A 68,326-nucleotide genomic window follows, 5' to 3' on the forward strand; every position below is an offset into this window, starting at 1 on the left:
GTATCAAGATGCTCTTTGTGGCACTGTTTATAAGATGGGAAATCTGGAACTTTAATATTCAACAAGAAGAAATTGGTTGTGGCAGATAAGGTGCATAGAGATGGCTGGATGGCATCACTGACTTGATGGACATGAGTCTGAGTGAACTCCAGGAGTTGGTGATGGACAGGGAGGCCTGGTGTGCTGCGATTCATGGGGTCGAAAAGAGTCCAACACAACTGAGCGACTGAGCGGAACTGAAGCAACAAAACACTATGTAGCCATTAAAATAGTGCTCTAGAATGTGAGAAGTGTTCGATTTATGTTACTAAGTGAACAAGCTGGTCACAGAACAACAGACACATTAAGAATCTATTTTTGTATTTGATATGTGTTAGTTGCTCAGTCCTGCCTGAACTCTTTGAGATCCCATGGGGAACTCTTTGTGATCCCACAAGGCTCCTCTGTCCATGGATTTCTCCAGGCAAGAATGCTGGAGTGGGTTGCCATTTCCTCCTGTAAGGGATCTTCCCCACCCAGGGACTGAGCCTGTGTCTTCTGCATTGCAGCCAGATTCTTTACCACTTAGCTACCAGGGACACCCTGTTTGATAGCACAATAGAAGGTAAAGCATGGGTTGGCAAACATTTTTTGTAAATGGCCAGACAGTAAATGTTTTAGGCTTTGTGGGCATTCAGCTTTAACGTGGAAGATGTCATAGACAAAATGTCAGTGAATGAGATGGTGGCTATGTTTCAATAAAACATTATTTATGGACCCTGAAATTTGAATTTCAGAATTCCCATGTATCATGAAATATTCTATTTATGTCTCCCCAAGCTTTAAAAAGAGTATAAAGAAAAAAAAAAAAGAGTATAAAGACCATTCTTTGCCCACTGAGCAGGAAAACTAGAATAGGGTTGGATTTGACCTGCAGGCTAGTTTGCCTACCTGGTCACTCCCTGTACCTTGTGTATTTCGTTGTTGCTGTTTCCCAAAACACTAATCACTCTTTAATAGACTAGATAATTTATTTTTAAAATATATTTACTGTTTGTGATCCACACCCCTCTTTTCTCTCTCAGCCTCCAAGAATTCAAGCTCCAAGAGCTGCAAGTTATTTTATTCATTGATGTATCCCAGGCTCCTAGATAAATGCCTGGGACACGGTAAGATTATTAAACAGCTGTTGAATGTATTAATCAATTCTAAAAGAAATCATCTCTGACTATTCATGGGAAGGACTGACGCTGAACATGAAAACTCCGATACTTTGGCCACCTGACGCGAAGAAAAGACACTGATGCTGGGAAAGTCTGAGGGCAAGAAAAGGGGAGGGCAGAGGATGAAATGGCTGGAGAGCATCACTGACTCAATGGACATGAGTTTACGCAAACTCCAGGAGATAGGGAAAGACAGAGGAGCCTGGCAGTTCACGGGAGTCACAAAGAGTCGACACGACTTAGACGTCTGAACAATAACAACTCGTATAATTAGCAACCTAACATACAAAACAACAAACCTATAAACCTTCTTCCGTGGACCCCCAACCCTAGGAAAGTCCACAACCTGCGGGGGTCCTAGCGCCCACTTTTCGAAATCCGCCCCTCAACCCCCCAGACGAGTACACGCAGTTCACTCCCCGTGACGCAGCCTTGACGCCACTAGGAGACGCCCAAGCGGCCGCCCGCTAGGCACGCACACACCAATCCCACGTGACCGGCGTCGCACCCGGTGAGCGTCACGTGACTGACTCAGTTTTCCTCCAATCGTTGCACACGTTGTGGGGATTCCATCCAGGACCTGACCTGAGCCTTAAAACACCCTATGCCCCCGCCAGCCAAACTGGCCGGCTCCGTCAGCAAGCTGGGCGGCGGTGTCTCTTAAGAACCTACCCGTAAAGCCGCTTCGGGGAAGACGGGGCCTACAACGTGCTCAGTCCCGGAAGTGACGGCTCCCAGAGGGGCCGGAAGTGGCAGTGGAGGGAGGGAAGATGGCGGAGGTGGTGAGTCCGGTGCCCGGGGCGGGGCGGAGGGAGCCAGGGGAGGTGGGTAGAGCCCGAGGCCCCCCAGTAGCCGACCCTGGCGCCGCGCTGTCTCCCCAGGGGGAGATAATCGAGGGCTGCCGCCTGCCTGTGCTGCGGCGGAACCAGGACAACGAAGATGAGTGGCGTGAGTGACGTCGGGGGGCGGGGCTAAGGAACCTGAGGGCGAGGGGCGGGGGAAGAGTCAACCGAACCCCGGGGAGGGGGTGGGGCCTCTAGAATCCTGGAGCGGGCGGGGCGCAGATACTCAGGAGGGGCGTGGCTTTTAGCCTTTAGAGCTGGTCAGGGCAGGGCTTGAAGAGGGGATGGCACTTGGTGACTAACCGGGGCTTGTGAGAGCGGTTCCAAGTGCTGGGGCTTTAGGGTTCGGGCCTGGTGGTGGAGTTCAGGTCGTAGGAGGGTGGAGCTTCATGGCCTGGCCAGTCTAAGGCCCTTGCCTTTGCTGTTCCCACAGCACTCGCTGAGATTCTGAGCGTGAAGGACATCAGTGGCCGGAAGCTTTTCTACGTCCATTACATTGATTGTGAGTTCTGGGCCGGGATGAGGTGGGGCTGGAGGGTTGGGGGGCAGCCTCTGGCACTCCTTCCTGAGCCATACCCACTGCTGCAGTCAACAAACGCCTGGATGAATGGGTGACCCACGAGCGGCTGGACCTGAAGAAGATCCAGTTCCCCAAGAAAGAGGCCAAGACCCCCACTAAGAACGGACTTCCTGGGTCCCGACCCGGCTCTCCAGAGAGAGAGGTGGTGAGTAGGTCCCCTGCTTCACCTCTTCTCTCCTTCCTACTTTTAAAATCTCTTGGCCTCAGTGGCTCCCAGATGGGTGAGAGGCTGTGCCCTCCCACTCTGGCTTCAGCTTGTAAAGGATGGGGCCCAGACTGCAGATGTAGCTTCCAGAATCCAGTGACTGTACCTGTGTCCTTGAGAGGGCAGAGGGTGGGGTTTGATCACTCCATGCCGAGGGGGCCCTACTCCCCTTCCCCATCCCACCACCATCCCAGCCCCAGAGGAAGACCCTGGACCTATCTCTACAGCCGGCCTCCGCCCAGGCCAGCGGGAAGACTTTGCCAATCCCGGTTCAGATCACACTCCGCTTCAACCTGCCCAAGGAGCGGGAGGCCATTCCCGGTGGCGAGCCCGACCAGCCGCTCTCCTCCAGCTCCTGCCTGCAGCCCAACCACCGCTCAACGGTACCCTCAGCAATTCCAGGGACCTTGCTTTCCTCTCAGGTCCCGCCTTCTCTACCTTCTGACCCACCTGTCCTGGTTTCTCTCTGCAGAAACGGAAGGTGGAGGTGGTTTCACCAGCAACTCCAGTGCCCAGTGAGACAGCCCCGGCCTCAGTTTTCCCCCAGGTGAGTCCCCCAAGCCATCTCTTCTGCCCTCCTACCCTCTGATAGCCCCTTTGGGCTCACCTCACAGCCACTCTTTCTGTCCCTCCACTATCATTTGCAGAATGGATCAGCCCGGAGGGCAGTGGCAGCTCAGCCCGGGCGGAAGCGGAAATCGAATTGTTTGGGCACTGATGAGGTAGGTCTGGGGAGGAGGGAAGGTGGGTGAAACGAAGGGGACATAAGGAGGGCACGGGGTTTAGTGACTACTTTAAAAATGAACAAGGGGTACTGGGCAGAAAGGGTGTTGGAATTAGGAGTGAGGCGGAACTGATTCAGATCCTGCACTAGGTGATCTTTTTCACCTTCCAGGTGAAAATCATCCAAGTCTTGGTTTCTTCAGTTGGCAAGTGGGGATCGCAGTACCTCCCCTAGGAGGGTCGCTGTTAGGAAACCTGTGGAAGGGCTGTGAGCTGTGGAGTGTGCTGCTTGAGTTGTCTTCTGTAACCTGGTATCTTTCACGGGCCCTGGGCAGGACTCCCAGGACAGCTCAGATGGAATCCCGTCCGCTCCTCGCATGACTGGGAGCCTGGTATCTGACCGGAGCCACGACGACATCGTCACCCGGATGAAGAACATCGAGTGTATCGAGCTGGGCCGGCACCGCCTCAAGCCCTGGTACTTCTCCCCGTACCCTCAGGAGCTCACCGCGCTGCCCGTCCTCTACCTCTGCGAGTTCTGCCTCAAGTATGGCCGAAGCCTCAAGTGTCTGCAGCGTCACTTGGTATGGGGAGTCCCAGGGGCCACCCTCCTAGCAGCACCCCCTCACCTCCGCCCCTGTGCCTGATTCTCCTCTTTTCCTCAGACCAAGTGTGACCTGCGACATCCTCCCGGCAATGAGATCTACCGCAAGGGCACCATCTCCTTCTTTGAGATCGACGGACGTAAGAACAAGGTCAGGGGCTGAGGGGCAGCGGGAAGGCTTTGGTGCCGGGAGTCTGGGGGAGTTGAGTGAGTAGCTTCTTCCAGCTCCGGAAGACACTGACAGTTACAGGGGACAGATCTCTTCACCACATTTACTGCATTCTTGCTGTAGGCCGGGTGCTGGTAGATACAGAGTGACCAGGAATTTGACAAAATCTCTGTTCTCTGAGAGCTCACAGGGGAAGACAAACAGGCCAGTAGCAGTTTGGATCCCAGTGTGATATGTTTCATGAGAAAAGTGGGCTGTCAGGATCCCAGGGTGATCAGCAAGGCTTCAAAGAGGAGGTAACCTCTGAACCTTGACACAAGGGTAGGGTGGGTACAGGAATCCCCAGCAGTGGGTTCTGAAGGGCAGGAGTGAACGTACTGGCAGAGCCCAGAGACCCTGCAGGTTCAGTTCTAGACCACTGTGACAAGGTGAGCGTTGAAATAAAGCAGTCACGAGAGTTTTTCTGGTTTCCCAAACTCTATAAAAGTTATATTTATGTTGTGCCATAGTCTATTAAGGGTGCAATAACAGTATCTCAAAAAAATTACAGTGGTAACATCAAAAACCACTGATTACTGTAACAAATACAATAATAATGAATAGGTTTGGAATATTATTGCAAGAATGATGAAAAGGTGACGAGATGCGACATGAGCAAATGCTGTTGGGAAAATGGCACTGATAAACTCAAGGCAGGGTTGCCACAAACCTTTGTTTAAAAAAAAAAGCAATCTCTGTGAAAGCTAATAAAATGAGGTGTGCCTCTGCAGACAGTGAGCATCAAAGAGCTGTCCTTCCAGCTGGAGCGCAGACAGGATGAAGGCAGGCTCTGTTACAAGGAGAGAGTTCAGGTGGTGGGACTGAGGTCAGCTGGGAAGCAGGGACATTACAGGTCTGGGGCTTCACACCTGCCTTATTCTGGCTGTGAGGAGGAAAAAGGGAATAGCCTGCAAGGACCTTTAAGAGTGAAAGGCCTCCATCCCTGGGCCCTGGAGGGTGGGGAGGGAAGGACAATCACTGACTGGCAGGAGAGCGCTCTGGCTTGAGTGCTGGGGGAGCTTAAGAGAAAGATGCTGGTTTAACCACCGTTAACTGTGTTAGGTGTAGGCTTGGGTATCCAAGTGGCCATGCCTCCTGCTGCTGCTGCTAAGTCACTTCAGTCGTGTCCAACTCTGTGCGACCCCATAGACGGCAGCCTACCAGGCTCTCCCGTCCCTGGGATTCTCCAGGCAAGAACACTGGAGTGGGTTGCCATTTCCTTCTCCAATGCATAAAAATGCAAGTGAAGTCGCTCAGTCATGCCCGACTCTCAGCAACCCCAGGGACTGCAGCCCACCAGGCTCCTCTGTCCATGGGATTTCCCAGGCAAGAGTACTAGAGTGGGGTGCCATTGCCTTCTCTGAGCCTAGCAGGTGCTTTAAAAACCTCCGGTGATATGCAGGAGAGTTGTGAGCATGGAGTATAGTAGCAAGATGAATTTTACTGGGGCAGCCCTTGAGACCCCAGACTTCTTCACCCGTGTTGTAGACGAGCAGATGTGTTTTCAGGACGTGTGACTGGGCAAGAGTACTGTGGCTTTTTGACAGCTGGACTCCTGAGACTGTCACACAGGCAGAGCTTTTCTCATAAGCCTTGGTCAGTCTTCCTGGGGGGGCACTCATCAGTTTGTTGACTGGTAACTGTGGCAGAGGGCAGTGGAAGCCTTCCAGGCCAGTTAGGTGGCGGTACGGGGAGTAGGGGCAAACCTGCCCAGCTCACCTGGAGGTTGGTGCTTGAATACCATCACAGCTGGAACAGGGACTCCTGGATGCTAAGAAGGGCCCGTGCCTAGGGACAGCCTGGCCCATGGATGGGTTCAGGCCCCAGGGAGGAAGGCTTAACCCTTTCAGCTTGGGGGAAAAAGAAGCTCCAAGCTGACCCCAGCCTGACGGCCACACTCCAAGAGAGCCACCGGGGTGGTGACAGACCTTGTCTTTTGCAGAGTTACTCCCAAAACCTGTGTCTTCTGGCTAAGTGTTTCCTCGACCACAAGACGCTGTACTATGACACAGACCCTTTCCTCTTCTACGTCATGACAGAGTACGACTGCAAGGGCTTCCATATAGTGGGCTACTTCTCCAAGGTGAGCGCTCCTGCAGGTGGTCCTTCAGTCTTGCCCTGAGCTGGGTCCCTCCCCTCACACTCACTCCAGCCCGGCTTTTCCAGGAAAAGGAGTCCACGGAAGACTACAACGTGGCCTGCATCCTGACCCTGCCCCCCTACCAGCGCCGGGGCTACGGAAAGCTGCTGATCGAGTTCAGTGAGTACTTGCGCTGCTGGCCGGGGGCCGGGGGCCGGGGGCCCGGGTGGGAGCAGGCAGGCCCAGGCCCCTGGGCTGCACACAGACGGACGGGGCTGCTGTGTTCCCAGCCCTGGCCTTGCAGTCCAGTCACCGGGGGAACTGGCCAGGAATAAAGGTGGGCCCCTCCCAAGGTTCTCTCCGTTCTGCGGTGACTCCCCTGCTCGTCTGCACTAGGCTCTCAGTCCCTCGTAGTTCCTTGGCCATGGTGCTGAGCACCACTCAGCTGTTCCCAAATCTGACTCATCAGCCCCTGCCCAGGGCCATGGGCAGAAGCTGAGTGAGCGATTCTTGATCAGCTGTCTGGGCCTGTGCAGTTGTACACGTTCCTGGGCAAGGACCTGTGGCTCATTTCTCCACTTGTCGCCTGAGCCTTGCAGACAGTGGATGTCACGTCAACATGACTCACAGGGGATCTGGCCTCTGCCCTTTGTCAAATGTGAACTCTGCATTGGCCTCCAAGGCCCCTTTCACTGCCCAGCCTCCTCCCCTCATTCTGTTCACCTCACTGTTCACTGCACACTTGGGATAACCAAGCTCTGACCTGGGAGATGAGGAGGGAGCCTTGGCTCCCTGATGAAGACGTGGAGGCCTGACTTGATCACAGGTCACCTTGAGAAGTTTTGTTGGTAGAAAGATGCCAAGATGGGGTCACATCTTCAGGAAGCCCTCTGTCTGGCAGGGCAGGAGGATGCTTAGGAAACTCAGCTTAAGCCTTAGAGCTCAGACCCAGTGGAGATGGGATGTGTGCGGGGCCACCAAGGAGAGGTGCTCATTGTGCCTGGCAGGAGCAGACAGGATACCAAAGCACCAGTTCAGGCAGCTCCTGGGGGCGGGGGGTATTCACTGGGAGGGGCCAGGAGTCCCTGCCACTAAGGAGGCAAGCGTGGCCTCCAGTTGATTGGTCAGGACTCTGCACGCACACCTGCCCAGCAAAGCTGAGTGAGAACTCCAGTGTGCCCCTTCTCTTTTCCCTGCTTCCTGCCTCCAAAGCAGAGGCCTCTCTGTCCTCCCCACCAGGCTGTTTGGTGGAAGTCACAGGAGGCTGGGCAAGAGGGTCAGACTGGCTAATAAAGACGTATCAAGGGGAAAGCAGAAAGGCTACGCTCCAACACAAGGCTCATGATGACTGAGGGTGAAGAAGGGCTTCTAGAAATAGTGGAGACATCTCAGGGCCCTGATGGGAAAAATAACTCTGTCCAACAGATGTGAAACTGCTCAGGGTTTTGCAGGGCTTGAGGGTCTCACCAGGAACTGCCTGCTCAGTGGTCACCCGGGTAGGAGGGCAGAGCAGTAGAATTGGGAGGGAGAGCGCCCTGGCAAAGGCAGTTACTGCTGAGGAATGGCCTCCTCTGACTGGGAAGTGCTTTGGCATCACTCCCCTTAATTCCTCCCAGCCACCCAGCCTGGTCTTAGAGCCGCTGATGCTTCTCTGTTCACAGCTGGGGGACTGTTGTGACTGAGAATCTGAGCATCCTCAGGCCTGGACCAGAGGTGGGGCCTGGCCCACTTTTCTCCTCACATACTCAGTGTGGTAGGACCGAGGAAAACTGGAGGCACTTTCTTTCCACAAGCCATTCTCTGCACTTCCCCGTCCCACCTATAAGCCCTTGCTGGCTCCTGGTTGACTGTAGCTTCAGCACACAGCTGAGAGTAGGCGTGCTAGTCCTTTAGAGCAAACTAAGGCACCGAACAGACAAGCCACATACCCAGACCACAGAACCACCACGTGGCAGGCCCAAGACGGGGCCATGCAGTCTGCCCGATCGCCTGCGTTCCTAAGACACTGGTGGCATAATACTGTGATCGTTTATCCACCTCCTCCTGCTCCATTGCTTTAGGCTATGAACTCTCCAAAGTGGAAGGGAAAACGGGGACCCCTGAGAAGCCCCTCTCGGACCTTGGCCTCCTGTCCTACCGAAGCTACTGGTCCCAGACCATCCTGGAGATCTTGATGGGGTTGAAGTCAGAGAGCGGGGAGAGGCCACAGATCACCATCAAGTGAGCCTGGCCCTGCCTACCCGGGGGTGCATGGCATGACCTTCTGTTCCCGGGCTTTCTCACTCCTTGGGCTACTGGGGCCTGGGCAGAGATGGAGGCCCCCAGGGGACCTGATCTTTGCCCTCCCACAGTGAGATCAGTGAAATTACCAGCATCAAGAAGGAGGATGTCATATCCACTCTACAGTACCTCAACCTCATCAACTACTACAAGGTAGGGAGGCAGGCAGGGGGAGACAGGTGTGTGCAGGGATCCCGAGTACAGGCCCGCCTGAGCTGACCTGCCTGGCCCCATCTCCTGTCCAGGGCCAGTATATCCTCACCCTGTCGGAGGACATCGTGGATGGGCACGAACGGGCTATGCTCAAACGGCTTCTTCGGATCGACTCCAAGTGTCTGCACTTCACTCCCAAGGACTGGAGCAAGAGGGGAAAGTGGTGACCGGACGCTGCCCGGGAAATGCCGGCAAAGGCAGCAGAACTGAAGCTGGCAGCCATCTTGCCCCCAGCAGGGTCTCCAAGAGGCACACCAAGGGAGACAGGGCTGAGGACCACTCCAAAAGGAGAGGACGGGCCTGGTCAAGGCTAGCTGGTGCCCAGCACCAAGGCGAGCTCAGGGCTCATGGCAACTCCACGGTCAGCTGGCTGCAGGCCCAGGCCTGCTGTGAACCAGGGACCAGAGGGAGCCAGGCAGCTGTGTATATAGTAAGATGGGGGGTGGGGTGCCTTGTACAGAGGACTGACGGCTGTACAAATTTCTTTTGTAAAGTAGGAGCTGGGGTGTGGTGGGTACTGGTTGCAAAATTATGGCCTCTTCTGCCCCATTGCCCCCTGGCAATAAATTGTTCCTAGAGGTCAGAGCTATGGAAGGTTCTGTGGGAGAAGGGGCAGTGTTGGCAAACTCACAGGTTCTGTGAAAAGCTCCTTTATTGGGTGAAGGACTCTGGCTTCACACTGGGGTGAGGGGTTCGGTGGCTTTCAATGTCAAGCTCTGGTTCTCAGTCTTCGGGTACCTGTGCGTGAATCTGCAACAGGAATCATCTCTACTATTGGATTTCTGCAGTATAGTGACTGGGTGGCCCAGATATTCAGAATCATAGCCCTTCTAGAAGGCCAGAGAAGAGTGCTGGGGAAGCCATGCTGTCCCTACCCAGTCTAATCCTCCAGTCATACTGGGTCTCCATCTGCCCCATTGTTCGCTCCAGCCCCAAATTCACTCAGGCTGGGGTGGGGCCGGGGGCGGGGGGGTGGGGGGGTGGGGGGGTCGGTGTTAGATAAAGCCTAGGAGGGAGAGGGCCCATCCATCTACTCACCGCTGCAGCGAGGCTGGGCCAGCTTAGGGCCCCACGCAGTTTGGCATCCGGACCAGGGATAGATTCCAGGCCCCACACGGTGAAGCTGCTGAAGCTGGCTGTGGCTCCCATAAAGCGGTCCTGGGGACGGGAAGGGGCCCTGGCCTCAGCATCCGGGCTGCGGTTCCCACCCGGGCTCCCTTCCAACCCTATCCCCCAGAGCTCACGCAGTCCCGCTCCAGCGCCTCTGGGGGTTCCTCCAGTTCCTGCTCCTCTCGCTCGTGGTCATCCTGCTTCGCCACCAACACTTCTGCCTTCTCTTCTGTCATCACATATCCCACGAAGCCGGGCGGCACCGCCACCTCCTCGCCACGTAGACTACGGCCCCGAAACGATGCTTCCAGTCCTGGAGGAGGCAGAAGCAGGGAGGGCCTCTGAGGGTCTGATCCAGGCCTAAGGGAGCAAGCCCGGTGGCGGTCCGCCCGCCGCCTCCGGTGGACCACGATCCCCAGGAGGTCTGGCGGCGTTCCTCGCGGAGGAGAGCACGATGCCGGCGCGGGGGCCGCCGGGAGCCGTAGTCCGGCCGCGAGCGCTCACCGTCGGAACCCAGGCGGATGGCTGGGGTGAAGAAGCGCCCCACCGGCGTGGGCCGGTTAACCGGGACCTCGCAGGGCAGAAGGTGCAGCGAGGCGGGGGCGGGATCGCGCAGTGTATCAGGGCGCAGGTGGACGCGGCGTTTGTCGATGGTCTCCTCGTAGCTGTTCTCCATAGTCCGTCACTACTCTGCAGCTCGCAGGCTGAGGCCAAAGCTGGCGCGCAAAGCGCGCGGAGCCTGTCGGGGGCGGTCGGCGCAGAGCCTCGTGGGAAGCGTAGTTCTTCTCTGAGGCGCTTCTCCAAGCCTTCCTTCCGGCGTTCCAGTCCCAGGGTTTTTTCCTTGAATTCCTCGGCCCACCCCCCGTCCCCGAAATACATTCTTACTGTAAAAAATTAAAACGATATCTAAGAGTACACGTCTTACATTGATTAGTACAAAGTGTTGTGCTTTGTTTGTGGTGTAACACACCACAAAGAAGGGATATCAGCCCTTCTTCACATGTGAAGATATTTTATCCGAGTTTGTCTTCCAAACCTGTATATTGGTCATTTTTATTACAGAGAAGACTTTTATTTATTTTTTAGTCACATATTCAATGTATCTGCCTTTTCTTTTCAGTCGCAGTACTCTTTCCTTGTTCATTTCTTAAAGTTAGTGGCACAGTCGTGTCCGACTCTGCGATACCAAGGACTGTGGCCCGCCAGGCTCCTCTGTCCATGGAATTCTCCAGGCAAGAGTACTGGAGGGGGTTGCCATTTCCTTCTCCAGGGGATCTTCCCGCCCCAGGGATCTAACCCGGGTCTCCTGCATTGCAGGCAGATTCTTTACCAACTGAGCTACTAACACTTCTCTAATGTTAATGTGTCCGGATACCCAACTTAGATTTTGACAAGTACTCTCATAAAACGAACTCCTACAAAACTGGTTATTAAGATTGAAATTGCGTTTAATTTATAGATTTGAGAAAGAGAAACACATCCTTAGATTTCCAAGATCTGGCTTTGGTGGTGTGTTGAACAGGAACAATTTCATAGAATATCTGAGGAGGTCACTCTGTGATGTGAGTTATGAAAACAAAAGGAAGATCATTTCATACTCACCTGAACACTGACAAAAACACAAATATTGTCCAAAACACAAATAATGAAAATTCTTCTATCTTGGATAATATAGTGACTGTTGCTACTTTACCAATTATAGCGTCAGCCTCCGTATAGATAATGTTTGTTAACATATCTCATCGTAGAAATACTCCCACTCTCTGAAGGCATCCAATCCAAAGAAAAGTCCCACTTCCTTAAACGCTCCCTCAAATTCCCTAAAACACAAGTTCAAATCCTAGAAATCCTTCCTGTTGTTTTTCAATTGCTAAGTCATGTCCCACTCTTTGCAACTGCATGGACTGCAGCATACCAGGCTTCCCGGTCCTTCAGTATCTCCTGGAGTTTGCTCAAACTCATGTCCCTTGAGTTGGTGATGCCATTCAACCATCTCATCCTCTGTCGCCCACTTCTCTTCCTGCCCTCAGTCTTTCCCAGCATCAGGGTCTTTTTCAATGAGTCAGCTCTTTACATCAGGTAGCCAAAGTATTGGATCTGTCACGCGAGTGTGTGTTCCTCGATTCTTTGTCTTGTCACAACAAAGATTTGGAGTGACGGACATTAAAGCCCCCTCGGCGTGTCACAGCTCTCAGGTCTTGGATAGACCATGTTATAGCTCTTAGACAAATCAGTGTTACAGCTCTATTTTATTTAGAAGATAGCAGGAAAATCCATCTTCGAGGCGTGAGGGCACGTCGATCTAAAGACATGAGAAGAGCGACCCAGCTCGCGGGAGAGAGATAGCTTTGGCTTTTCTATTTATATGTTTATCTCTCCCTGGGCCTGTCCTATGTAAATTGGGCCAGCCGGGAGTGTTGTTTGTTTTACCTGAGGTCCTCACTCCCGTCCTCAGATCTTCGTTTCATTTTCGCGGGCTTTTCCCTTCCTTGTCTTGTAGCCACCGCCATTTTGGACTCCTTTTCCCTGTTCTACCTACCTAACAGATCTCCATAGTGGCTATACTAGTTTGCATGCCCACCAACAGTGTAAGAGGGCTCCCTTTTCTCTGCACCCTCTTCAGCATTTATTGTTTGTAGATTTTTTGATAGCAGCCATTCTGACCGGCTCGAGATGGTACCTCATTGTGGTTTTGATTTGCATTTCTCTGATTCTTATATATTAATTTTTTAAACATATATCTAGAATTTTTTAATTTTTTCTAATAGTTTTCTTTTCTTTCCTGGGTCTTCCAGAATTAATCATCTCACTTTCAAATAATGATCATGATCATTTTACTCCCTCATTACCTCACATGTTTTCTTTTCTAGCACATCAGCAGACATCTTTTCCTTTTTCCTGACATTTTCATGGGAATTTCACCAATAATCATGAAGTTGCTTTTCAACTTGTTTATATATATCTTGTTAAAGCTGTACTACTAAGGTTTTTTTTTTTTTATCAGGTTTTTTTTTTTTTTTAATTGCAGTAGATGGGCTTTACAATGTTGGGTTAGCTTTTGTTGTTGTTTCCATCACTAAGTCGTGTCTTACTCTCATGGACTGTAGCCTGCCAAGCTCCTCTGTCCATGGAATTTCCCAGGCAAGAATACTGGGTTGCCATTTCCTTCTCCATAAGGGTTTTTTAATTTGGAAGTAGATGTTTGATTTATCTTTACATTTTTGGTTCTGTTACGTTTCCCATAGTCTGGATTTTAGTGATTGCTTTCTCATAGTGTTATGTTTATCTGTCCTTATTTCCTGTAAATTAGTAATTAGATCTATAAGCTTCATCAGATTTGGGGGCGGGGAGGGGCTGAGGAGGACTGCTTCAAGGAAGGCAGTGTTTTTCCATCTGGAGGGACCTAATACCTCATGTTTCCCTTTTTCTGTCAAGTTAGCAGCCCTGGATGATCATTGCCCAGCTGTTTCAAGTCACTACGGGTTGCAAAACTGGTATTCTAAGTTCACATTTCTTCTTCATTTACTTTATTCTTGTTGTTCAGTGGCTAAGTTGTGTCCAACTCTTTGAGACTGCATGGACTGCAGCACACCGGGTTTCCCTCTCCTTAACGAACTCCTGGAGTTTGCCCAAACTCATCATGTCCACTGAGTCGGTGCTGCTGCCCAACCATCTCATCCTCTGTTGCCCCCTTCTCCTCCTGCCCTTAATCTTTCTCAGCATCAGGGTCTTTTCCAGTGAGTCCGCTCTTCACATCAGGTGGCCAATTGGAGCTTCAGTATCAGTCCTTGCAATGAATATTCAGGGTTAATTTCCTTTAGGATTGACTGGTTTGATCTCCTTGCTGTCCAAGGAATTCTCAAGAGTCTTCTCCAGCACCACAGTTTGAAAGCATCAGTTCTTTGGTGCTCAGCCTTCATTATGGTCCAACTATCACATCCATACATGACTGCTGGAAAAACTATAGCTTTGACTATACAGACTTTTGTCAGCAAAGTGATGTCTCTGCTTTTTAATATGCTGTCTGGGTTGGTTATAGCTTTTCTTCCTAGGAGCAAGTGTCATGTCTACAGTAATTTTGGAGCCCAAGAAAATAAAATCTGTCACTCTTTGCACTTTTTCCCCATCTATTTGCCATGAAGTGATGGGACCAGATGCCATTTACTTCTAAAAGGAAAACTTCCTCATATCAACTATTTGGTTCCCCCTTGATACAGTGAGTATAAGAAAGGCACAAGTATTACTTGATACTTTCCTTCGATTTCTCAGTTTTTGAAATGACTTGTTTCCATGGTGACTTTTTTTTTTAGTATTATTATTAAATAATGTATTTTTAACATTTTGAATGCTTCAGTTACTTGTGTTTGTTATTCTCATTGATCCTGAAATTGTCCCACCTTTTTCTAGGGGGAAGCTCTTCAAGTGAGCTTCTGAGTCTTTTGATGTGACCCTAGTATTCTTGCCTGAAAAATCCCAGGCAAGACAAAAGAGTCTGGCAGGCTACAGTCCATGGGGTCGCAAAGACACTACTTAGCAACTAAACAACAAAAAGTAGACTTTTATCGGTTTCCTTGTTTCCCAGAACCACAAGATATTCTTGGGTTGTCTTGAAAACAGTTCCTGCTCCAGACTTGGAATCATCCAAGGATCCTTGGTTCCTTTTACTAAGAAGTGATATTTACTAATTCAGTTTGACACTAGATGTGCTCATGACTGCTAGATGTTTTCAGTGGACATTTCTAAATGTTTTCCATGAAAATATGTATTTTTCTCTTTAAAAAAGAAAATACATCGTGAGTTTATGCTATTATATCTAGGATTACAGGGTTTTGGGGGCTTCCCTGGTAGCTCAGTGGTAAAGAATTTACCTGCTAACGCAGGAGACACAGGTTTGATCTCTGATCTGGGAAGATCCCCTAGAGAAGAAAATGGCAACCCACTCCAGTATTCCTGCTTGGAAATTCCCATGGACAGAGGAGCCTGGTGGGCTAGAGTCTATGCGGTCACAAAGAATTGAATGCAACTTAGCAACTGAATGATAACAGGGTTTTTACTAACCTCATTGCTCTTACCTTGGTATCTTTTTCTCCGACATGAAACATCCCAGTTCTCTGCAGCCTTGTTCCACATTACATATACAATAGTCTCAATAAAATAGCAACACTACAACTAACAATGTGATTACCAGTTAAAAAATTATTTTTGTAGTTCTTTTTGTCCTTAAGATATATTCCACTAGGATGTACAATCAGTTTACTGGTTTTAAGTTCTATGATTATGCTACCAGTTGGATAAAAAGTTAGGCTCATTTGTTTCATGACTTTTGACTTTTAGAGATAGATTTTAAAAGATTTAGTTTTATTTTGTGTGATTATTTTCATTTCCAAAGTCAAACTACAAAGATATATTTAGAGAAACCTAGTGTCTATCCCTGTTCCCTCTAACCTGTTCTCTCCTGCCCTATGTAACTTTTAAAATATTTTAGTTTACTTTTCTGTTGTTTACTCTTCTAAAATATTAGCATACATGTAAGTATACTGAATTCAATTTCCTAATATTTTGCGGAGGATTTTTGTACCTATACCCGAGTGATATTGTTCTGTAGCTTTCCTTTCTTGTGATGTCTTTATCCGGTTTTGGTATTAGGATAATGCTGGCCTCAGAGAATAAGTTAGGAAGTGTTGTTCCCTCTGCTTCTATTAATATTTTCTGAAAGAGATTGTAAAGAATTGCTATTGTTCTTTCTCAAATTTTTTTTCACAAGTAGAATTCACCAGGGAACGATCTCAGCCTGTTGCTTTCTTTTTTAGGAGGTTTTCGCTATTTTTTGTTGTCTTTCAAGAGTTTTTTTTTTTCAACTTTATTGAGATATAATTGACATATAAAATTAGAAAATATTTAAAGTGTACATCATGATGAATTGATATACATGTACACTGTGAAAGGATTCCTCCCATCTAGTTTAACCCATCTCACATATTATAGTTTAATTACATTAAGAACATAATATTAACTATTATAATTATTAATTCACTTTTTCTAGAGAGAGCTCTATGCAAATCTTTTATTTTCCCGTGTGTAAGGGTTTTTTTTTCTTTATGTAAATTTTGTTACTTTGTGTCACTTGAGGAATCGATCCATTTCATGTAAGTTATCAGACAGTGCACATACAATTGTTCATAATATTTATTATCCTTTTACTGTCCATGGTCTCAGTAGTGATGACCTCTCTTTTATTTCTGATATTAGTAATTTGTGTCTTCTCTCTTTTTTTCTTAGTTAGCCTGGCTAGATGCTTATCAGTTTTACTGATCTTTTCATAGAACCAGCTTTTGGTTTCATTGCTTTTCTCTGTTGAATTTCTCCTTTACAGTTTATTGAATTCCACTCCAGTTTTTGTTATTTAACTTCCTCTACTTCTTTTAGGCTTATATTACTCTTGTTTCTCTAGTATACTAAAGCAAAAATTTAGATAACATATTTAGATCTTTCTTCCTTTCTAATATATGCATTTAATGCCATAAGCCTCATTCTAAGTATTGCTTTCACTGAATCACACAGATTTTAAAATATATTTTTTCAAAGTTATATTTTAAAAGTTATATTTTCATTTTCATTTAGATCAGACTATTTTAAAATTTCTCAAGAGGTTTCCTCAACCCATGTTGTTATATGAAAGTATGTTGGTTAATCTTCAGATATTTGGGAATGTTCCAGTTATCATTCTGTCATTGATCTCTCTAGTTTAATTCCACTGTGATTCAAGAGCAAATGTGTATTCTTTTAAATCTGTTAAGGTCTGTCTTACGGCCCCAAATGTGGTCTGTCACAGTGGATGTTCCATGTGCACTTGATACCATGTATTCTGCCCTTGTTGGATACAATATTCTGTAATCTATAAATGTTCTATCATCTATAGAAGTATTCTATAATTCAATCCAGTTGATTGATGGTGCTGCTCAGTTCAACTATATCCTTACTGATTTTCTGCCTGCTTGATTTGTCAGTTACTGATTAAAGGATGTTAAAGTCTTCCTCAAACAGGGCATTTGTTTATTTCTCTTCATAGTTTAAAAATACTGTTGCATTGTTGTGCTGCTTTCCACATCAGTTTTTAAAAGTCTCAGTTCAGTTCAGTTGCTCAGTCGTGTCCAACTCTTTGCAACCCCATGAATTGCAGCATGCCAGGCCTCCCTGTCTGAAAAGTCTAATGCCCTTCTAATTCTTTTGCCTTTGTAAGTTAATCATTCTTTCTGCCTAGAAATCTTGGAAACTTAAAAAAAATTTTTTTGAAATCTGTTTTGTGAGGATATGTCTCAAAGTTGATCATTCTGGGTTAATTTCCCAAGGTTCCCAGTGGGCCCTTTGAATGTGCAGATATTTTTCTTGGAAAGTTTTCTTAGATTATAGTCTTAAATACCAGGTCTGGTTCCCCTGGTGGCTCAGACAGTAAAGAATCTGCCTGCAGTGCAGGAGACCCAGGTTTGATCCCTGAGTTGGGAAGATCCCCTGGAGAAGGGAATGGCAACCTCTTCCAGTGCTCTCGCCTGGAGAAACCTAGAGACAGAGGAGCCTGGCAGGCTACAGTCCATGAGGGTGGTAAAGAGTCGGACACAACTGAGCGACTAACACTTTCTGGTTCATTGTTTAGTTTTTCTCCAGGGACTCCAATAATACAAATGTGTTTCCTTTTTGACTATCTTCTGTTTCCATTACTTCCTTCTGACCCTTTCTATGTATTTATCTCCTTTTCATTCTCTTGTTTTTCTTTCTTCAATAACACTTATTATATTTTTATTTGAGTCTGTTCTCCTGCAAGCATCTTACAATCTTTAGTTCCTATTAATTTTGTCTGTTTCTTCCATTTCTTTCCTGAGTCTGATCTTGGGTGACCTCCACTTGGAGTGGCTTGAAGCAGGGTTTCAGTTCCCGGTCAGAGATTGAGGTCGGGCCATGTCAGCGAGAGCTGAATCCTAGTCACACAATCAGTGGTCAGTGACAAGGCCCTGGCCCTTTAGCTTTGCAGAAATGGATTCCCACAAAAACAGAAAGTAGTGAAACAAGTGAAGTGTTTATTAGGAGGAAATGAGAATGGTACTTGTGCATAGACACGCAGGTGGGCTCAGAGACAGAGTCGCACCTGGTAGGAGTTTGAATCACTTTTATGGGGCATTTCTTCTGGGTTTCCTTTGATCGATCATTTCTGTTTGTGTGGTTCTGAGTCCGTTTGTGGTATATATCAGGATCCTCTCTTGTGTGCACTCACATCTCAGCCAAAGTGGATTCCAGTGGGTAGCCTGGAAGGTAGCCTTGGCATCACTCCCCTTTTGATCTCCAAGAAGCTTTCTAGTCAGGAAGGTCCCTTTGACTTCAAGGATGAGAAATATGTGACCTCTTTTATGTTTTATCTGGGCAGGGCCCATCCAGCCTCCTCTCTCAACTGTCCTATTGATCTTTTGGAGTTTCTGTCCACATGGAATGAACTCCAGCTGCTTACCTCCTGCCTGCAGTTCAATCAACTCTCTTCATTTCGTCTTGGGTGTTTAAATTTCTCAGGTAGCTTTGCATGGCTTCAAATGCTTGTTTTAGTTCTGAGTGTTATATTACAGATTTCTTTTGCTTCCTGGCTGTTTTTGTTCAGGAATGTGTGTGAATTGGGCTTCATAGATATGTCATGAAATTCATGTTCTCATATTTTGCAATAACTCTGTATGAACCTGTTAATCTTTTTCTTGTTCTGTCCTGTGGGGCTGGGTGTTTTTTAAGAGCCCTAGTTTAGTGCGCCCTCTTCTGTCAACACTGAGAAGTCCAGACACTCCGAAGGATTTGTTTGTTTTGAGTGGGGGAGGAGCGTGGGTCCTCTGATCTTGTTCCTCTTGCGGAACTTGTGAAATTTCTCCATTTGTTTCCCCTTTTATACTCAAATGCCAAAGCATAATCCCTTCCCTTCCCTTCCACCTCTTTGCTCCCCAGAATTGACTGTTTCAAAGGTCGTGTTTCAAAAATCCTATAGACAACTTCCAGTCTCTTCCCTTAGTCCAAGCTCTAACCTACTCCAGACACTTGTTAACATTTGCAGACTTAGCTTCTGTTTCCTGGAACTAAACACTTACTGGTTTGGCAATGGCTTGCCCAGATCACATGTCAAGTTACTGCAGCAGCTCCAGCTTGGGACAGACCTCCTCCTGACCACCTCTGCCACAGCCCCGCTTGTCCTGAGCCCTTCTTTCCTTCCCTCGCCCACCCCAAACAGGAGGGGAAGATTGGGTGCCCAAGAGGCAGGGGCCAAACAGCCCCATTCCCCAGAGCAGTAAGGCCCACGCCTCTGGCTGTCCACCCAGCACTCACGAATGCTGCTCTTGCAGCCTCTGGGGGACATCCAGGGCAGGGAGCGGTGGGGACGCGGCCCTGTGGTAATGGAAACCTGCTCCACGATGACAAAACATGATTACCAACCAGCTGGGTGACTGTTGGAAAATCACTCAACCCCTCTAGCCTACAGATTTCCTCATCTGTGGGGCCCTGCTGAGCTGTTGCAAGGATGAAGTGAGGCAACGTGTGTGGAAAACAGCTTGGTGACTAGTAGCAGAGTTGGCCTTAATACATCTGAATTCTAAGTATATTGCATATTTGGAAAAAGGACTAGGGGAACTGTCTCCTTACCTGGCAAGATTCTTAGGTCCACAGAGTGGGCTTATCCCTGGGTCGGGAATTTCCCCTGGAGGAGGGCATGGCAACCCACTCCAATATTCTTCCTTGGAGAATCCCATGGACTGAGGAGCCTGGAAGGCTGCAGTGAGGCAAAGTCATCCTAATTTCAGCCCAGATCATGGGAGGTCCGTTCCATCGGCCCTCAAACCTTACTAGCAGATCCTTCCGAGTTGGCTCCAATCAACACAACCCAGGAACCCCTTCGCTAGGGCAGGGACCACCAGGCTGCTGCAGCTTCCTCTCACTGCTTCTCCCATTGGCCCACCATCCTAGCTAAACTAAGCTCTGGGTGCAGGGACCTTGCAAAGCTCTGGAGTTGAAAAACACTGGCTCACAGGTCAGGTTCAAGCTCACCTTCATTTCCATTCCTAAGTTGCTGGGTGGTTTGGGGCAAGGGTTTTCCCTCTCTGGGAAGCAAAGATGTGGCTCTTTTTTCTTCTACCTCCTGGGCAGAGATTCTAGAGAATGCTAGGCATATCTGGGCAGGAAGGAAGTTTGATGCCCTGCAGTCTGGGGGTTCCATAGCTTGGAAACTCTCCTAGAGCCTCTGAACCCCATTCCAGATGCCTGCCCCCAACCAGGTCCCAAAAGGAAACAAACCAGTCAGTTCTGTTACCAAATGTAATTTTTTGTGTTTTAAAGAAAGGAGCCACAGTGCTGTGTCCTGGTTCTCAGCAGCCCTTCCTGGGCAAGAGCCTGCAAAGACCACAGTCCTGCGGCCCGCCCCCCCCACCCAGCCTGGCTCCCGGGCTCAGCCATCTGCTGACAGCCCACGGAGGTAGTCCCCCGCCAGGGGCAGCACAGCCCAGTTGTCAGTCCGCAGGGCCACAGGCACTCCGTCCGACTGGGCTGCCTCCAGTCGCAGCAGCAACCGCGAGTCCGGGGGCAGACGGATGGCTATAAGGTAGCTGACAGGGGGTTGGGCCACCACCACAAAGGGCTCCAGGTGGTGGGACACCAAGGCCTCCAGCCCCCCTGGCCCGAGAGGGCACCACAAGCGACTCTCGGTGCCCTTCGGCAGACAGGAGCCCCAGAGCTCCTCAAAGAAGTCCAGCTGGGCCCCCTCGGGGGGCCGGGGGAAAGGCAGGAAGAGGTCAGCGAAGGTCACAAGCAGGGGTGGCAGGTGAGTGTGGCAGGTGAGGCCGCTGGGTGTGGTATACAGGGCACGCACAGTCAGCCTCGCAGGAGCTGGGCGTCGGGGCTGCAGAGGCAGGAGCAGAGGGCGGGTGGGGCGGCCAGGGCACAGGCAGGGCACGTGGACAGCCCCCAAGGGTGCGTAGACCTGTCCTTCCACACGGAAGCGCAGCTCCAGAGAATACACCGGTTCCAGCACCTCCACCTGGAGCCGCAGCACTGGGACTGGGCCCTCGGCTCTGCGAGGACCCACACTTAGCCGAACCGGGGCTGGAGCCTCCTGCACCATCAGTGCTGCAGCAAAGCCCTGGTTCTCGGCCACCAGTGAGGAGGCCAGTGCAGGTGCAGCAAGGGAGGGGCCCAGGGCTACCCCCAGCTTGGGCCCTGCCAGGTGGGCCAGAAGGATGTAGTAGAGACGTGCGTGGTCCTGCCCATCAGGGTCCTCCAGTTGCCTGGCCAGCGCCTGCAGCAAATCCGCCAGGCCTCCCCCAACGCCTGCCCGCAGCAGGGCCCGGCAGACCCGTAGCAGGGCCTGCTGGAGGCCCCAGTCCGTGCAGTGGGTGGCTGCAGCCCGCAGAAAGCTGAGGGTGGCACTCTGGGCATCCCCGTCTGCCACCCTGGCCAGCATCTGCAGGTGCCAACGGAGGGCCTCCTCTCTGCCTGGCCTGGATACCACCTCCTGCCGCAAGGCCACCCTCAAGGGTTCCTGCAGCTCAGGGCCCACTTGATCCAGAAGATCTACGAAATGGGGAGCCAGTGCAGGCCGGGTTCGGTACAACTGGGCCAGTCCCTGGGTCAAAGGTGTCAGTACCACAGGCTGCCCAGCCAGGCAGTGAGCAACTAAGTATGAGGCCTGGAAGCAGAGAGTAGCCAAGGCCCGGGGGCCGCCGTCCAGGGCTGCCCTCTGCCGCAGACCAGCCAGGAGCTCCTCCAGATAGTGCCGGGGACTCCGATCCTGGCCCTTTTCCTCCTTTTCTTCATCTTCCACACAGAGCAGACACAGCAGGTGCAGGCGGGCCAAGAGGGCCATCGGCTCATGCAGGAGGCTGGGCAGGAGGCCACGGCAGAGCTGGGACCCCAGCAACAGTGGGGCGGCCTCCTCATCTGTGGGTCCTAGCGGCCAGTTCTCAGGAAAGTTCAAGAGACAGTGCAGGTAGAAGAGATGGATGGGCAGGGGCAGGGCCGGGTGCTGAGCAGCCAAGGTGAGCCGGCGAAGCAGCAAGGCCTCGTCCTGGGCCGTGAACAGGGCCTCGCCGAAGGCTGCCTTCAGGGCCAGCATGGCGTGCAGCAGTGTCAGCTGGGCTGTGCCCAGCAGCCGTACCAGCTGTGGCTTGAAGAGCACTGGTGGCTGTCCCCGAAGACCCCGCAGGGCCCAGCCCAGGAGCCACAGAAGCTGGGCCTGGGCCACAGGAGTGAGCAGGTAGGAGGAGTCCAGAAGCTGGGCCACAGTGGCCCGCAGCTCCCGGGCCTCCTCAGGACTGAGCTCCAGCGCCGCAAGGCCACACTCGCCCTCCTCAGCCGCCGGCCAACTGGGTGCCTGGGGCTGAAGGTGGACCTCACCCTCCTCAGCTAACGTCCAGTTCCAGGGACCACCCTCCATGGAAGAGTCCCCAGCCGTGAGCAGGCCCTGCAGGCCGGCTCCGGCCCTGGCTTGTATCACCAAGGCGTTTCGCAGAGCAAGTGCCAGCAGCAGGCTGAGGGGCTGGGCCGGGCCCTCGCGTCCCAGCAGGGCCCGCAGCAGCCCCAGGCAGCCCCCCAGCAGCCCGGGCCGGCAGCTCTCCAGTTCCCGCAGGCACTCCCACGCTGTGGCCTGCAGGGGCCGCTGTTCCGAGGCAGGGCCGAAGCTTCGCCCCAGATCTCGACCCGAGGCTAAGCCCAGCAGCAGGGGCAGGAGCCGACCGGAGGCTCCCGAGGCGGGGCTCAGCGCACCTCCTGCCACCAAGGCTGTGGTGGCCGCCAGCAGCAGGGGCCGCCGCAGAGCTGAGGGCCGCGGGGGTAGGAGGACCAGAGTGTCCAACAGAGACGTGGCGGCTGCTTCGGCAGCAGGGGCGTCCGGCCACAGCTGGGCTGGGTACTCCAAGCTCAGAGCCAGCAGGGCAACCTGGAGATGGGGGAGGGCGTGGGGTGGGCATCACGAAGTTGAGGGTCGGGACACGGTGCGCTGGGATAAACACCTGGGACCAGGGCTCGGGAAGGGGGGCCTACCTTCATCGGCTCGCTCAGCTTCTCACTCCTCAAGTCGCTTAACAGGTCACGACCCAGATCCTCACCCTCGGGACCTGCCATGAAGGCGGACGGGCTGGCCCGGAAGGTGCCCAGGCGCTGGGCCCAGGTTTCCCGGCTGAAAGGCCCCATGGTCGGGCACACAGATCCCTCTAGAGAGAGGCGAGGGAGGAGGGTCAGACGTGCGGGCCTGGACCGCGCAGGGCCCCAGGGCCGCTAGAGGGCGCGCGAGCCGATGCGCAGACCCCAAAGGGGCCGCCCTCGGCCGCGCTCAGACACCAGCGAGAACCCCGCACCCGGGTCCCGAGATGAAACCCAGAGGCTTCGGGGGTGACGCTGGGGCGGGCTGCCAGGGTCCCCGCGGGGCAAGAGCGCGGGGAGCAAGGGCGGGGGCGCCGGGTGGGCCGCTGGCGCGGGGTGCGTGCCGAGAGCTCATTAGGTCACCTGCCCGCAACCGGCACCGAAACCACAGCACCGCCCCGGCCCCCGGCGCCCGCGGTAACGGACCGGCCCTCTCACCCTGCCTGACTCAGCTGACGCTGGCGCTGGGGACTGCCGGCTCCTTCCGGGCTGGCGGCGCGGGGCGGGGCGCACGGCGCGTGGGCGGCCAAGACGGGGCGGGCCCCGCGCGGGGGCGGGGCCGTAACGGGTCCACCACCTCCCTCGCCCTCCCGGCCGGCAGGTGCCGACTCGCCGGTTTCGCTGGGGCTGAGTAACTGTCCCGCTCTGCGCAGGCCCCCCTTCCCCGAAACCGCCGCAGGCCCAGGCAGAGGCGGTGGAGTTGGGTGGGCCCGGGCTCCCGGTGCCCGGGTCCCCGTGGGCGCGCCGACTGCAGTCTCGGGGAGCTCAGGTGGCCAGCGGCCGAGGGCCCGCCCGCCCGCCGGGATGCCGAGAGTGGCAACCCGCGCGCCCCGCGCCGGCGCCTGGGCGCAGCGCACCCTAGTCCAGCGCCCGCAGACTCGGGGGGTGAAGTGGATCATGAGTACTTGGGGCTGTCGGTGTGGCCGCTGGGGGGTGTGCGAGGTGCAGTCCTGGGCGGCCGCGGGCCTGGCGGAACCGGTCGGGCAGGCGCCGCAGGACTTGGCTTCGCTTCCCCGACGCCAGCTCCGGGCCCCCCACCCGCTCGGCTTGGGGGCGCGGAGCCGGCGCCGGGAACGAGGCAGGCGGAAGCTGTTGACCTTTGCCGGAGGCCGTGCCGACGATCGGCTAGGGTAAAGCTGGCGGGGCCAAGTCACCAGCTGCTATGAAGCAGGAAGACAACGGGATGCAGACGTGCGGACTGGCAAGGCCCGGCGGGTCACGGGGCTCCCAGGACGCTTAGCACGGACCAGGAAACTGAGGCCTTGCGCCGCAGATCTGGGGTCAAGCAGTGCCCGAGCCCAGTTACCTTGACTTCCAGAGGGCTGGACCAGGGCTCTTTGGGGGCACGCAGGAGGCTGAGCCGGGGGCTCACCTAGCAGCCTCTTCTGGGTCCGGGGTCCAGGCTGCAGAGGCCTCACTGACCGCAGGTTTCCAGGGCACAGAACCACAGGTGTCCAGACCCCACACCCACAGCCCACTGGTCTGAGAAATGCCCCAGGCTCTAATTAGCCTGTTTTGAAGATGAAACAGGCCTGAGCCCCCATTCTAGCTGCTGCCAACTGGTTTCTCTCCTTTCCCCAAGCTTGGCAGTCCCCTCCCTATTCCCATCCCGCTGCCCTCCAGAGGAGAGGTGGTAGGGAGTGGTGGGGTAGAGAGAGCTGGAGAAGAGGCTTTCTGGGTGCCCAGGGTGCCAGGCGGATCCACCCCAAAGGACAAGTTCAGCTGGAAAACCTAGTCCCAGCTCCTCTAGGCCCCGGCTCCATAGTTGACTCATAGGCGGCAGCCCCAAACTACTTCCCTCTAGGTGCCTCAGTTTCCCCACCTATAAAATGGGAGTGATGACTCCTGCCGGGGAGGCTGCGGGGTGGGGCTGTCTGCTAATTAAGTCTAAGATGAAAGAGGCCAGGATGACAGCAACCATGGGAGGGAAGGCAGCTTGGGGGTAACAAGGAGCCTGTCTGGTTTCCCTGTCTGAGGCCCAGAGGGTGCTGATAACTGCACATCCCCAGCCATCACCACTTACAGGGAGGGAAGAATGATTATTAAGCCCCTTTTTACAGTGGAGGAGCCAGGCTTCAAAGGGTCAGGAAATACGATGCTGGCTCTGGCCCCCGCTCAGCCTCTGACAGCCGCCAGTCTTTCAGAACCTTGGCTCCTTGGGGCCCAGGGTCTAGAGGGAGGGAGTTCTTGGCGCTGTGCTTCTGGATGCTGTGGTGGGAGCATCCGCATGGATTCATGGAGGTAGGGACCTGATGATGGGGTCCCACAGAGGAGAAAAGGGAGGCCCAGCCGGGTGTAGTCACTTGCTCAAAGTCACAGAGCTCCTAAAAAGTGGAGTCCAGCCTTCAGGCAACAGCCCTGTGCCACCCCTGACTTGGCCCGCCACTCAGGGCAGCTACTCTCTGCCTTCATCTGCCTACCCAGGTGTCTGCTCCCGTGGGAGGGGGCTGCTGGTACTGCCCCTGGCACAGGCCAGGCACTACACTGAGCTTAGTCCACCAGCACCGAATCTGCAGTCAGCAAGCCCACCCCTAAGAGTGAACTTCCAGCCCAGAGGCCCCAGGTGTGGGCTGCAGCAGGGAACTCCCCACTCCATCCCCCCGGCTCATTTCTTCTCTTTCTGCTGTTTCCATCCTCCTCAGGGCAGCTCAGTTCTGGGGAGACGTGAGACACAAGGCTTAAAATAGGGAAAGTCCGTTTCCAGAGGGGTCCGAGTCACGGTTTTCTCATCTGTGAAATGGGAGATAACCCATCCTCACAGCACTGGCACTAGGGATATAGAGGCGCTTTAAAAAGAGCACATCGGGGAGCTTCAAGAGGGAGGGGATACGTGTATACCTATGGCTGATTCATGCTGAGGTTTGACAGAAAACAAAATTCTGTAAAGCAATTATCCTTCAGTTAAAAAATAAAAATTTAAAAAACTATTTATGTAAAAAAAGAGCACATCAATTTGCAAATCCATAGAGAGCAGAGCCATGGGTACCAGGGGCTGGGGTGTGGGAGGAATAGACAGTGGCTGCTAATGGGTAGGGGGTTCCTTCAGGGGGCAATGAAAGTGTTTCTGAAGACAGTGGTGACGACTGCACAGCTCTGTGCAGATACTAAAACCCACTGAACTGGGAATTCCCTGCTGGTCCAGTGGTAGGTCTTCGTGCTCTCACTGCTGAAGGTGCAGGTTTAATCTCTGCTGGGGGAACTAAGGTCCTACAAGCATGGCCCAAAACAAAACAAAACCCCGCTCACTGACTTGTACACTTTGAAAGGGTGAATTTTATGGGTATGTGAACTATATCTAAATAAAGCTACTAAAAATGATGTTAAAAGAGGTCCCTCATGTACAGAACTTACACTGGGGGAGAATGAAACAGACAAGACAAATCAAAATTTCATGGGAAGAGATGCTGCAAAAAAGAATAATAAAATAAGGTAATGGGACAGAAGTGACTGGTGGGACAAGGATTTAGCTGGGGTGCTCAGAGAGGTCTCTTAGAAGAGGGCATGTCTGGCTGAAACCTGAGTGAGCAGAGAGAGCCAGTTATCAAGTGGGGAAATGCCTTGAGGCAGAAGGAGCAGCGGAGGAGAGGCCTGAGCTGGGAACCAGCTTTGGCCAGTTCAGTGGCCAGAGAGCTAACAGCGTGGCGGGCGCACACATAACCAGCGGGAAGGGAGACGAACGGGGTCAGGAGGCCAGCGGGGCCAGAGCATGCTGGGCCCCAAGGACTCCAATCAGTTCCCAAGGATCGGAGTGGGAAACACAGAGAGTGAGGTGTAGGCAGATTCCAGGTGCCCTGGAAACCCACAGGACAAAACTCAGCAAGCGATGGCGGCGTCAGTGTTGCACGCAGCACTTCACAGTTCGTCAGGGGCTTTGCAGCGTCCACGGGACTCCTGTCAAACAGGGCTGGAAAGGCCACTATTTGAGCCAGGCAGAGGCCTCAGCTGCCCGAGCACCAGCAATCTGCTTTAAGGCTGAGTCCATTCTCAAGACCTGCTAGTCCTCCCGGCCAAAGCAAATCAGAAGCATCTCTTGACAGCAGGGTTGGAACTTGGAGCCCTCGTACAGAGGTGGCTTAGCCCAGGTCCCTGGCTGGGGCAGCCAGACTCCAGGACCAGTGTTCTGCTTGTCTTCTCAGCACAGCTCCTGGAAGCTCTTCCATCTCCAGCCACCATGCTTTAAGCCTAAACCCCACCCTCACCCCCTCCCAGTTCCTCCCAGAAGCCTTCTCTGAGAACAGGAAGGGGTTAAAACTTCTCCATCCAACTCCTGCCCTGGCTCTCCCCAGAGCTGCTCAGGATGGGAACCAAGCACTGAAGGTGGGTGCCAGCAACCAGTCTTTGGGGAGCATGGTCCTTACTTGCCTGTTGGGGTTCTGTCTCCTCACACCCCTGTCCACTGTACCAAAGAGACAGGTCTGCTGAGGACACCTGGAATCAGCACTCGTGGCTCGTTTTGCAGCCAGCCCAGGCCACCATCCCCTCCTGCTTGGACCATGACAGTAGCTTCCTCACTGATCTCCCTGCTGCCACCCTCAGCTCCCCTCCCCTGTTGATGCACTCCCTTCCCCCCATCGCGGACCCCAAGGCTGCCCGTCGCCCTGAGCCTCACAAGACATGGCAGACTTGCCTCTCCAAGCTCAGACCTTACACTCTCCCATCCTCTCATGATCCAGCCACCCTTCAGTTCATCACACACAGACACACACCTGGGGCACACTCCTGTTCTGGGGCCATTGAGCCATCTGATCCATCTACACTTCATGCTCTTCCCTGATCTGCACAGCTGGCTCCTACCTCTCATTCAGATCTCAGTGCCCCTTGCCTGTCACCTGAAATCAGTCCTGAATATTCACTGGAAGGACTGATGATGAAGCTGAAGCTCCAATACTTTGGCTATCTGATTCGAAGAACTGGAAAAGACCCTGATGCCAGGAAAGACTGAAGGCAGGAGAAGGGGTGACAGAGGATGGGATGGTTGGATGGCATCACCGACTCCATGGACATGAGTTTGAGCAAGCTCTGGGAATTGGTGATGGACAGGGAAGCCTGGCGTGCTGCAGTCCGTGGGGTTGCAGAGTCAGACGCAACTGAGTGACTGAACTGAACTGCCTGTCACCATCCACCACTAATTGAATGTCCTGCACCACACTAATCGTTTCCGTCTTTGTTTGCCTTGCATCACAGGATACCCAGGGCTACCATATAGTGGGTGTTCAATGAACATTTGTTGACTGAATTAAGGAAGGAGAGAATGATATTGAACCGGCGCTGTGTGAACAGAGCAGAAGGTGCTTGCCCTTATGGAGCTCACAGTTCAGTGTTTACCCAAGTTCACATATACTGTCTAGTTCTAGATAAACTAGAACCAGAGCCCATGAACCAGAAACCACACACTGACAGCCCACAGGTCAAATCCGCCCCACAAATGTGTTTTATTTGACTCATTTCTTTTCCTTTTTTTTTAAGTGAAGTCAATGATTAAAAACTGGTAGGTTTCAAGGAATTCCCTGAAGGTTCAGTGGTTGGGACTCCAAACTTTTGGTGTTGAGGGCCTGGGTTCAATCCCTGATTGGGGAGCTAAGATCCTACAAGCCACAGAGTGAAGCCATAAATAAGTAAATGATAAAAATTGGTAGATCTCACACACACATTTCGATTTCCAGTTCCCAAATGGACGAAAGTGGCACCACTGGGTTTCTGTGGTTGAATGACATGCTTGCCACGGGTACTCTAGGTAGTCACATTCTCCATGCCACCCCCGATTTCCGAAAGCTGCCTTGTGTCACTAAACTGACATTATAGTTTTCCTTATAATAATTAAAAAAAAAGTTAGCTCTGCATTTATACCTCTAGCAAAAGCTGGAACATGAAAGACTGTGCCACCTGAGTCAAGAAACATAGGCTAGGGGCTTCCCTGGTGGCTCAGTGGTGAAAAATCTGCCTGCCAGTGGAACACTGATCCATGATCCGGGAAGATCCCATATGCAACTAAGCCTGTGGGCCACACCTATTGAGCCTGTGCTCGAGAGCCTGGGACCCGCAATTACTAAGCCCATGCGGAGCAACTACTGAAGCCTGAGCACCTAGAGCCTGTGCTCCACAGCAAGAAAAACCACCACAACGAAAAGCCCCGAGCAGCAACAAAGACCCAGCATAGCCAATAAATAAATCATTAAAAAAAAAAAAACATACGCTATTCATCCATTCAATAAATATTCATTGACACCCACTATGTGCCAGGCACTGTTACAGATGCTGCAGATACAGTGGTGGACAACACAGACAAATCTCTCTCCTTCCCAGGGCCTCATTCTTTTTTTTTTTTTTTTCCCCAGGGCCTCATTCTATACACTGGGTACACTGGGGAACTTTCTTTCCACAAGTGAAGACATCTGAGTTCGTCCCGCATAAGAAGGACTGCCAGTGTCCAGCATTATCCATGAAGACTTCATCAGAGTTTCCACGAAGTCCCTACTGTGTCCCAGCCCCTGTCAAGGTCTGGTACAAGCAGGGTGCTCAATAAACATTTATCGGATGTTTGAGAGTCCAGGGTAAGAGTCCAGGGTAAGAGTGGATGGTTGACAAGGTAAGTGTGGGCTGTGGGAGGCACAGTCTTGGGAAAGGAGGGGCAAGGGGGCAAACATTAATGCCCCTGCCAGATCTCACACCATCCTCAACACAGCCCCAGGACGTTGACAAGGGATTCTCAGGTCACGGACAATACAGGCTGGAAAGGAAAGCTCCTCCACCAGCCAGACTCCTGGGTTCCAGGAAGGTAGAGAGGAGGAGGCCCATCTGGCCCCTAAGTCCACCCTTTCCCCACCCACCCAGGGTGTGCTCTGCAGAAGTCCTGTGGGGGTATGTTAAGGGCCTCTGGAATCTCCCTCTTTCAACTACCTTCTTCCACTACATGCCTGAAAGTCCACCATAGGCAGGCTGCTCCTTTTCTGACTCCTGACTTTTGAACTGTGTGAATTCATTTATCAGATTCATTTCCTCCTAATCTGTTTCAGCAAACATTTAATATGTGAGAAAGGTGTGTGTGTGGCCGGGACTCTGAAATATTAGTTTATTTTACATGGCTGAAGCGAGGGGAGCTAAAAGAGGAAGGGGTCCCATCCCTGCCCTTACTAGTCAGCTGGTAAGAGAAGGCCAGTGGCCCAAGCGTCACAGTCACTGTGCCTCACGGGGCCCACCAGGTGCTTCTGAGGAGGGCGGGGGGCTCCCTCCAGGAGGCTGGGCCTGGGGACTGGGCAGGGCATGGTGAATGGTTGGAGTGAGGGGTCCCAGGCTGAACCGGAGCCCAGGGTAGGACACAAGCTCTTTGCCTGCCGTGGCTGCAGCCAGGCGAAGGAAGCTGGTCTTCCACCATCGGCCCCCCTCCAGTCTTGCTGCACCCGAAATAGGGCCATCTGGGACAAAGACGAGGGCTTTGGGGGTGGGGCGCGGGGTAAGCCCCAGTGGCTAAGGCGCTGGGGTCTTTCGGGAAGGCGGCGAACTCAGAGCGGTTTAAAACGACCCTTCCTCCACGAAGCCTTTCACACCTGCCCGGCGGAAAGGCGGGCTCTCGGCGGCCCCGGGCCCGGCGGGTGCTCTCCGCTTTGTATTGCGGCCGGCGCGGCCTGGCCTGCGGGTCCACCCGCCTGCGCGCTCCTGCGGCCCCGCGTGCCATTCCGCACGGAGCCGGCGACTAGCCAATACCTCTGGGCTGAGCCACGAATTGCTCAGCCAGGCCTTTGAGACCCGGGGCCGCCTGGGCCCAGGCCCGGTTCAACAAGTGTGGGCCGGGCCGCCCAGTCTCGCCCGACGGCTTCGCGCCTCCCCAGGCGCCCGGGGCGCGCCGGGCCCCGTCGGGCGAGTTTCACTTCATCACCGGCGGAGCGTGCGAGCGCCGGATAACGTTGCCCCTTCCCCTCCCCTGCTCGTCGGCTCTCTCTCTCCGAAACTCCAGTTGGCGAACGCTAGCCCTCCCGCTGGGCGGCAACCGGGCCGGCCCGGCAGCCGGGTGCCCTGCTCCCGCCCCCGCCCGGCCACCCCGCCCAGGCCGCGAGGCCACCTCACCGGCAGCGGAATGGAAACCGGTTCGACAGGTAACAAATAGGTGGGTTGTCACCGTTATTTCCCAACGCATGCGCCGTCGCTCCCCGGGCCACTCCAAGCTAATTAGCTCGATCACCCCCTCCCCGCCCCAGCCACCAACACACACCGCCGCGAGCCAATAAAGCGTGAACCCGTCCGGCCGGCTAGCACTTTAAGACTCCGCGAGCGGCCGCGAGGAACGCCAGTCGCGCCGGGAGACGCTTCCCCGCCGCCCGCTGCACCTGGCTGCAGGGGACCTCATTGGGACCGGAGGACGCAACAGCTCCACCGAGCTGAAACGGGCGCGCGCCGTCCCGGGCACGGCCTCCCGGCGGAACGGAACGCGGGGCGCTTTGGCTACTTCTTCTCCGACCTGCCCCCCTCCCCACCCCCAGTCACCCCCCGCCCGCCTCCAGCCCGGCCTGGGAAAGGTGGGACGACTCCGGCTCTAGTTGCGGAAGCGGCCCGTGCCGCGCGAGGAGGGTTCGAAGATGCCCCGAGCGTTTCTGGTAAAGAAGCCGTGCGTCTCCACGTGCAAGAGGAACTGGAGCGAGCTCCCCGACGAGGAGCGCGGCGAGATCTACGTGCCAGGTGAGGGGCCCGGCCAACGCGCCCCGAGCCCCGCGCCGCTGAGAGGACGCCGGGCCCCGTCGAGCGGCCGGCGTGCGGGGCGCCGTGGCGCGGAGCCCGGCGGCCGGAGCAGCAGCGGCGCTCGATTTAATGTTTAAGCGGCCGCGGCCCCGTTAGCCCGCGCGGGCGCGGCCGACCCCGGGCGCCGGGGGGAGGGGAGGGCAGGGCGGGCGGAAGGAGCGGCCACGTGGGGGCGGGGTGGGCGCGGGGGGACAGCGGTTCCCAGGCCCCGGCGGGGGCGCGCGGGCCCGCGTGGGGCCGCTCTCCCCTCCACCGGCCCGAGCCGCTGCGCATGGGAGGCAACGGGGTGTCACCGCCCCGGCGACCCTCCACTCTCGCGCCGTAAATCCAGAAAGCCGGAGCTTTTATGAGGCGGGCGGAGGGCACTGGAGCGGTGTCACTTTGGGGGGGCCGGGAGCGAGCTGGAGTTTGGGCTGAGGTTTGTGCAAGTGCAAGAGAAGACCCAGAGCGTAGGCCACCTCCATTGCTCTCTCCGTTTCCCCCATAACACGGGTGGCCAGAAGGTCCCCGTGGGGGTCGGGCAGGCAGGGAGCCCCCCAGCCGTGGGGAACGCGAGACGGCCGGGAAGGCGCCCGGCTGCATCCCACCAGCCCTTAAGACAAAGGTGGGATCGGGTCTCACCTCGGTTAGAAACGCGCCTCCTTCAGCCTCGAAGAGGACACCAGTGAGCTGAAAGGGGGTTTAAAGAACCCATCCCACAGCCAGGGACCAGCCCGGGGGAAGCTGGGGCAGCCAGTTTATTTTCGGAAGACGCCTTGACAGCGTCGGAGTCAACTTAGAATGAGTAAACCTAGTTGTTTCTTGCCCCGGCGGCATCTTCCTTGTTAGTCTTCTGTCCGCCCCACCCCCAACAGAATCTTTGGTCGGGAGCGAGCCGGTTTCCTTCGGAACTCCCCCTCCCCAGGCCTGGGGGGTGGGGCAGGGGATGCGCTGAACACCCTGCCCAGCGCCTCCAAGGGGGGAGAGGTTGTAATTAACCAACCGACTTTGACCCTTGATCTGCAGGCTCCCCGGCACCGCCCCAGGCCTTGTAGGAAAGTGGCGAAATGAGGGCGGTGAGGGGCCCTGTGAGGGCTCTTGCCTCAGTTTCTCTCCTGAATGCATGGTTGGAGACAGTGAGTGGAGCGGTGGCCTGAGCGATATCAGGATCCTATGGCCTAGGGTGGTGGCAGGGTGTTTCACAGCTTAGCCTTGTCTCAAGCTCCTTGGCCCCTGTCTACAGCCTCCTTAAGACGAGAGAATGTTCCAAGCCCTGATGATCCCAGTGGGGAAACTGAGACATCAAGGGAAGTGAGCAGGCCCAAGATTCTCTGTGCGGTTTCTTGCTTCTCCAAGTTCCCCAGGGAGTTGATGGTGTTTCAGGTCCGGAAGGGGTGAGGGTGAGGGCCGTGGGCCCCCTTCCTTGCTCCTGCTCCTCCCTCACCTGTGTTTGACTTGCTGCTTAGCTGCTCCTTGAGATCTGATAAACCGAACTTGGACTGTGTTAAAGGTGAGCGGAGCCTTGCTTGAGACTCAGTGTGCTGTTATTTTTAGTTTTATTTCACATCCCAATCAGTAACAGATCATGTGGTGACTTTTACAAAGGACAAAGAAATTCCGCTTGTTCATATCGTTGGCTGCCTTGTGTCCTAGTGGTTTTCCCCACCGCAGTTCTGGTGGCCGTGGTGGGAGTGGCGGTGGGGGGCGGGGGTACCTACACCCAGGGACAGGCCCAGCAGGTGCGGAGGAGGGCATCTGGATGTCTGTGCCACCTGCTGCTGCTGTCCAGGTGAGGGGAGCTGCTCAGCCTACAGGACCACCCTGGACGTAGGGTGGGGTCTGACATGGAGAGGCAGGTGAGAATTTGCCAGGCAAAGTCCTGTGGGGTCAAGCAAAGAGTAGAAGTCAAAGAACTGACTTTTGCCCCTCAAAACCATGTGGCCCACTAGCTTTCCCACAGTTTTTGGAAATGAGAAAGCGAATGTTCTCGGGCTACGCTCGGGCGCCTCAGATGGCAGGAGAGTGGGGAGTGTGTTTTGTGGTGGCCTGTCCCCTGACTGGGCCATTCCATCACCAGCGGACCGTGACCCCAGGAGCCGGCTGGGCACGTTTCCTTCACCCCACCCCACAGACTCAGCACATTGTGACCAGCTAAGCATTGACCCCGTCCGGTCCCCCTGGGAGAGGCACTGGGAGGGCTGGGGAACGAAGCGTTTGAGGTCTGACCTTCCCACCCCAGTCCTCTGAGACCCTCAGAGCAGCAAAGAATGCCTGCAAAGAAGGGCTTTACTGGCTGAAGGCTTTGGCCCCTGGCCTGGCAGTTGTGACTCCAGGGCCCCAGGCTGACCAGCACTCCAGCATCTTCTCTGAGGCACAATTCTAAAGGTTTCCCACCCTCAGTCCCCTGGCCTCAGTCTCCCCCCAAAGCTGAGGGAAAGGCCCAGAGGTGGGCACAGGGGCTGGAAGGCCATGGGGGTGGGAGACGGTGCCACTCCTGCTGGCAGCATTGAAAGGGCTCATGGTTAAGAAGCCCCTTCTTTGGGCCCCCCTGGCCTCCATCTCCCTGGCATTTCTCCTGCTGTGTCAGTACTGACTGTGGGAGGGCTGCTGGTTTCTTGAGGATGAACTCAGGCACCTGTACCCAGGAGCTAAATTCCATCTCCTGGACCAAAGAGGAAGCTCCAGGAACAGAGAGGAACAAGGATAAAGCGGGGGTCCTCCTGGCCCCTGCTGAGAGGAATAGCCAAAGGCTGGGACGGCCCTAGAGGGGCAGACCCAGCCTGGAAGCTGAAGGACACGCGCCAGCCATGAGCATCCAGGGGCCTCTGCCCTCTCCCCAGCTTGGGACACAGCGTCTGTGGGCCCTTCTGCCAATTCCCCAGCACGTGCCCTCCCCAGGGAGGCAGCCAGGCTGAGGTGGGGGCCCGGAGCTTCCCCAGCCTGGCTCTGACGAGGCCATGTGGGTTGCTGGGCAGCTCTCTTTCCGGGCCGGCCGAGATAGGAAGGCTGAGAAAGTCAGCTTGGGGCCCCAGCGTACACGTGTTGGGGTGGGATGGAGTGGAGCTGGGGCGCGATTATGCCTCTGATGGTAATTATTCTAATTCCTGGGAAGGGTTGGCAGTGAGGTCTCCATGGAGCAAGGCTGGGAAGGTAGGCAGCCAGCCCATGGGTGGGAAGGGTGGGCTCAGTGGGCTCCCTGGCTATCTCACAGGGTGCCATCACCCAAGCTGCCCTGAATCTTTGTCCCTCGCTTGGGTGACCTGAGGCAGAATCCTGCCAGACTGTTTGTCCCAGAAAGAGAGCAGGTGAGGACGAGTCCTCTGGGCACAGGGAAGACAGGAGCAGAGTGTGGCCATTGGTGATGTCAGGCTTCCTCTTTAACTCTGTTCACTCTCAGCTGGGGTAGCGTGGCCTCCCACAGGGGGCTCCCCATGCTGCCCCGGGAGGGAGGGTGGGCAGCACGCAAATGCTGCCCAGTCCTGCGGCGTCTGCCCAGGCGTGAGGGCTGGGGTGTGCCGGGTGACCAGCGCTGTGGACTCGGTATGAAAAACAGTTGGCGGAGGGGGGAAGGTCCCATCTGAGGGGAACACTTGGCGTTCTCAGGATGGGAACCACAGGCTGAGAGACGGCCCTTTGTGTTTCCAGGGCTGCCCACCTCGGGCGGTTGGCTTCACTGGCTTCCTTTGAAGAAGCTGACCTGGGGGCAGGAGGAGACGGGTGCGGGGACCCTGCCCTTCCCGATGAGGGTGCAAGGCTGCCTGACAGGAGCCGGGGCTGTGCTCCGCCCCGGTTCAGGGCTGAGCTGAGCCCCGACCCTCTTCCAGGTCGGTGCAGCCCCAGCCTCTGGGAGGCGGAGGCTGGGTGTCCTCACGCCTCCTTCGGCTGCTCTGCCCAGAGCCCGGCCCTGGCCTGAGGCTTTGGATGGGGAGGACCCAGCACCCTGTCTGGTATTTGGGCCAGGAGCTTGAGGGACTTGCTGAAGGCCGAGGAGTGGGGAGAAGTCCTTTTGGGGGGGTAGGGGGAGCTGCTCTGAACCCCTCATCCAGGTGGAGGCAAGCTGGGCAGACAGTAGGGGAGCCCTCGAACGCCTGAGGCTGCAGGGAGAGGACCCGGCTGGCGCGGCCTGCCACGCTCCTCAGCTGTGGGCGGGCGATGAGTAGCCACAGCGGCCGCCACCTTGCCGGAAACGTCTAATTAGGGGACAGAGAGCAGCACCGGCAGGACCCAACCAGTTCTGTTTCCTGCGACTCAGTGACACCCAGCCACAGGAGCGGCTCGCGGGCGAGTGGACACGCTCCTGGGGGTGGCGGGAAGGCAGGTTTGGCTGGGCGGGCGGGAGGAAGCGAGCACCCCACCCTGATGGCCTCACCTGCCCCTGGCTTGGGGTAGAAGCCGCGCGGAAGCGGGCCAGGCAGGCCCGCTCCCTGTCCCCGGCTCCCTGGCACCATCATTTTGGGGTTTCTGTGGAATGAGAGAGGCAGGCACTGGTCTCTCCCCAAACGGGCTGAGATCTCAGAACCCTAGCCTCGGACCCCCCACCCCCACCCCTCTGGAGCAAGGGAGCCAAGGGTGACAACTTACTGGGCTACAAACCGGTTAACCCTTACCTGCAGTCACTCCTCCGTGTGCAGGCGGTGTGGCCCGGCTCCAGCGCTGGGGAGCCTCGCTAACGCTACCCGATACTGAAAGATACAGAGGGTAGAGGTTCCTATTTATCTCTACCTGGATTGAAAAATGGAAATTGTCATCCAGCTTTGAGTTCCCAGGCAGGATCTCCAATAGCCATGTAAGCTGGCATCAGCTGAAGCTGCCAGCTCTCAGACACGCCTGCCCTCAGCAGCCCCCGTCCCTGTGGGAAGACTGGGGGGACCCCCGAGAGCTCTGGCCTGACGTCCAGCCGCCCAGAGCTTGGAGAGAGGCCAGGCCGGGGCCAGGCGCTGGTGAATCAACTCCCAGAATGAGGTGGCTCATTAGAATCCCCGAACGGACAGACAGACGGCGCCAGTGCCAGCCGAACGGGTTTGGGTGTCAAACGGGTTTGGGTGTCGGGCAAGCACATTCTTCCCCCGTCAGACCTTTGTTGTACTTTGAGGGGGCGAGAGCCGGGGCCTCTCCCGAAACTGGGGTGCCTCCACAGCTGCCTCTCCTCCATCAGTGTGTCCTCCGCCCCCTCGGGTCCCAGCCCTCCGCCTCCAGCCTCTCCCACTGCGTCCTGCCGGGGCCGCCCCTCCTTGTGTCCCCATCCACTGTCTCACCGGCCAGGGGGCAGTGGCGCAGGGGATCTGTTCAAAGCTCTGAAATCCTAAGTCCACCTCCTGAGTCCCCTCCCGGAAGCCCACTCATCCTTTCCTCCCTGTGCCCCTCTTGAGTTTTCCTTCTGAGGCTTGGAGAATGTTCCTAGCTTAGCCTCTCTGGGGGAAAAACACTAAGTTGAAACATTAGATTGTTTGCCTCGGCTCTGGGGGTGTGAGACTCGTCTTTGTCACTCTGGAGACCTCCCCTCCTCTCTAGTCGGGATGGGGTCCAAGCCCCCGTGTGAGGTGTCTGCTTGCTGTCGCTGGTGTCACTGCCCGGGGGGGAGCCCAGGCCCTCTAGGCGCCACCGTGAACTGAGCTTGGAGCGGTGAGGAGCGGTCCCTGCTGCGGGGGAGGCTTGCGTCACAGGCAGGCAGGCTGCCCAGGAGACTGTTAGGCCACATCCACCTGCTGCTCCCTGACCTCCTCCCTGCTCCGCCCCGCCCACCTGTCTGCCTGCCAGGCTGGGCCAGCGGGAGTGGGGAGCCTGGAGCCCCAAACAGCCGCAGTGTGAGGGACAGACTGGCCCAAAGGAGGGAGGGGTTAGGACCACCCAGTTCCCCACAACCAGCGGCTGAATCTGCCTGGAGGAGAGGCCCTGAGTGGCCCTGACCACCGGGACCTTCTGGGGCCGTGATGAGTCCCGGGACCCTGGGCCTCCCGTTGTGCCCTTTGTCCCTGCGGGAGTGTAGATGAGACCTGGAATCCAGGGGGACTGGCCCAGGTGGGGCCGGCAGACAACTCGGGAGGAATAATTGGTAGCGCAGGTTCGGTCCTCCCAGTTCCGCTAAGACACAAATTACTCAGCGGGCAGGCCTGTGGGCCGTGGCGCTTGGCTGGCGTCACCTGTAATTACCTTAATGGGGTGGGAGGGAGGTGTGGCGGGCAGTGGGCTGGGGGCAGCCCTGCTCTGCCACATGCCTGCGAGGGGCGGGACAGTGGCTCACGGTTCTAGCCAGCTCACTGCCAGGGAGCCCTCCTGAAACCCCACAGAGTCCCCTTTTCTCCTCCAAGCCCTTCACCTGGCTGCTCTTCTCTTCGCAGTCAGCCTGGGCTTCTGCCCACCACAGCCCTACCAGGAACCAGAGCCCTCGGTGGCCGAACCCCCTTCTTGCCCTCTGGCTTTGGACATGAGCCTTCGGAACTCCAGCTATAGTGTGACCCCCGGGCCCTGCGTGGTGGCCCAGCTGCCCTCCGAAGACATGAGCCGCCTGGCAGGCCCGCAGAGCAGAGACCATGGCTTTCTGCGCAGCAAGATGAAGGTACTGATCCTCACAGTGTCCCTGAGGCCCAGGGGCACGTGGGTCCACATGGGTCCTGCCCACGAGATGTGGCCCAAATGAGATTAGGCAGACTGGCTTTGGATCTGGGTCCAGATTTCTACAGATGTGAACCTCCCTGGGGCATAGACAGGGTGGGAAAGAAAAGTGAGTCTGAAGTGAGAATGCCATGCGTTGGGGAGAAGCAGTGAGGTTAGAGAGATGTCCAGCCCTTTGGAGTCCTTTGTGGGGGTTGTTTAGTTTTGTTTTTGGCCTTGAGGGGAGGCAGCCCTTACACAGAAGTCCTTGGAAAAGCGGGGAGGCGTGAGCGCCTGGCCCCTGTCTCTGCCGCCTCAAGAGTGAGGTCTGGGGTCTGCTCGGTGGTCAGCTGTCCCCCTGAGGCATGTGCCCAGCAGTCTCTGCCTTGAAGTGTACACTTCCAACCCAGGGCCTTGCATCTGGGGCGGGGCCTGGTGAACCCGGGTTCAGCAGCCAAGGCAGGAAGAAGCACAGGGTGGCGGAAACGGCCCTGCTTTCCAGGAGCACGAGGCCTGCATTCCTGAAAGTTCTGGAACCTGGAAGCACCTGCCAGTGGTGATCTCGTGGAAGGGCTCTCATGGAGCTTCCTGTGAGCCAAGAGACTGGAGAAAACTGTCAGGGAAAGGCTAATCCTCCTCTCTCACCCATGGAGGCCGGGTGTTGTAACCCGCCGGGAATCACCAGGAAATGTGCTAGGCGGCTGACGGGAGCTGACACGGCACCCCAATCCCCGAGGGCCTCTCCTCCCAGCCCTTGAGCCCCAGCAGCTAGGGAGCACGTGGAGGGAAAGCAGAGGGCACGGGACCGTAGATGAGGCAGAGAAGTGAGTCCTGACCCCAAACAGCTTGCTCAGCGAGCAACACGGCCTTTACCCAGTGCCAGGAGCAGCACAGGGCCAGGCGGTATGCGTGAAAGCGGGGCACCTCGGGCCCGGGGAGCTCAGGTGGCGTGGCTGGTGACAAGGCCACCACAAAGCACAAGCAACCTCTGAGCGTTTAGAGGTAGGGCCCGGAGACCACGTCTCCACTTCTGAATAGATCTGAGGTGTTGCACAGTTACCGTGAAAATGAGAAACCTTTATAAAGAGAGTCATCAGGGTGGTAAAGGGACCCAGACGAGACCATGTCAGGCTCAAGAAGCCGGGGCTGGGCTGGCCCGTGAGGTGAGGGAGCTCCAGGCCCCCAGCGGCCTCAGCCTGGGAGGGCGGCGCGGAGACCACAACCACGTTGTGGAGCCTTCCCCATCCTGAGGCGCAGACTGAGAACTGAGCAGCAGCTAGAGGACGCCTGGGCTCAGCGAAGGGGGGCTTTCTGCCAGGGAGAGTTGCCCTCTTTCTGTCGGGAGCTGGCCGCCTGTCTTTAGAGACAGCAAAGAAGGGCCTTGCAGAGGGACTCAGGAGCCCGACAGGAGGCTGACCGAGCAACAGGAGGCTGACCAAGGACCCAAGGCGGCTTCCGGCCCCACCACCCCATCTCCGGGAGCCAGTGGCCCAGAGGTGTGGCCCCTGGGTGGGTAGCGCCCCTCCTCGGGGCCGGGGGCTGGCACAGTGCGTCTTCCCGATCTGCCACCTGCAGCCCCAGCTCCTGGGTGTCTGTCACACACACCGCCCTCGCCCACAGGTGACGCTGGGGGACGGTCCCAGCGGAGACCTCTTCACCTGCCACATCTGCCAGAAGGCCTTCACCTACCAGCGCATGCTGAACCGCCACATGAAGTGCCACAATGACGTCAAGAGGCATCTCTGCACCTACTGCGGGAAGGGCTTCAACGACACCTTCGACCTCAAGAGGCATGTGCGCACCCACACAGGTGAGAGGGGCCCGCCCGGCGGCGAGGCCCAGCAGCCGCGTGGCTATGGCGGGGGGCCGGGGTGTTCGGGGCGGGCATCCTTCTCCCCTCCCTCGGGCCGCTGGGGAGTTGGGGCTCCTGTGCCCCAGAGCTGGGTCCCTGATGCCTGCGCTACCCTCCCTGCAGGCGTGCGGCCCTACAAGTGCAGCCTGTGTGACAAGGCCTTCACGCAGCGCTGCTCTCTGGAGTCCCACCTCAAGAAGATCCACGGTGTGCAGCAGAAGTACGCGTACAAGGAGCGGCGGGCCAAGCTGTACGTGTGCGAGGAGTGCGGCTGCACGTCCGAGAGCCAGGAGGGCCACGTCCTCCACCTCAAGGAGCACCACCCCGACAGCCCGCTGCTGCGCAAGACCTCCAAGAAGGTGGCCGTGGCCCTGCAGAACACCGTCACCTCCCTGCTGCAGGGCGCCCACCACGTCTGAGCGGCGGCGCCCCGAGAGGGTGGGGGCGCCTCCTCGCTGCCCCACCAGCCCGCCCTCTGCGGCTTCCTGCCGGAGCACCCAGGACAGGCCTGGAGCTGGCCACGCGTGCTCGCTCAGGCTGGCACTACTGACCTCTGTTTGTATTTGCACTGGTGTCTTTGGGCAGAGGCTGCTCTGAGCCTGGGCAGCCGTGTGGGGCAGGGCGAGGCCGGGACTGCCTTCCCTGTGGAGCAGCTGAATCCAAAGATAGGACTTCTTCCCAGACGAGGCACGGGAAGGTGATTCTCTTGTCCCTCGCCTCTGAAGCCCCAGGGCAGGGGCAGCTGGTTCCCCGTGGATGGCAGTCGGGTGCCCTTACAAAGGACACCCCGGCAAACGCCTGCGATGGAGGAGCTAGCGATGGCCCACCCGGCTGTGTTCCTCTTGCTCAGGGCTACAGGGCTCTGCTCGTTGACAGGGAGATGCACGTGCGTGTGCACAGCCGTGGACGTGCGTACACAGGAGGCCTTGCCACATATCACCTCATTTTTAAGAAGTCAACTACTGGTGCCAAGGAGGTTTTATTTCTTTTTTAAAAAGATGACAAGTGTACAGATATTAATATATTTTTGGTGCCGATGGCGACTGCTTTTAAGAGAGGATGGAGCTGGCTTTTCTCCTCCCCACGCAGTTCTATTTATCCTGGACATTTCACACCTCCCCTGTGCCTCGGCTGTGGGGTGGCCGCCCTCACCCACCGTCATCTTTCCCAAGATATTTAATCGAAGACTTCCCTCCAGCCCTGGGGGAGGGTGCACTGCGCCCCGTTCTCCCCTCCTGACAGGTCAGCCCATCACAGCTTCTGCCCTTCCCTCCTTGGAATTCTGCCTCCTTCCGACATCCTTTCAAGGCCAGCCTCCGAGTGACCAAGAGCCCCCTGGCCTCCTGATGACAGACCATGGGCAGAACAACTCACCATTCCAGAGGCCGAGGGTTTGTCTGGCTGGGGCCGTGGGGCTAAGACCAGTGGTGGGGTGATGAGTCTGTGCTGCGCCCAGGGGTCCACCGCCGGCAGTAACAAGAAGAGTGCAGGGCCAGGCTGCGAGGTCTGCTCTTTCCTGGCTGAGTCAAAAACCCTAGGACAGGAGCAAAAAAAATGGGACAGAGTAATAACCAAACACATCAGAAGCTTCTGGAGGGAGAACAGTATGAGATGGTTAACCGGTTATCTTTGTAGCCTTTTTGCTGTTTTTCTAACGACAGGGTTGGCCCTTGAGCCTCTGAGGAGGGAGCCACCCCTGCACCCCTGCTCCATTAGAAGGACTCGGCCAGGCTCCCCTGGCTTTACCCGGGTTTCCTACTAAGAACAGGAAAGGGCTGTGGGTCAAAAGGGAGAGACAGGCAGGGGCTGGAGCTAGTCTGCCAAAGAATGAGAAGGCAAACTCGAAAGAGAGCACAGAGCAGGTGGAGCTGCCCTGCAAAGCCAAAGCCCAGGTGGACCCAGCCTTGGCCTCTCCTGCAGCATCCACACAGCCTGGGATGCGGGAGGGGGCCTTCTCTGACAAAGCTCTGAATGTGTGTGGATGGTTTTGGAAGAGTCTTGCTTCATTTTACTTTAGAGCCTGCAAGAGCTGCTGTATTCTGGAAGTTGTAATGTATAAAATAACTTTCTCTGGAAGTTCTGTCTTGTTTACATGTCTGTATCCCTGTGTTTGTTACCTGGTCATTGTTCATCTCTGTGTTCATTGCCTATCCAAGGAAGTTGCAAAGCTCTGTGTTGTCTGTTTTATTTTATAACTTTCCCCTCAGCTAGCAAAATAAAAGAATTGTCATTTTCTGTGTTTCAGCATTTTTGTTTTATAGGCTTTTTTTCCCCACCTACAGGGAAATTAATCAAAACAGTGGATACATTCTATTCAAAGTTTGAGCCTTTTACAGGTAGCAGTGGCCCTCAAGTCAAGACAAGAACCTGCTCGATTAAGTGGCCTGCCCATGGTCTAAGCAGTCAGTGCCTGCTGACCCCAGGACCCCGTTTTGTTCTCCATGGTGGCCACAGGGTCCAGTCTCTTCCCCATACCCTGCCAGGACCAGAGGAGGAAGAGCCGCATTCCCTAAATAGTAGGGCACGAAGTTCTTGTCAGTTCTGGGTCAGACACTTAGCTGTGGGGATGGTCACACCCACATAGCCTTTGTTCCAGGCCAGGCACATCGTGTATTAGCACCCTTGACCTTCCAGCCACACTGGGATGGGTGCACACTGCTGATGGGGAGGTTGACAGATGGCATGGCACCTCTAGGCAGCTCAAAGTAGAGGGAAACTTAGAGATCACCTGGCCGTGCCCATCACCTACCTAGGATCACTGGGGAGCCCTGATCGCTCTGGGACCTGGGTGCCTGAGTGCCCGTTCAGTGTTCTTCCATCACAGCCTCGCCAGGGATGGAGGAGGCGGCTGCCAGGCCTGGGCCCTTGGCGTACGTTCTGGGAGAAGGGTGGGTAGCCCTGGTGCAGTGAGAAAAAGGAAAACATTGATCTAACCTCCACAGCTCTTCCGTGTGAAGGCAGAGGGTGGAAGGGCCCCTAGCCCTCCCTGTGTCTCTTTAAATAGCCAGGCACAGAGGATTTCTTTTTATCTCTAGAAGCCTCCCAATGTGAATGACAAACCAAATCCCATTTTTCCATGTCCCAGGATGAGCAGAGCCCATTGTTGAAGCCCAGATGATTAACTGCTATGTAAACTTTAGCAGGAGCAAGGTTTCCCGGAAGCCAGGGATAGTGGCTGGGGGAGGGCTCCCTCTGAGGCTCTGCTGCCTCCCCTTCCTCAGCAGGGCTTGGGGGTGGGACGCCACTGACAAGGTCAGGCCAGACGGTCACATTTTGAGGGCCCGTAAAGATCTCTGGCTTCTGCAGGATGGCTGCCGAGTGTGAGCCTCCGCGGACAGGGAAAGAGGCTGCAGCCAGGCAGAGGGAAGAGATGAATGCAAGTCAATGTATAACTACGGCTAAGTGGTGTGGGCCGACCAATGACCAATGTGGTGGGACCCAAAAAGGAGGCTTTTGCATTTGAAAGAGTAAAGATTTCTTGGAAGAGGTGGGGTTCAGTTGGGCCGGAAAAAATGGGAGGGTCTGAAGAGAACAAAAGAGGAGGGAAGGCGTTTCTGGGAAGGTAAGGGTAGGATCAGACCCAGAAGAGAGGAGGTGTGCGCCCTGCACTGGGCGGAGGTCCTCACCAGTCCCATTGCCAGTCTCGACGCTGTCATTCATTCAGCCACACCACGGGTGTTTTTTGAGCCCTGCCCAGGTGCCAATAAGAACTGGTAACAACGAGAAACAGAAGAGCTGGCTGGGACCTAGCAAGACGTCTGGCCTAAAGGAGGATGGAGGGAGAGTCATTTATACAGCTAAAAGCAAAGCAACCAAGTGCAGGGCAGAGGGAACTTTACAACACCAGGAAGTGCGGTGAAGATTTAGACTGTATATTTGTATGCATTTTCTAATGTTTTTACAATGAACATATATTATCTTTTATAATCAGAAGAAAATTAAGTTATAAAACAATTCAGCGCTTGAAGTTCAACGCGTCACTGGGGATGGAGGTGCCCAAAGGAGTGCCAGTGTGACCCTGGGGTCGGTGGGGGTGGGGAGAGAGCAGAGAAAGGGCTTCCCTGGTGGCTCAGATGGTAAGGAATCCGCCTGCAATGGGGGAAAACTGGGTTCAGTCCCCGGGTTGGGAAGATCCCCTGGAGGAGGGCATGGCAACCCACTCCAGTATTCTTGCCTGGAGAATCCCCATGGACAGAGAAGCTTGGTGGGCTATAGTCCATGGGGTCCCGGAGAGTCTGACCCGATTGAGCAACTAAGCACACAGGACTTGAGGCCCAGCCCTGTCTCTGGCTGTCTGTGGGGCCTTGGGCAAGCGACCGAACCCCTCAGTTTTTCATCTATAAAATGAGGCGGCTCCCCAAGTTGAAAGGTCCTTTTTGTCCTAACGACTTCATGTCTCTAGGCCCCTATCTCAATAAAACCCCTAAAGAAACTCACTGACAAACTGCAGTGGAGGAGGTGCAGAAGGCTGAGAAGGTTGTCCTGCAAGTGGGGAAGATCAACCACACGGCTGCCGACTTGAAGCAGGGGGAAAGGCTCATTCCAGTGGATCCAATGGGCAGAACCTGGGCAGAGAGGTGAGCATCAGAGGGGCGCAGGCCCCCACTGCAGGGAGCCCTGGGGCAGCAGCTCAGAAGGGATGCAACCCCAGGCAGGGTGCCTGGGGTCTGCTGGCTGGGCCTGGGAAGCCATTTGTCAGGAATTTCTGCAGGGACTCAAGTTGGGGGGCTGAAGGCTAGACAAAATAATCTTCAAGACTTCCACCCATGGAATTCTAAGAGGTTGAGCAGTGGTCATGACTTCCAAGCCCAAAAAATGAGAGTGAAGAGAATGGAATGGAAAAGGAAACTTTGGATGGGGAAGACCAGTTGGGAGCCTGGGCTTGGGTGGTTTTGCCAAGAGAAGGGCTCCCCTGGCTGGTCCTTGGGGCCACCCAGGAGGAGCCCACTCCCTCAGGCAGTCACCTGACCCAGGATGTCCCACCCTCTTCATGTCCCAGACCAGCCTGCCCTCTGTCCTCCTCATCCCAGCCCGGTTCCCCAGTTCCTAGAGTATGCTTTGAATTTTTTCTCTTTTGACCTTGTTGCATAGCACGCAGGATCTTAGTTCCCTGACCCCCTGCACTGGGAGCATGGAGTGTTAACCACCGGCCGCCAGGGAAGTCCGCTAGAGTCTGTCTGATACTCCATCTGTCAACCCACCAGTCATCTCCCTCAGGGACAGCCCTCCTTGTCTGGCAGCCCCCTGCCCCCAGGCGGCTGGCTCGCTGACACGTGGGGGCTCAGGTCCCACGGCAGCACTGGAGGCGACGTGAGTCAGGTGTGGAGATTTTGGCCCTGGCCCAAGTGGGACATTGACAATGACGTCTTCCAGTTTCTATTTCCTGAAAACGTAAGAGCTGGGATTCAAGCGATCCATGTCCTCTCCTCCCCACGTGTTCTCTGCACAGAAAATGAGGGAGACTTCTTCTACCCCATCAAGCTTTCACAGCGGGACACAGATCAGGCATCTAGAGACACGCTCAGAGATGTGAAGGGCGGGGAGCCGGCTGCATGGTGCAACCTGCCGAACCCTCAAGCGGGAGCATGCAACTGTCCACAGAATTCTCTGGTGACTTAACCTTTGAGGGAGGATCACCTGCCCCCCCAATCCCACCTCCACACAGAGGAAGCCAGGGCAGGGCGGCCCAGGGCAGAGAGCAAGTGAGTGAGCTCTGCATCCAGGCTGTGGGTCCACGCTGCCCGTTGGTGGACAGACGGACCATGGCTTTCAAGGTGGGAGACCAAACTGGGAGAGGCTCTGGGCACTGAGAGATGCCGGTGTTGCTCACTGCTGAGCCTGGCACTCCTGGGGCCACGTCACCAGCCCTTTAATAGCAGCTAATCACCACTGGCATTTATTGAGCTCCTACTACACACCACGCTGCGCTTCCCCTCTGACATCATTGCTAACCACGACAACAACTCTGGGAGGTGGCTATTATTGTTCCTATTTTTAGACAAAGAAATGGAAGCTCAGGGAGATGAAATGCCTTGCTCAGGGTCACATGGGCTCCAGTCTGAGGCCTGACTCTCAGGCTGGGACTCGTGTCTCTCCAGCCCTTCACGATCAGGCGGTGGGACAACCTTTCCTCTCCATGAGCACCTACTCTGTGCCAAGCCCTGTGCTGAGGCCCTGGGTGTGCAGGGGGGATGCGGTCCCTGCGCCCCAGGGTTCACCTTGCCCTGGGGGAGCCGCACTAGAGCCTGAGAGCCAGGGAGCAGGAAGGGGCGACCCATGTCAGCAGAGCTGGGAAAAGAGAAAAGTGGGAGAAACCCTGACACGGATGAGCCCCCACGACTGCCTGTCTGGTGATTTGTGCCCTAGCCCCAAGGTCTGGACTTGCCAGATGAGAAACTGCACCTGCGTGTTCAGTCACGTCTGACTCTCTGCAACCCCATGGACGGTAGCCTGCCAGGCTCTTCTGTCCATGGGGTTTTGGGGCAAGAATACTGGAGAAGGTTGCCATTGGGAAAGTGACACCTAGAAATGTTAACAGGAGGCCAAGTTCACAGTTGCTACCCGGGAGATCCACCACTATGCAGGCACCTGGCTGGAGCCTCCCAGCCTCTCACTGATGGGCGTCACACTGTATTCATAGGAAATGCGTGAAAATATAAGAAAAGAGGGTCCCAGAAACTCCTAAGCCCAAAAGTCCTCGGTGAGAGACCAAGGGGGCCAAGGGGGTCGGGGTCTAGCTCCAGCCACAGCCATCTTCAGATATTCCAAACCTGGAGAAAGGACAGGCAGGGAGATGCTCCGGAGCCAGGATGTTCCAAACTGGCAGAAACTCTGAAGGGAGCTCCAGCACCTGCCCCCACGCCTGCCCTGACCTTCTCCCTGCCCTGACCCAGATTACCAGGTAGTGATCTTGGCCTGTAAGAAACTCATCCTTTCCTCACCTCCTCGGCCTGTCCAGTCCAGCCCGCTCCTCCGGGCCTCCCCCGCCTCTGGGGGTACTCCAGGCAACAGGCCTGGGCGCCTCCCCCTCCCCACGCGCAGGTTAGTTGGTGAAGCTGGCCAGGAAAACTGGTAGGACTCCTGTCCCTTCTGCCAGAGGCAGAACCTGCAGCGGTAATCACAGGGCAAAGGAGCGGGCCAGCCAGAGACTCAGGAAGAGGGCAGGCTGGCGGCCCCAGGCTGGCGGCACTAGGGCTGGCTCAGAAGCAAGAGGGGCCCTCGGAGAGTCAGGCTCTCTGTTCTTGCGCTGACAGACCCGATCAGTACTGCCTGCCCTACCGGACCCTGATGCTAATACCCCGACATAGTCTTCTCCGCCATCCTCCAGGCTTCTGAGAAGTTCACAGCCAGGTTTTCTGATGGAACTTCTGAAGGGCCCACCATCACCCCCGGGAAGCAGCCTGTGAAAGAGGAGGAGGCGATGATGTCCTGGAAGTTGGGGGTGGAGGGATGGGGGCGTGGTGCACAGGCAAAGAGGAATGGGCTTCCCTAAGGAGGCCAGGGTGATTCTGGGGGTGGGCACTGGAGGAGGAGCCCTCTACAAAGTTTGCTCTGTTGCTGGGGAATTTGTTAAAGAGACAGCAGAGGAGAAAGAACATCCATGGCCTGGTTGGGAGATGTGGGGAAAATCCATACATTCCCATACTCAAAATGGTGCACGAAGATGTGGTGTCGAGAGGACTTCCCTGGTGGCCCAATGGTTAAGACGTTGTCCTTGCACTGCAGGGGGTGCAGGTTCAAACCCCTGGTCAGGGAACTAAGATCCTGCAGGCACAGTGTGGCAAAAAAAAGGAAAAAAGAAAAAGAAAGGGATTTCCCTGGTGCTACAGTGTAGAAGAATCCACCTGCCAAGGCAGGGGACAGGTTCGATCCCTGGCCCAGGAAGATTCCACACAAAGTAACGAGGCTGGTGCACCACGACTTCGGATCCCTCACGCCACCACTACTGAAGCCTGTGTGCTTAGAGCCTGTGCTCAGAAACAAGAGAAGCCACCGCAGTGAGAAGCAACGCAGCGCAGCCCTGCTCGCGGCAATTAGAGAAAGCCTGAGCAAAGCAAGAAGACCCAGCGCAGCCACAGATAAATACGTAATGAAAAAAATAATAACGAAGAAAAGCAAAAAGATGTGGTGTCAAAATGACTTTGAGAGATAAAATTTTAGCCCTAAAATAAAGAATCCCTGCCTATCAACAAGAAAAAGAAAATACAGGCTACTGAAAACTGGGAAATAATACGCAGGAGCCATTTATGAAAGAGTCTCAAGTGGTAAAAATCATGTAGAAAACAAACTTCATTCATAATCAAGTAAAGGAAAATTAAAATTAAAATCAGATATAGAAGTCTATCATAAAACTGATTATTTCAATGAAAAAGTAGGAAAAATCCAAATGTTCACCTCTAGGTTGCCATCAAAAATTATAATGAAATGTTGTGTATCCGTTAAATATGATGTTATGAAAGTATTTATTAAAGGGAAAATGTTTACAATATATTAAGTTTAAAAATCAGTGTTACGGGTAGGTGCACTTTCCATTTTTGTAAACACAGATAGGCTGACGTACACATCATAAAAGCTACGGAAGACCAGACACCGTGACATTCACAACACTAAGTTATTCCTCAGTGGTGGAATTAGGATTTTTGTTTTCTTCCGATTGTCTGTCTGTATTTTGTACTTTTTCACAATCATCCCATATCACTTTTGTAATGAAAAGAAATCTTCTTGGTGACTTTGAAAGGGTCCTTGGCAGAGGAGATGTAAGAATTGTTGCTTTCTATGTACACTCGTCCCCAAGAAGTGGACAGTCTTCTCCCGCTTGGTAATCACAGAGGTAGGGTAGGGTGGGAATAGGGGGAGGAAGGCTGAGGCCCAAGGTCAGCTGGGGGTCAGGAAAGGGATCCAGGAATCCCAACTCGGAAGGTGCTCTGAAGCCCCCAGGGGACCCCAACCTCGGACAGAAGGTACAGAGGATTTGGAGGTAAAGAACGTGAGTGGATCCCAGGTCCACCAGTTGACACAAAGGAAGCTGCTTTATCTTTCTGAAAATCAATGTCTAGAAAGTGGAAGTAACAGTAATGTAGGATATTGTAAGGACCAAATAAGATGATTATTTTCTTTGCAAGGTATAAAGCCCTAAACAGGGACTTCCCTGGTGGTCCAGTGGTTAAGACTCTGCACTTCCACTGCAGAGAGCATGGATTGGATTCCTGGTTGGGGAACTAAGAACCCACCTGCCTCGCAGTGAGCACCCCACCCCCACAAAAGCCCTAAACAAATGTTAGCTGTTGTAGTTATAACGTTCACCTCCGGTTGAGCCTGAGCAAGAAAGCTGGCCAGCTGCTGCCGTCAGGGCTGCGCTGGAGATGCGGGAACTGAGGGGCAAGTGTCCATACGTGGTTCAGGAGAACTCTTGTATTCCCCGGTCCAGTCATAGCACGTAAAAATAAAAATAAAATGAGCCTGAAGGAAAGTGTGCAGGCATTCACTGTCTACTCTTTGAGGAAAGAATATGTAATAAGTGATAAGAACTCCCTGGTAGTCTGGTGCTGGCAGTGGAAAGGAGGAGACGGATGAAAATGCAAGAGGTCTTTGATCCCCTTCACCTAGAGTTGTTTACTGATGTTCTGGCAAAATGCTTGGGGGCTGAGGTGGGTGGACCAAGGATGCCACACTCGTCATCTAAGGAGACTGGGAGAGGCTGGGTGGCGGTTCCGGTTAGATGGGTCCCCACCCTGTGTGAGATGGGGGAAGCCATGGCTTGTGGGTGGAGATGGCGGGCACGCCCGTGAATCACAAGCCCCTCTTGTTCAGAACCAGGGAGCTGGTTCCTACAACGCCTCTCACAGCTTTCATGCAGGGTGGCCTCAAACATCCCCAAAGAGCACCACTTTCTTCATCCCACTAGAAGAAGGAGATTTATTGCTGACAAGCTTTCTAATACTGACCATGTTTGGAGACTTAGTCTTGTTTTCAGTATTCATTTTTATTTATTTGGCTATGGGAAGTCTTAGCTGCGACGTGTGGAATCATAGTTCCCTGACCAGGGATTGAACCCAAGCCCCCTGCCTTGGGAGCGTGGGGTCTAAGCCATGGGACCACCAGGGAAGTCCCTGGAGACTCCTGCCTGACTGTGCCTCCCCAAGTCCTCCAAACGAGGTGCTTCATCTTCACGTTTCTTGTCTTGCTTTTCCGCTCCTGTTAGGGTGCCTTTCCTCCTGTTCACCCCCTTTCCTTCTTTGGGGTCATTTTGGTTGCTCTTCCTCTCCTCGATGCTCAGTATCCCCCCTTCTCCCCTTGTCCACCTCTCTCTGGTTCTGGGTCCAGCCAGCACCTTCACCTGTGCTCTTCATGTCACAGACACTCGGAGTAACCCGATGCCTGAGCCACAGCACAGAGGACAACTGTGTGCTGAGGCTGCAGAGCCGGCCACTGGTCAGTAGCCGGGGGCTGGGGGTGCCCCTTTTCCCCGGGGCCACCAAGCCTGAGGGTTCATGTGTATTTCTCCTCACCCCCTCAACTAGTCCCATTCTCAATTATCCAACAAACCATTTAAAATCCTTCTCTGACTTTTTCTCATGATACTCTTGCCAGCCCTACTTCCTGGCCCCCAGGCCCCTCCCCGATCTGATCTGCGGGAGCCTCTGATGTATCCAGGCCTTGCTGGTGCCGACATGCCTAGACTGAAAGCGCCGCTCGGCTGTGCGGTTTCGCCTGGTGAACAGAGTCACAGCCTCTTGCCTCCGAGGCGGAAGCAGCGGGGAGAGACCGGTGAGGCCTGTCCTGCGCTCCTGCTCAGCTCGGCGGCCTCCCTCCTGTTCTAGGCTCTTCTAGGGCTTTTGTTTGTCCCCGCTATCCAGCCGAGTGCCAGGACGGAGTTTCTCCTGGTCTTCATTCCTGAGAACCTCACCCCACTGCGTTTTTTTCTAATCCGAATCTCATTTCGAAATCTCCTGCCCAAGGGGTTTCCCGACACCTCCCAATTTTGAATCAACCCGCTGTTTAGCGTACACCTAGATAGAAAATAGAAATGTCAGGGGGGCCTGGATCTGACACTACACCCTGAAGACACTCCTGTGCCCACGACAGCCATTGGACAGGTTGCACCTGGACAAACAAATCTATTCTCGCCTTATCTCCCACGAAAGAGGGAACCAAGTCGGCTCCAAGCTGCGAACAAGGACTGGCTGGAAGGCTGATGCCAACTCGGCTGTATTCCTTCCCCAGGGGACACAGAGGGGTGCTGTAACCAAGGGTCCGGCCTGCGTCTGGGCCATTCTCTCCAAGCAGCCCACGGAACACTCTGCTCCGAAGTGTCCAGTCCCTCCCAGCTTAGCTCCCCATCCCTGAGAGAAGGGGTGGATTTCTGGCCAGAGATCCCGAGACAGGAGCAGCCGCAAGAACAAACACAGAGAAGTGGGTCAGTGTTTTGCACAAGTGAAAATGGGTTGTTCTCTGCATACAAAGGTGACCCACCACCTGCCTGGTAACCTGAGCCCTGAGCACTCCCTGCCACCAGCAAAGTGGCTAAGCCTGTGGTCCGAGACGCGGGCTGTGCTTATTCTCTAGAGGAAGCAGTTTGGGGTTAAAATGGCAACCTGGGTTTCCGTATCGTGTCCTTGCCAATTTTATCTTTAAGGTCTAGTCAAAGCCCCAGTTGTGCCTCTAATTCCCAGAGAGCCAGTCCCTTCGTTCAAGTGAGCAGAGTGACATGCAGACATCCAGCCAGCCTCTGAGGTTCTAGTCACCCTCTGACTGAGGCTGATGGTGCCAACCGGAACTAAGCCTTTCTCTCTGCTCCTGTAACTCGAGGCAAGCAAGCTCCTGCTCTTAGAGCGTGGTGTCAACCCTACGTAATCTTGGTTCAGCGCAAAGCCTTCAAGGACTGGTGTCAACGACACCACAGAGGAGAGGACTCTCCTGCGCCTCCCCCACGCGCCAGGGCCGGAGCCCAGCTCTCCTGGAGGAACAGGAGGATGTGTTCCTGACAGAAGGATGTGCTCCACGGCGAGGGGCCGGGAGCAAGGGCCCCCTCTCCCTGAGCACGGCCTGGGTGGAACCTCGGCGATGGGAACTGTGGGTTGCGGACTTCACCAACATTTTCTTAAAACTCAGAATTGCTCAGCAGACAACCACACACATGCACACAAAAACACTTAAGTATCCCTTGACATCAAAATGGCACATTTTGTTGGCAGAAACACAGGAGACATCCACTCATGACCGGCTCCCCAACCAGGGATTGAACCCTGGCTCAGAAGTGAAGGGCTTCCCTTGTGTGGCTCACCTGATAAAGAATCTGCCTGAAATGCAGGAGACCTGGGTTCAATTCCTGGGTTGGGAAGATCCCCTGGAGAAGGGAAAGGCTACCCACTCCAGTATTCTGGCCTAGAGAATTCCATGGACTATATAGGCCATGGGGTCGCAAAGAGTCCAACATGACTGAGCGACTTTCACTTCACTTCGGCAGTGAAAGCACTTATTTCTAACCACTTGGTGAGGATTCCTTGTCTCCCTCTTTTCTAAGGCATTGGCCCATCACACCTTTCTCAATCCCCAGTGCGGAAGTTCGCCATTTTTTTCTGCTAAGAACTCCTTTTGGCCACCCAGTGAATGTTCTAGTCCCTTCTAGTGAGTCTAATTCATTAGCATAACTAAACCTCTCCCCCTGTGGCTCTCCAGCTCCACCATCTCCTCAGCCTCTGCTCTGTCTCCCTTTCCTGAAACAACTGCCAGGTTCCTCTCAACAGGGTTTAATGAGTTCCCATTGGACTCTGGGCTCACTTCTACAAACCCCCTGACCTCCACTGTCTCCAGAAGATTCCTGTGTCTTTGGTGCTCTCCTGAGGCTGTCCTGGGCTCAGTGGTTCCTCCTCTGGGGATGTGGATCAAATCCTCATAAGAAACCCAGCTCCTTAAATGACCCAATCAAAAAATGGGCCAAAGAACTAAACAGACATTTCTCCAAAGAAGACATACAGAGGGCTAACAAACACATGAAAAGATGTTCAACATCACTCATTATCAGAGAAATACAAATCAAAACCACAATGAGGTACCATCTCATGCTGATCAGAATGGCTGCCATCAAAAAGCTTATGAACAATAAACGCTGGAGAGGGTGTGGAGATTAGGGAACCCTCTTACACTGTTGGTGGGAAGGCAAATTAGTACAGCCACTATGGAGAACAGTGTGGAGATTCCTTAAAAAACAGGAAATAGAACTGCCTTATGACCCAGCAATCCCACTGCTGGGCATACCCACCAAGGAAACCAGAATTGAAAGAGACACGTGTACCCGAATGTTCATTGCAGCACTGTTTACAATAGCCAGGACATGGAAGCAACCTAGATGTCCATCAGCAGATGAATGGATAAGAAAGCTGTGGTACATATACACAATGGAGTATTACTCAGCCATTAAAAAGAACGCATCTGAGTCAGTTCTAATGAGGTGGATGAAGCTGGAGCCTATTATACAGAGTGAAGTAAGTCAGAAAGAAAAACACCAATACAGTATATTAACACACATATATGGAATTTAGGAAGATGGTAACAATGACCCTTTATGTGAGACAGCAAAAGAGACATAGATATGAAGAACAGACTTTTGGCCTCTGTGGGAGAAGGCAAGTATGGAATGATTTGAGAGAATAGCATTGAAACATGTATATTACCATATGTGAAACAGATGACCAGTCCAAGTTCAATGCATGAGACAGGGCGCTCAAAGCCGGTGCACTGGGACAACCCAGGGGGATGGGATGGGCAGGGAGGGGGTCGGGGGGTCGGGACTGGGGCAGGGACACATGTACACCGTGGCTGATTCATGTCAATGTATGGCCAAAAACACCACAACAGTGTAAAGGAACTAGCCTCCAATCAGAATAAATAAATTTAAAAAAAAGAAACCCAGCTCCTCATGACCCATGAGGGAAGGTAGTACGGGAGAGGCCTGACAGTCACAGACAGCACAGGTTTAGTGAAGACATGGCCCAGGGGGAGCTGGCGCGGGGAGGGCCGCCTGCCCAGCACAGCTGCCCTTCAGTCGCCCTCCCGCCAGAGCAGGCCACGCTGTCGCCAGCCCAGGAGGGACAACGGCATCTTGCTTAGGAGGCCTGCAGTTTACCTTGATGGTCCCTGGTCCCCGGCCCCTGGCTGCCTCTGGCTGTGTTGAGCGAGAGGCCCCAGGAAGGAGGGGTGTCCCTGTGCCCTCCCGCCAGAACGCTGACGCCTCTACACACAAGGGAACGGGGCTCGCCAGTTCCCGGCTGCCTCATCCTTGAAAACATCTCATCAACCTGCATCGGAGGAAACAGTCTTCTCATTCTGCCTCCGTTCCTGGAACACGGGTGGGAACTGAGCAGCCTGGCAAGTCACGCAGGGGTGGCAGAGGGCTCACCTGACAAGGGGTCAAATCACCACTTCTCCCACTTCTGGGGCTGAGTGTCAAGGCCAAGGTCAGGAAGGAGCAATGCCGACCCACCCCACAGTACCACCCGGGGCCATGTCCAGAGCATCCGCTCCTTGCTCTCCAGCCCCAGCCCCGAGGCCACAGAAGGAAGCCTGGACTGTGGAGATTCGTGAACTGACCCAAGTGCAACAGCGAGTCAGGCTGTGCTCTTCCTGAAATACTTCAAACTAATTACTTTGTGACAAGTGTCTCATTGATCTGGCCAACAACCAAGGAAAGAAAGAAAAAAGGGAAAGGGGAGAAGAAGCCTTCTCATTTTACTGAAACAAAAGTGAATGGGGGACTTCCCTGGCGGTCCAGGAGCTAAGACTCCGTGCTCCCAAGGCAGGGGGCCCAGGTTCGATCCCTGGTCAAGGAATTAGATCCCAGCGCAGTCAAATAAATTTTTTAAGTGAACGGGGAGGGGGAGCTTTGGGGTGAACCAGGAAGCCAACAAAGAAGTGTAAACAAATTCAAAAATCCTGACCCTGGCCCCAGGGCCACAGCACATCAGATAGTTGAGGGTGTGCCTGTGTGTGTCTGTGTCTGAGAGAGAGAGAGAAAGAGAAATCGAGAGAGGGAGGCAGACCTACTCTGGTCTCTGACAGTTCAGACTGACTCCAAAAGACGGGGTGAATTTGACCCCTCTACACTCCCACCCCCGCCTTCCCCAAACTTTGTAAATAATAGAGACGCTCACTAGAGTAATTAGAAGTAAAAAACTGTCAGCCAAGTGGTTTAGAAGGTGCGGCTGTAAGCATTCTGTGTGTTTCCTCTAAAGGAGGACTGTGTAGACAGTCAAACACGCGAGTTTAATAAGCTTATAAATTTGGAGTGACTCCACATCTTACAGTGAGGTCTGGGGTTCACCTACGTCACCTGTGAAGTCAAAGAGGCGACCGTGGACTTCTCCTCCCTGAACATGGCCTCCATGTCTGCGCCCAGGGTTTCTGCCTCAGTCTGTCTTTTTTCCTGTGTAACTGACCCAAACAATTCAGCCCCTGGTGTTTTTGCCGAGGGAGGTAACAACTCCTGGTATTCAGAGATGTTTTCTGATGTCCTATCTCTTTCCTCCTCTCCTTAGTCTGCCCTGAGCTACCTGAAATAGCTCAATCAGCACTGATCTCCTTCAGGAACTTGCACGCTTCCTAGAAGAGACGGAGACTTGTCCTGGATGACTCCTACAAATCCGCAAGGTGCTCAAGTTCCAGGCACTCTAATCTCAGTAATCACTGTTTACTACAGTGCTTTCCTGGCCTCTTCTACCTATGGTATTTCTAAACATTAATATAATTGAACTTAAAAGATATTGTGCATAACGTGCCATAATTCGGCAAGCAAATCCTGTCAACGGTGCCCTGCTGACGGGCACGTGTAGGGCAGGACACCACACTGTCAGCAGGACCGTCCCACGTGCGACTCTGAGCCCCCAACAGCCGCAGCGGTGGGGCTCCCCATGAGGGAGGCACACATGGGTAACGCCACTCATCTGGGGCCTCACTGCCCCGCTGGATCGAAAGGGGCTCTCTCTTTCCAGGCGCTTTGTTCTGCGGAACTCACGCTTGGGCTGCCCCTTCAATATTTCACTCTCTTCCTGGCACATACCAGCCTGGACAAGAAGACAGAGCAAGTTTGTAGCTGAATACCTTGTCAGCTCTTTTTACAGAGCACTGATAATATTCAGGACTTACTGTCCCCATCATGCAACTATCTGTTAACAGATGGACAGACAGACTCCTAACCAGGGCTGCTACATATACTCTGACTTATGCCCTTGGTTCCACTCCTTTTGAAGATTATTTGGGTGGGGGACTTCCCTGGTGACCCAGTGGTAAAGAATCCGCCTGCCAGTGCAGGAGAGATGGGTGCGATCCCCGGTCTGAGATGATCCTACATGCTACAGAGCAACTAAGCCCAGGCTCCACAACTTCTGAGCCGGTGTCTAGAGCCCGGGAGCCGCAGCTACGGAGCCCACTGCAATGAGAAGCCCACGCACCTAAACAAAGAGAAGTCACTGCTCACTGCAACCAGAGAAAGCACGTGCAGCAACAAAGACCCAGCACAGCCATAAAAAGTAAATGAAAGGAGGAGATGATATTTATTGTAAAAGATTGTTTACTCCAATTAAAATAAATAAATTTAAATTAAAAAAAAGATTATTTAGAGGGAATGCTTCACTGGCTGCTATTTTTCAGATTCCGTCAGTCTCGTGAGTTTTCCTTTGAGAATATAACTAAGACTGGACTCGCTTGGCGGTCCAGGGGTTAAGACTCTTGCCCAGAAACTAAGATCCCACATGCCACAGGGTACAACCAGAAATTGTAAACAAACAAGTAAATAAAACTTGTTTTTAAAAAATGTAATTTGTAAAAAGAAGATGCATATAACCAAGACAAAAGAGATGCCCCAATCCTGTGGATGAGTGGGTAAAAACTTTAAGATGAGGGAATTGAGGAGAAACCTCATTACATCCTAAGGACTCTTGGTGCAAGAGTTGTCAAAGGCACTCTCTCTCTCCCATAGCAGCCAGAGACACAGGCCTGCCCTCCCCAGGCTCACTGAGCTGGACTCAGAAAGCTCCCAACAGAATCAGTGTCCAAGCCGCTGCCTCCCTGGACTCCTCTGAAATATCACCAAGCAGAAGTCCTTTTGAGGGGTGATCACAACCTTTGAGAAGCCTAGTGCCGCTGATCTCTCTGTCTTTGGCAGATTCACAGGACTCAGGAAAGGGGGGGCGGTCCTGGAAGGTGGCAGCCCAGGTGCCAGTGAGGAACTGTGCCCGGGGGGCAAGGAGACCGGCTGAGAAGGAAGGCGCTTCCGGAGATGCTGCTGCACACACAGGTCTGAGCTGGAAGGTGGAACTAGAAACTGAATGATGAAATAGAAACACATTCTTAGTGGTGATCAAACTCCCAGATTAAACCTGCTTTATTTCTTAAAAAAAAAATTCATCTCTGTAGCATCTGTTTGCCTCTGGGCACGTGAAACTTTTTCCTCCTCTCTTCCTGTTCAGTCCTCTTCCAGAGGCAGGAGGGGTGAGAAGCGTCACGTTCTGATTCGGCACCAGCTTGGGTCACGAGTGGATGGATCGTTCTCCTTATAAATGCATCAAATCTGACCAATCGACACGTGGGGCTGACAATCACTGAGTGTTTTAAACGAAAAACCACAGCAGTGAGGAGCTCTAAAAGGCCACAGCCTCTGCTTTGAGGTGCTTCTGTGGGACTGATCATGCCAGCCTGGCTGCACCTGGCTTTATGCACCTGCCCAGACCTCTGCACAGGTCAGGGTTTTCTAAATGGAGACCTCAGCCCTTCCTGACTCACCGGTAAGCAGACCCTTTGTTTTCATTTAAGACATCCTCCACTGGTAATAGCTTTGGATGGTTATCCTCTGGTTTTTCTATCCTCCCACCTACTTACATCCTCCAGAAGAGTCTCATATTTAAATAAGCCCAAGCATGAATCTCTGGTAAAGAGAACACTATTCCTGTAAAAAGGGTAAGTCTTCCTGGGTTTGCGTGCCTCAGCTGGGACTGCTGACACAAATACTTCTTTTTTTCTAGAACTGATCTCCATTGTATCTTCCATTTTCTTTTCATCTTTGATTTTTTTTAAATCACCAAAGAAGAGGTTTGTTGTCTAAACTGACAAAAAACAGGTTGATAACCAATTTGTGTCTTGTTGTATAAAAAATTCTTTAAGGTCCTACAAATGTAGGTGATTGTTACCAAAAGACTTGCATTATAAGGGAAGCGGAGGAATCCTGCAGGGAGCTTATGGCCTGGGTAAGGTCATTCCTGAGCAGGCAACAACTGTTTCACAGCGCTGCTCACAGGCCTCTCTGATGGCCACGTTTTCAGAACTGAGAATTGGTGGCAGTCTGATGTGCCCAGCAAAGGGCCAGTGTCTTCTGCCTCAGAAATTTAGATTGTCCCAAAAGCTGATGCCACATGGCTTCCCACAGCACAGCTCAAGAAAGCCTTTCTCTGCTGCACTCAGCTTAGTAGGTGAACGCAGGGATCTTGCAATCGTTTCACCCCTCAGTTTCCTCCCACTGCCCACTCTTTTTGGTAAACCAGAGTTTATCACGTTGAAGAAAGCAAAGGTTCAAACAATCCTCCAACTGACCTATCCACAATTTTCATTTTCCCCCCCAGCAAATCAGCCCCCTTCCCCTTTAAAAAAAGATAGGTCAGCAGAACATGAGCATAGCTCCGCCTACTGATGATTCCTGGCAGGACCTGTTACTGCTCTGTATAAGGCTGGCACTTTCCAGATTAAAAAGCAATTCTTCCAAAACCGCAGTCCAAAAGCTATTAGGACATGGACTTTGGACAAATGCCATAGGTGACAGTCCCGGGCATCTTCCAGAGACAGGAGGCAAAAGACCCACTAGCAGGAAGAAATCTTCAATGATCACGTAGAAAAGCTAAAAGTAAAATGTTGGAACCTGTTCAACCACCCTACTTCAGTTAGAAGGTGCTTTTTAACAACATTAGGAAAGCGAAACTAGCTGTGGGTGGGGTAGAAATGTTGCCAGGTCATCCCGCCTTAAAAAAAAAACCCTCACGATTGTGCCTACATGACAGACGTGCGGCGGTGGCACCATGGTGGCACCGCTGTACCACGTGGCCACGAGGACCACGCTAGCATTCTCTGTGGCTCCTGCCCAGGGGGCTATTCCCCATGTTTCGGTGACCACTAGCTCATCACTTGAGGTGACTGGGTTACTGATTTGTTATTCCACAGCGTGATTAAGAAACAATCATCTAGGAAAACACAGATGCACACATTAGTGTGTAAGAAAAAGCCTGAGGGTGCTGAGGGCTTGCTGGGTCAGGCGTCTTGGTGCGAGAGTGGGCGGGTAGGGGGCAGGAGGGCAGGACTCAGGGAGGTACGGCCAGGCGATTCCGAGGCCAGCCCAGCAGCGCCCTCTCCTGGAAGTCTGGGAGCACGCCATCTGGGCCGGGTGGATACGGACCAACCCGGCGCGAGCGTGCAGGCCTTCTTCCAACCAGATGCGCGACTGCCCTCTATTGGACAAAATGCTTTTCAGCTTTGCCGGACAGCCGACTAAAGGGAAACATTGGCTATAAGGCCCGCCAGGTGGCTTTAGGCAGGACCTTCTAAGTTTCAGTTTCCACATCTATAAAATGGGAGTGGTCGGTAACAGTATCTGGCCTTGCAAAGGGCTATCAGGAGGAAATGAATGAAGTACCACTGTGTTCTACCTCTGCCTGCCGTTCCGCTCTCTGCCCTGACAAGATCCAGGTCACTTTCCTGAGGTGATCTTTCTCTCCAGTGCCTTTGAACCAAGGGCACAATCATAAAAACCATTTAGTCATACTACTGTAAGCTCTAGTAGCTAGTGGCACCTCATTTCTGGTAGCTTTAATAACTTCACAAATGCTTTAAGTGTAATTCTGGAAGCACTTTTTTTAAAAAAGCATTTCAGTTCAGTTCAGTTCAGTTTAGTCGCTCAGTCTTTTCGACCCCATGAATCGCAGCACGCCAGGCCTCCCTGTCCATCACTACTTCCGGAGTCCACTCAAACTCACGTCCATCGAGTCGGTGATGCCATCCAGCCATCTCATCCTCTGTCGTCCCCTTCTCCTCCTGCCCCCAATCCCTCCCAGCATCAGAGTCTTTTCCAATGAGTCAACTCTTTGCTTTAGGTGGCCAAAGTACTGGAGTTTCAGCTTTAGCATCATTCCTTCCAAAGAAATCCCAGGGCTGAACTCCTTCAGAATGGACTGGTTGGATCTCCTTGCAGTCCAAGGGACTCTCAAGAGTCTTCTCCAACACCACAGTTTAAAAGCATCAATTCTTTGGCGCTCAGCCTTCTTCACAGTCCAACTCTCACATCCATACATGACCACTGGAAAAACCATAGCCTTGACTAGATGGACCTTTGTTGGCAAAGTAATGTCTGTGCTTTTCAATATGCTATCTAGGTTGGTCATAACTTTCCTTCCAAGGAGTAAGGAATCGTCTTTTAATTTCATGGCTGCAATCACCATCTGCAGTGATTTTGGAGCCCCCAAAAATAAAGTCTGATACTGTTTCTACTGTTTCTCCATCTATTTCCCATGAAGTGATGGGATCAGATGCCATGATCTTAGTTTTCTGCATGTTGAGCTTTAAGCCAACTTTTTCACTCTCCTCTTTCACTTTCATCAAGAGGCTTTTTAGTTCCTCTTCACTTTCTGCCATAAGGGTGGTGTCATCTGCATATCTGAGGTTATTGATATTTCTCCCGGCAATCTTGATTCCAGCTTTATCATGATTTAAATCAATTTTCTGATACTTTATGGTTAGTGTCTAAATCCTCCATTGGATTATGAGTCCCCTAAGTTCGGGGACCTATGTGTCTTCCTTATTACCGGTACCTACCAGCACAACACATGTGCGATAAATATCTGTTGAATAAACACATAGATGAATCATAAGAATTGGTGAAGGTCAGCCAGAAAGGGCACAGTCAGAAATGGGGAGGAAAAACCCCTTTTCAAGAGTGCTAACAGGGACTCCCCTGGTAGTTCAGTGGCTAAGACTTCATGCTCCCAGTGCAGGGGACCTGGGCTTGACCCCTGGTTGGGATCTCACATAAGACAACTAAAGATCCTGTGTGCCACAGCTGAAAAAGAAAAGAAAAGGAAAAAAAAAAAATCCTACATGCAGCAACAAAAATTCAAGATCTCCCATGCCACAGCTAAGATCCAGCACAGTTAAATAAATTACTTACAAATTAAAAAAAAGAGTGGTGACAAACTAATATTAAAAATGAGAGACTTCCCAGATGGTCCAGTGGCTAAAACTCTGTGCTCCCAACACAGCAGCCCCCGGTTCAATCCCTGGTCAGGGAATTAGATCCCACATGCTGCAACTGAAGATCCTGCATGCTGCAACTAAGACTCCTATGCAGCCAAATAAATAAATATTTTTTTTTACAAATGAAAGGGCAGGGTGATGAAAAAATTTCGGAACTAAATAGAGGTAATCGTTGCACAATCACATGAAGACACTAAATTTCACTGGATCATACACTTTAAAATGGTTAATTATATGTTATGTGGATTTCACCTCAATAATAAAAAAAAATGAAAGGGCAGAATTGTAAATAATTATGATCCATGATGATTTAGACATTCTACAAATATTTGATGAAGTCAATATAAAGAGAATAACTTTGATACAGTGCTTGATGGTTTACATAAATTTCTCCACGTAAATGATTCATCTGTGCCTCTCAACTGGCCCATGGACTTGCCCAGAAGGAAACCAAGGAGCCCGGATGTTCCCACTGCTGCTGCTGCTAAGTCGCTTCAGTCGTGTCCGACTCTGTGCGACCCCATAGATGGCAGCCCACCAGGCTCCTCCGTCCCTGGGATTCTCCAGGCAAGAACACTGGAGTGGGTTGCCATTTCCTTCTCCAATGTATGAAAGTGAAAAGTGAAAGTGAAGTCGCTCAGTCGTGTCCGACTCTTCGTGACTCCATGGACTGCAGCCCACCAGGCTCCTCTGGGTTTTCCAGGCAAGAGCACTGGAGTGGGGTGCCACAGTGACGTCCTATTCCTCAGACGGGCTAGGAGCGCTCACCACTGGGGGGCGCTGTCCCCTCGGCCTCCTGCCTGAAAAGGACTTCCTCCAACGAGTTGCTTCTCTCTCACCCCTTTCTGGGCCTGACTTGGAGAGTAACCTCATCAGAAAACCTTCCCTAACGATGTTCCCTAAAAAAAACACAGTCCAGCCACTCCCCTCTGTCATTCTCTCTCTGCTACCCTTCTTGGTTTTCTTCAAAACTCTTAGCTCATATTACATATGGACACAGGTTTTCTGTCTCCTTCCACAACACCATAGGCAACAGAACAGGAATATTTGTCAGTTTTGTTTTCTGTTACAATCCTGACTTCTGGAATAGTGCCTGATAGGTGCTGTAGAAATACTTGTCAAAGAATGAAGACGTAGAATTTGACCAAGAACCTGTCTGGAACCTTGGGGGAGTCTAGGCTTTCTAGGTGATACTACAGAAATGAAATTGCAACATGTGTGTGTGCCCAGTCATGCCTGACTCTCTATGACCCCATGGACTGTAGCCTTCCAGGCTCCTCTGTGGGAATCTCCAGGCAAGAAAACTGGAGTGGGGTGCCATTTCCTTCTCCAGGGGATCTTCCTGACCCAGGAATTGAACCTGTGTCTCTTTCGTCTCCTGTGTTGGCAGGTAGATTCTTTACCGCTGAGCCAACTATAATGTGACTGAGATAAAGTACCAGTTGTTACAGTGCTGTGATGAAATGCAACGTTGTTCGTGAATGAGTAGCTGTGTGTTCCTCTTGTCCCCAAGGGCGGGGCACCTGTCTGTTGTGGCCCTGGCTCAGCATGGTGCCAACCACCTAATACGGGCATCTGTCTAACGATATCAACAAGACATGATGTATTCCAGGTGATACTGCCAAGAATGGAAGAACTGACCACAACACACATCCAGGTCCCACCCTGGGTGTGCACACCAGGGGACCAGGGGTGGAGAATTTCTGAGGAGGAGAGGAAGGAAGGAGAATGTGCTGGGCAAGAGTCAGAGTCCAAGGAGCACCAGAGTGTGACCTCACAAGCCTTAATTACTCAGGGTAGAAACAGCTCCTGAGACCAGAGTGATCTGCAGTGCAAAGCTTGTAAGATTAATTTGGGCCCACTAGAGATCAAATTGCCAAAATCTGCTGGATCATCGAAAAAGCAAGAGAATTCCAGAAAAACATCTATTTCTTCTTTATTGACTATGCCAAAGCCTTTGACTGTGTGGATCACAATAAACTGTGGAAAATTCTGAAAGAGACGGGAATACCAGACCACCTGACCTGCCTCTTGAGAAACCTACATGCAGGTCAGGAAGCAACAGTTAGAACTGGACATGGAACAACAGACTGGTCCCAAATAGGAAAGGGAGTACGTCAAGGCTGTGTATTGTCACCCTGCTTATTTAACTTATATGCAGAGTACATCATGACAAATGCTGGGCTGGAAGAAGCACAAGCTGGAATCAAGATTGCCGGGAGAAATACCAATAACCTCAGATATGCAGATGACACCACCCTTATAGCAGAAAGTGAAGAGGAACTAAAAAGCCTCTTGATGAAAGTGAAAGAGGAGAGTGAAAAAGTTGGCTTAAAGCTCAACATGCAGAAAACTAAGATCATGGCATCTGGTCCCATCACTTCATGGGAAATAGATGGGGAAACAGTGGAAACAGTGTTAGACTTTACTTTTTGAGCTCCAAAATCACTGCAGATGGTGATTGCAGCCATGAAATTAAAAGACGATTCCTTACTCCTTGGAAGGAAAGTTATGACCAACCTAGATAGCATATTGAAAAGCACAGACATTACTTTGCCAACAAAGGTCCATCTAGTCAAGGCTATGGTTTTTCCAGCGGTCATGTATGGATGTGAGAGTTGGACTGTGAAGAAGGCTGAGCGCCGAAGAATTGATGCTTTTGAACTGTGGTGTTGGAGAAGACTCTTGAGAGTCCCTTGGACTGCAAGGAGATCCAACCAGTCCATTCTGAGGGAGTTCAGCCCTGGGATTTCTTTGGAAGGAATGATGCTAAAGCTGAAACTCCAGTACTTTGGCCACCTAAAGCGAAGAGTTGACTCATTGGAAAAGACTCTGATGCTGGGAGGGATTGGGGGCAGGAGGAAAAGGGGACGACAGAGGATGAGATGGCTGGATGGCATCACTGACTTGATGGATGTGAGTCTGAGTGAACTCCGGGAGTTGGTGATGGACAGGGAGGCCTGGCGTGCTGCGATTCATGGGGTCGCAAAGAGTCAGACATGACTGAGTGACTGAACTGAACTGAACTGAACTGAGGGAGAAGATCCCAGAGCAGACCTCTTAAGAGTTGGGTCAGGGTGGTCTGACAACACAGTAACCCTTGCAAGATAGACAATGAACCTCTGAGACCCAGTGGCCATCCCAGAGGAGTGCCCAGTGGCCTCTGAGAAATCTGTGCCCAGGAGCAGCAGCCGCCACCTTCCTTCAGTCCCCAAGTCAGGCAGCCAAGCACAGGGGAAAACCCTCTGGGGTCGCATACAGGACACAGACTAGGAGCCAAACTCTTAAAGCTTTGCTGTCTTCTCTCTTCCTTGCACCTGTCTGAACCTGTGTCTCTTAAGTGCAGTTTACAAATTGCAAACAATCTCACACAAACATAAAATTTATCAGTTGTCCAAACCGGCCGCTGCTATGGCCCTTGTTACATCTTAGATGGAACAAAATAGTTAACGTGGACAGATACCTGTTTGTCTTCCTGAGCCTCACATTCTAACTAAATGGAACAGAAACATGTTTAAACCTTTAGTAAATTGCAAAAACCTTTAAAAAATGTTCTGAACTTGAATTTCTACAGAGAATTCCAAGCTATGTAAGCTATGACACACACACGTATTTTCTCCAAAAACTTCCTTCCAATATGTTCCAAGTTCACAGCTCAAAATTCCAGCAGGGACTTCCCTGGTGGTCCAGTGGTTAAGACTTTACTAAGCAGTGGGTAATGGGTTCGATCCCTGATCATGGAGCTGAGATCCCACATGCCTCACAGCCAAAAAACCAAAACATTTAAATAGAAGCGATATTGTAACAAATTCAATAAAAACTTTGAAAATGGTCCACAGCAAAAAAAAAAAAAAAAAACCTTAAAAAAAATTTAAGCAAATTAATCAATTACAAAACAAATTAAACACAAAAAAATCACAACATGATTTGGATAGCTCCCATTACTTTGGCCATTTTCCAAGGGCTGACTGACACTTCATTTTAGTGGGTGTTGTTTCCGGGAACTGCGACCATTGACCTTTGGCCTGTACGTAAACCTCCTCCTTGTGGGCACTCAAACATGGGTGGGTATTTAGTTTTTCTCAATTCCCAGAGCACGAAAGAAAAAACAAAGCAAAACGCATTACTGTTTTTATCTTATATTCCCTAACATTCAGAAAGAGTGTTTAGCCATCAGTTGGAGGCCTGGGCTTGACATGAGATCAAATGAACAGGCACAGCCTGGTGTCAAACTGAACCAGCAAACTTGAGCATCTGCAAAGGGGGGCAGGGACCCAGGCAGGCTGGCGGGCTCTGGTCAACAGCAGAGCACCAGCCGCAGCCAAAGGGAAGGCAGACGGGAAGCAAGGGTTGCTCTACGGGCCCAGGCGGCCAGAGCTTCGTACTTTTCAGGAAAAACCAGAAACCCAGGTTTTAATAGGAACTCTATTTTTAAACATTAGCAATTAGTTCTAAAAACTGCTTTCAGAATATTCTATGGGCCAAGTGACTCTCCTTGCAGCCCTGTGGTTAAGATTTTGCCTGTCAATGCAGGGAACGTGGGTTCGATCCCTGGTCAGGGAGCTCAGATCCCACATGTCACAAAGCTCCTCCCCAAAAAATCAAAACATAAAACCGAATGAATATTGCCACAAATTCAACAGGCTTTAAAACTGGTCACATTAAAAAAAAAAAAAAAACTTTCAAAAAGTCGTTTGGAAAAAAAAAAAAATTCTGTGGGCCAAGCAGTACACATTTGTGGCCTAATATGGCCCTCGGGCAGCCTGGCTGTGCATCTGGGGAGCCCGAATCTGCCACTCATTAACCGTGCCTGGTGGTTGCTTTCCTCCCTTCCCTTGGGTTCAAAGTGATATACCTGCCTAGTCACTTTGACCACTCCAGGGCCCAACTTCCTCATCTATAAAATGCAGATAATAACATAACTTCTCTCATATGGTGATTATGGGAAAAAAGGAGATACGGCAGGCAAAGAATCTACCTGCAAAGCAGGCACTTGGTTAAAGACATCAGCTATGATTAGTTGTAAGCTTGGTGTCTCCCTCATCACCATCATTCATAATTAATCAGCAAATTCTGTCAAGTAGGATTTATCCTTCTTGTTTTCATCCCATTTTCTGTGCCTTAGTTTATATCTCGTCCTCTCACTCCTGCATTGTTCATTCCAGTGATCCAGTGAACAGACCTCCTGCACTGCTGAGCAGGGGACTCTGTGCCAGGGACCTGCCTACTTAGTGCCCCATTTTGATCCACTCCCATGCTGCTCCCAGCGGACTCAGTCTCTCTTCTCCACAAATGATGAAAAGCAAGGACGTGCTGGAGTCTTTTTCCCTGTCACCTACAGAACAAAGGCGGTTTCCTCATTCTTGCATGCAAGGCTCCCCCATGCCAGCTTGCCTCCTCCCAACCTCTGCAGCCCTCTCTCTGTTCCAGCTCCACCAAATTACTTTTTCACCTTTTCCCAAGTGAGTCGCGTGACCTCTGGTCATCATACGCTGGCAACACTACTCTTCCTGCTTAGAGTGTTTGTTGTCCTCTTCTCAGCCAATGTCAACCCCTTCTCACCCTGCTAAGTCCAGCCCCAAGTGGTCATCTCCACCATGAAGGCTTCTGGGATCACCTTTCTAACCAGCCAGCCTGCCTCCTCTGCATTCCCCACCAGACAGGGTACATAGGTCCCTTCAGGTCCTCTCTCAGTGTGTGGCAACTGGTTTACTGAGGCATCTCTCTCAGCATGAGATGGACAGGAAGCTGAGGGCAAAAACCTGGTCCCTTATGTTTGTTGTATTTCCACCTGGCACATTGGTGAGTGTTCAGTGCTGGCTGAATGAATGAATGGGACCAAGAGGGCACTTGAACAAAAGCCATACAATAATGCCACTTTTATACAACTTGTTAGAAACAGGGATCTTGGACTTCCCTGGTAGTCTGGTGGTTAAGACTCCAAGCTGCCACTACAGGGGGACGGGTTCAATCCCTGGTCAGGGAACTTCTGACTGTGGCAATTTGTGGCCAAAAAGGAAAAGAAAAAAGACAGAAACAGGGATCTTTGGGAAAATGCAAAGAAAGAATAATAAAAATAATAAAAATCACCCAACAGCCCACAATCCCCTGTAATGGTTAAGTTTAGTTAAAAATGTATATATTATATAAAGTTCTAGCTACTCAGATGGTTGAAAATATCTGCACTTACACAATGTGGTGTCATAGTGTCTTGATCTTCACTTTTTCTTTCTGTGGTCTCAGTGGAATGCATCTCATATTCCAGGAGAAAATGTAATTCAGCCAAAGAACAAGTTTGATGATTTAGTTCACAATATATACTGCGAAGTGCAATCTGAGAGATTCACATAACAGTCAACTGTCCGTCTTGACTGGGTGCCTGTGCAGGCCTCTTAGAAGAGGGGCAACAGTTTCTCTACACTCAGATATCACCAGAGGAGGCCCAGAGTGGTTGATCTTGGGGAGGCAGAGGTCTGAGAAAGAAAATAAACATCATTGTCTTTTGGCATTTATGTTCTTAAAAACTTGCCTCTGGGGGGAAAAAAAAAAAAAACACAACTTGCCTCTAAAGTGCTCATTCAACAAGCATTCATGGGACTTCCCTTGTGGTCCAGTGGTTAAGATTCCATTCTTCCACTGCAAGGAGCACAGGTTTGATCCCTGGTCCAGGAACTAAGATCCCGCACGCCACATGGC

At 53.0% G+C, this 68,326-nt stretch overlaps 4 protein-coding genes across 9 annotated transcripts; 2 read left to right on the forward strand and 2 right to left on the reverse strand.

Annotated features, from left to right (window-relative positions):
- On the forward strand, positions 1,712 to 9,567 carry KAT5 (lysine acetyltransferase 5). 4 transcript variants are annotated; one of them, XM_018043387.1, is made up of 14 exons: positions 1,712 to 1,984; positions 2,084 to 2,150; positions 2,478 to 2,546; positions 2,633 to 2,769; positions 3,057 to 3,212; positions 3,302 to 3,376; positions 3,477 to 3,551; positions 3,888 to 4,136; positions 4,218 to 4,307; positions 6,307 to 6,447; positions 6,531 to 6,624; positions 8,505 to 8,664; positions 8,796 to 8,877; positions 8,970 to 9,567. In XM_018043387.1, the coding sequence occupies exons 1-14, from the start codon at positions 1,973 to 1,975 to the stop codon at positions 9,102 to 9,104; spliced, it is 1,542 nt and encodes a 513-aa protein (XP_017898876.1). In that variant the 5' UTR covers positions 1,712 to 1,972; the 3' UTR covers positions 9,105 to 9,567. The 4 variants fall into 4 exon arrangements, with proteins under 4 accessions (XP_017898876.1, XP_017898875.1, XP_017898878.1 ...); XM_018043386.1 differs by having other exon boundaries at positions 1,712 to 2,150; XM_018043389.1 differs by lacking the exon at positions 3,057 to 3,212.
- RNASEH2C (ribonuclease H2 subunit C) lies at positions 4,326 to 10,803 on the reverse strand. Of its 2 annotated transcripts, none has more exons than XM_018043390.1 (4): positions 10,552 to 10,803; positions 10,182 to 10,360; positions 9,976 to 10,095; positions 4,326 to 5,154 (listed from the first exon to the last, which is right to left on the reverse strand). In XM_018043390.1, exons 1-4 carry the CDS (start codon positions 10,721 to 10,723, stop codon positions 5,041 to 5,043), a joined length of 585 nt encoding a protein of 194 aa, XP_017898879.1. In that variant the 5' UTR covers positions 10,724 to 10,803; the 3' UTR covers positions 4,326 to 5,040. The 2 variants fall into 2 exon arrangements, with proteins under 2 accessions (XP_017898879.1, XP_017898880.1); XM_018043391.1 differs by lacking the exon at positions 4,326 to 5,154 and adding an exon at positions 9,572 to 9,687 and having other exon boundaries at positions 10,552 to 10,797.
- Positions 20,362 to 23,746, reverse strand: AP5B1 (adaptor related protein complex 5 beta 1 subunit). 2 transcript variants are annotated; one of them, XM_018043514.1, is made up of 3 exons: positions 23,635 to 23,746; positions 23,098 to 23,267; positions 20,362 to 22,993 (listed from the first exon to the last, which is right to left on the reverse strand). In XM_018043514.1, exons 2-3 carry the CDS (start codon positions 23,245 to 23,247, stop codon positions 20,510 to 20,512), a joined length of 2,634 nt encoding a protein of 877 aa, XP_017899003.1. In that variant the 5' UTR covers positions 23,248 to 23,267; positions 23,635 to 23,746; the 3' UTR covers positions 20,362 to 20,509. The 2 variants fall into 2 exon arrangements, with proteins under 2 accessions (XP_017899003.1, XP_017899002.1); XM_018043513.1 differs by having other exon boundaries at positions 23,098 to 23,684.
- On the forward strand, positions 31,417 to 42,587 carry OVOL1 (ovo like transcriptional repressor 1). Its single transcript, XM_018043496.1, has 4 exons — positions 31,417 to 31,866; positions 38,244 to 38,461; positions 40,117 to 40,306; positions 40,472 to 42,587. The coding sequence occupies exons 1-4, from the start codon at positions 31,767 to 31,769 to the stop codon at positions 40,765 to 40,767; spliced, it is 804 nt and encodes a 267-aa protein (XP_017898985.1). The 5' UTR covers positions 31,417 to 31,766; the 3' UTR covers positions 40,768 to 42,587.

This window comes from Capra hircus, chromosome 29, assembly GCF_001704415.2.
Source record: "Capra hircus breed San Clemente chromosome 29, ASM170441v1, whole genome shotgun sequence".
Taxonomy (NCBI): domain Eukaryota; kingdom Metazoa; phylum Chordata; class Mammalia; order Artiodactyla; family Bovidae; genus Capra; species Capra hircus.

Coding starts and splice junctions, on each gene's coding strand:
- KAT5 (XM_018043386.1), top strand. CDS start 1,973: ATGGCGGAGGTGGTGAGTCCGGTGCCCGGGGCGGGGCGGAGGGAGCCA. Junction 3,377..3,476: donor CGGCCTCAGTTTTCCCCCAG/GTGAGTCCCCCA, acceptor TATCATTTGCAG/AATGGATCAGCCCGGAGGGC. Junction 3,552..3,887: donor ATTGTTTGGGCACTGATGAG/GTAGGTCTGGGG, acceptor GGCCCTGGGCAG/GACTCCCAGGACAGCTCAGA.
- RNASEH2C (XM_018043390.1), bottom strand. CDS start 10,723: ATGGAGAACAGCTACGAGGAGACCATCGACAAACGCCGCGTCCACCTG. Junction 10,361..10,551: donor CATCCGCCTGGGTTCCGACG/GTGAGCGCTCGC, acceptor TGCCTCCTCCAG/GACTGGAAGCATCGTTTCGG. Junction 10,096..10,181: donor AGGCGCTGGAGCGGGACTGC/GTGAGCTCTGGG, acceptor TCCCGTCCCCAG/GACCGCTTTATGGGAGCCAC.
- AP5B1 (XM_018043514.1), bottom strand. CDS start 23,247: ATGGGGCCTTTCAGCCGGGAAACCTGGGCCCAGCGCCTGGGCACCTTC. Junction 22,994..23,097: donor AGCTGAGCGAGCCGATGAAG/GTAGGCCCCCCT, acceptor CCCCATCTCCAG/GTTGCCCTGCTGGCTCTGAG.
- OVOL1 (XM_018043496.1), top strand. CDS start 31,767: ATGCCCCGAGCGTTTCTGGTAAAGAAGCCGTGCGTCTCCACGTGCAAG. Junction 38,462..40,116: donor TTCTGCGCAGCAAGATGAAG/GTACTGATCCTC, acceptor CCTCGCCCACAG/GTGACGCTGGGGGACGGTCC. Junction 40,307..40,471: donor GCATGTGCGCACCCACACAG/GTGAGAGGGGCC, acceptor CCCTCCCTGCAG/GCGTGCGGCCCTACAAGTGC.